The sequence below is a fragment of the Chiroxiphia lanceolata genome, chromosome 5, assembly GCF_009829145.1.
Source record: "Chiroxiphia lanceolata isolate bChiLan1 chromosome 5, bChiLan1.pri, whole genome shotgun sequence".
Lineage (NCBI taxonomy): Eukaryota > Metazoa > Chordata > Aves > Passeriformes > Pipridae > Chiroxiphia > Chiroxiphia lanceolata.
In genome coordinates this window covers 31,682,974-31,755,062 of record NC_045641.1, presented here as the reverse complement: position 1 = coordinate 31,755,062, position 72,089 = coordinate 31,682,974, and the positions used below count along the sequence as shown (strand labels likewise).

Below are 72,089 nucleotides of genomic sequence, written 5' to 3'. Positions count from 1 at the left end.
AGAAACAAAACTTGATACAGTTGCAATGAGAAGGAAAATGAAAAATTTATTATTTGGCTAAATTGAAAGAATAAAAATCTAATTGTATTTTTTATTTTCCAATTTGCAAATATCTTTCATTTAGTGAATTAGCTTCAAATTAACCTAACAGCTTATATGCTACTAACATAATGCCTTATGGTTATGCAGCCAAATCTATTTTTAAAGTAATGGATAGATTTTAAATTAGAGCCATAGCCATAACAAATTCTAGCAGATGGAGAATCCTACTTTTAATCATCAAAACGCTTAACAAGGAAAAGGAAATCAATGTCTGAGCACTTATCCTGTGGAAATTATGTATCTTTTACACTTGCTGTGATGTACCCAAATGACATAATCCAAGACTATGACTTCATCTTTTCAGTAAATTTTAGATAAGTAAATGCGAAAAAAAGCCCCAACCCATTAATTGTTTAACTGGCAGGATCTAATGTTAAAAATAGCGCAGAGTTGAAGTACAGAAGACATAAAATACAAACAAACATCAGCTGTGCCAAAAGGTAAAGTCTGGACTTTATAGTCATAATAGCATATTGCAGTTTGCATGAAAACACATAGAGAATTCTATAGAAGTGACGTAGGAACATTGCAAATGTGACAAATCCTTGTCCAAATGGTAGTGGAACTCTTTAAATTTCACAAAGCAAAGCAGATTATCACAATGGAACAAAACATATCATGGCCCACGGCTAAATGACAACTTTTCTGACAGCCAGGATATGTCAGAGGAAAAATTCCTTTCAAGGATATGAAGGCACACTTGACTAATGGAAGTTAATAACCAGCTCCTGCTGTGAACTGGCTGGAAACTGGAAATTCTCCTTGGCTAGAAATGCCAATTACTTTTGTTTTAAATTTGTCCTGAAATTAAAAGCAAACAAAAATCTTTTCTTTCCCTTTCCTCTATAGTATGGGGATTTTTAATTGACTTTAGGAGGGAAAAAAAAAGGGCGGAGGGGACAAAAAAAAGCTTTATTCAAGTTTTTCCTACTTATTCAAAAACCATAGTGGACCATAAAAAGTAGGAGTTTGGGAAAAGGGCTTTTCTAGAAATACCAGCAAAAGTGTGGACCCTGGGTCTGTGTGTTTTATTGCAGATCAACCTGGAACTGGTTACACCCAAGAGTCCTTCTTCAGGAAGCACAGCAGGTAGGGATTTGAGAACAGCTATGTAACTGAATAACATTCTATGGGGAAAAAAATAAAGAAATATTTTGATTTATTTATTTCAATGGACAGAAAATGAAATTTCCAACACCAAGTCAGTCTTGATCATGATCTCTGTTCATGGTTACTTCAAAAGCTTAGTTTCAGCTCCTTCTTCAATGATTTAGGATGATGACGGTGCTCCCTTACTAATAAGACACATTTCTCATTGGACAAACTACCCCTTATTCTGTCTTTCATATAGCCTGGAAGAGTTTAAAAATATTTTTATCACTGCAGTCAAGGTAGGTAGACCCTGCTATTATAATGTACATTATAAAATGTCCAATCCAAATTTGAGCTACATAACTACAAAATCTTTGCTGATATCTAACATAGTTTCAGGAATAAATGTTCATATAAATTCTAGCTGCTGAGTGCATTGAAATAGCATTTAGATGATTTCAGCATTACATTGTGCATTCATTTACTGCAAGATTAAGGAAATATGTTTTTTAAATCACCTTGACATTCAGCACTTTCATTGAACTTCCTGTATATTCCAATATTTCTTTTTTTCTTTGCAAAACCCAGCGTCTCCACCCCCTAAAATTCACACTGCATCAAGTGATCTCTAGTGCAACCTCTTGCTCAGAGTCACATCCGAACTCAGACCAGGTTGCTCAGGGCTCTTCCAGCTGGATCTCGAAAACCTCCAGAGAAAGAGTTTGCTGCCCCATTATGTCAAGTCTGAATGTCTCGTTTCAGTTTCTGATCCATATTTTTCATCCTCCTTCCATATGGAGAGATTGATTCCATCTTCTCAAAAAATATTCTTAGTTGTTGGAAAACTGTTTGCATCACTACCAGTCTTCTCTTCTCTGGATTTCATGAGTCTTCATGTTCACTAACTCTGCTACCAGATGTTTGACATCAACTAGACAACAGAAAAGATGTTTTATGAACTCCATCAGCATCACATTGAAACATATGCTTTTCACAAAGCCTTTAGCTATTACTAGTTTATTTTTCTGTAAAATACTAGGAATAAGGGAAAGCAAACAAGTACATCTCTAAGTTGGTTTTCATACCTGAACTAAAATATGATGTGCCAAAGAAAGATAAAGAAAGATCTGTGTGTTTCATTGACAGAAGCATTGTAGAAAGTTAGGCTATTTTTAACATGAGAATATATTTGTTTATTTGTCATTTATACTTCCGCTACTTCCTTCGGTTAGATACAGTATCCAAGGATGAAATCCTGGTACTTCAGTAGCTAGCAGCTGTTCTGCTATTGATAAAAGGTAATAAAGGGAAATTCACCTCTATTGACAAAGAGGAATCTCACAATTGACTCCACACATTTTTTTTTCTAAAATATGTAGCATACTTTTGGCTCTTGTCTCCTTTTACACACTAGAGTGACTTTTTTTATTCTATTTTAAATCCCTGCAGAAAAGGTTGCAATTTAAAATATTTAATTTAAAAGCATTCTGTATAAATAGAGTTTAGTTATAAGTATTGTGTATTTGACCAATTGAGGTAACTTTTCATCATTTACTTGAGCTCCCCAATCTTTTCCAGACAAAGAGTTACCAGGAATTAATTTCTGTATGTCAGAAATAGCTGCAAAAGTTGATGTGCAAATATCAGTTTTATTGGCAGGAATTCTGGGGAATGGTTCTGCTGAATACCAAAACAGTCACTGGTTCTAAAACAGAACAGGTGTTTATCTTTGCATGATTTTAATTTTCAGTCACATTGTATTGAAAAAGGTATCTTTGGGAAAAGAAAGCTTAGATGTGTATTTTAAGTGAAATAGGACTGACCTGAATGCATGATATTTATCTAATGGAAGATACAATATGTTGACATATCAGTGAATTGTCTTTTCAGATAACTGAGGTGCCACCTAAAAGAAAGTCATTATTCCGTTCTCCAAAATCCTCTTTTAAAAGTCTTATTTCCTTACATAGTTTTATTCTGTTACTTTTCTCTTGTTCTTGTTATTTTTTTTCTTTTTAATAAAGCTGAATGGTTATGTAGAATAATTTATATTTCCTGTGTGTCAGCCACAATACAAAACTAACACTGAAACTTTCTTGCCAGTTGATGTACAGTCATTCCTCTTCTCATTCTCATTCTCTTGCTAGCCAATCTGACTTATTTATAGTCCACTCAAGTAATTTATAAAGATAAGAAATTGCAAAAGTCATTTGGAAGCCTGCAGACAACCCACATGTAAGAACTTCAAATGGATGTGGTCTTTCTCCTGTCAAATAAACTCTGCTATATATTCACTATTTCTTTCGCAATCCTTGATTTTATTTAGCCCTGTGCTTATGGATGAGTTAACATGGACATCTTTGTCAATCAATCTGTTTGTTTTTTCATCATTGCTGATGTTTTTTCCTCTTCCAATAAGCATTTTAAAGGGGAAAAAACAAACTGTGGGAAAAAAAAAGAAATCTGTAAATGCATCAGATGATGAAAAAGACACAATAAATGGGTAAAATTTAAAATGTGATTAAGAAAAGCCCATTCCGTGACAGAAGTAAATTTCATATGTGAAGGATAGTTTCAGTAGATGACCTAAAACCAAATGAAACAGACTTAATAAAATGAGCGTTCAACATAAATCATACCAGATCAAGACTTATAAGTGCCTCTGGGAACTGTGTGTGATATGCTTCTACTTCCCATTAAGGCTTCCATTTGTAAACTGCCCACTGTCAATATTGCTTGTAAATTGAAGACCAGCAAAGATGGGCTAAGTTTGAGCAGGCTCCTTAAAGATGAGTTACAATACTTTTCAATACCTTGGCAAGTTGCAATACCTGGTAATTAGTACACCCACAGCTAGCTTTTAATTAGTATGTCCACAGCTAGCTTTGCTGTCTTAGAACTAAACAGCAGCCTATAGCAAAGCAATAATGAGTAACTGTTGTTCTGCTAATTAGAAGTCAAGTTGGATTTTAATGCTTTATTCAGGCTGTAAATAAGTAAAGGGACATTCAGAAAAGCCACCAATAGCTCTTGTGGTGACATTTGTGCAGATGGTTTGGGCACTGAGGATGGCATATTTATACATATTTATGTGCATATTATCCTAATGTGAAGAATAAAATATTTTCTGCCTGTGCGATATTATCTTGCCAGAGGCAAAGAAGGGAATCAGAGAACACTGCTAGAGGAACAGCTGAACAGTGACCTCTCTGTGGAGCCCCTGTAAATGATTCAACACAGCAACCAGGTTATTCCCCAGTGAAGAAGTTACTGGTCACATACCCACCTGTATCAGAGATGTTCTTTAATGTGCTGTTTTGGAAAATGGATGGGAGCATCAAACTTCAGCTTAACTGCTCAAGATAAATCTCTGGCAGACGGAGAAGGAATGGCTGCAGCTGCACCTGGCATATTTTCTCTCTTGGTCCACGCATGGAACTAATCTGGAAACATTTTACTATTTTAATTATCTAGATGCCATGTTCCACCTGGCTAAGACCAGCAAACAGCTTGGGATATTTCTCATTCCTCATTCCAAGTAATCAGGCACCTCTTGGGTAAACAGAAGGGAATGATTCTAGGACAAAGGCTCCCACCTGTCCACCAGAACAACACATGTCAAGCAGATGCCAACTCTGCATTTAAAGAAGAAGTTCTGGCCTAATAAGTAAATGTTACAAAAATGTGAAGGAGTGTGACCTAACAAGTCATTTGGAGAACACTCATGGAGGTCATATTGCCTCTGAAGTGATAAGAAAGCTGTCCCACATGATAATCACATCCTCAAAAAACTACTTCTATCTCCCATTTCACTAAATTTCTGCCCTTCTGGTTGATATGTGAGAAGTCAGGGCATTAATCTGCAGATCGATATGTTTCTTCCTGAGGACATGACATTATGGATGACACTAAGGGAACTTCAGTCAAGGAAGTAATGCATTTTGATCTTCAACCTTCTCAAGCTTCAGCACTACACAGCAGAAATTGTAGTTTCCTGTTATTGTTAAGTTAAGGGACTGCTTTTTTACAGCAGGAGATAGAACCAGGAATGATGCCGTGCTGCTCTGTTTCAGAATGAATTCTGGAAAACACAAAGGTTTATAGAGGTAGGAGAAACTGAAGGTAGGATCAGCAAAGGGCACCTCCTCCATTGGTACAATATACTTTTATGCAGAAAACACATCTCTTTTCTGTAGGGTACCACAACCTTTGTGTAGTACTTCTGTTCCTAAAGACCATTCTTATTCCTAATTTCCTCCCATCTGGTTACAGCCCAACACAGGACACTGCTCACCAGACTGCTTTGTTTCCAGGCTGCCAGAGCTCCTCCACCCTCATTCTCTCTACCTCTCTACCTAAAGCAAAAACTTCTTAAAAATGTCTGGAGTAAAAGGAAGGGAATTTCCAATCAGAACTTAAGGTACAGTTCTGGCTTCTTTACCAATCGCCACACTAATTAATAATAAGAAAAAACATAAAAGATGGAACTTATGAATACAGCATTGAAAGGGGTTAACATGACTTTCCTAGTCAAATATCATAGGGATATCTTAACTGCTCAGAAAACTGGGAAGAGGAAGAAAGTTCACATAGAAGATCAGACAAAATCTTATTGCAAAAAAAATTGTATTAAATAGTCATGATAATGATCTCTCTCAAAAGTTTCTTCAGACTGGTAAGCCTGAGCCAGGGTTTTTTGAAGCGTAACATTTTTGTACAAAAGCATTTAGTCATATGTCATGCTGTCTTTGTCTACATTTACAGGTGTGTCAGAATCCTTTGAAATGAAGGTTCAGGTTCACAAACCACAGGCTTAGGAAATCTTTTATCATTTGTAGAAAACCAGTTGTGAAAAATCCTACCTGCTAAAAGAGATGCAGGTTTAGGTGAGTGTAGCAGCCAGCATGAGAAACCAGAAGTGAAAGGCCTGAGAAAAGTCTGACCTTGTGTTGTTTTCTCTAGGCTGTGATTTACTGCCCAGAAATGAGCTCATTCTCTTTGTATTCTTACTATATGTGGGTGTGAAAAAGAGTTCCTTGAAACTCCAAGGTCTGTGTACGTGGTGTGTGTGTGAACAGGCCAGCCTGAGAGAGAGTGATGGGTATGTGACCTGCAGCTGTGTTCTGTTTTAATTTGCTTAACCACTCCCAGCTAAAAGAGAATGATATAAAAACCCTGAGTCATGGGGAAATAAAGTGATTCCTGTCTACCAAATCAAGGGTCCGTAATTTTCATTCCATTCTTAGGTGAACCATCATAAGGGTCTCTTTACTGTGGTCAGGATGGATTGGTGTAGTCTGTTTTTAGAATAATGAGCACTGAGAAACATCCAGTATTGACAAAAGTCTCCTGAAATGTGAGCCAGTTGTGTGTGTTTATACACAATAAATACTAAACCAGTACATAAGGACTGTATGCTTTTGTTGTAGCTTTTTCTATCACACCTTAACAGTATTTGGAGCTTATTCACATCTATTTGAAATTCTTGTTTCAAAACTAGTCCAGAGGAAAGAGTTTTGCGTGAATGTTGTTTTTACACAACCACGCCCGGTCAGCAAGCTTGCTAGCTTATAAAGCCAATTTTGAAGTACTACTCACAGCAGCTAGCCAAAACATCAGTTTTCAGTTTTTAAGTCATTGTTTAATTCAACTAATAGAAATTAAGTCCATTTTAGACCACATTTTGTCTTCATTTTCTAACATTTGCTGCTCACTAGACAATAAAAATTATTTAATAATGTAATTAATTAGGCTTTGATTTGCAAGACATATGACTGAAAACAATGCTATTTCCAGTATTCCAGTAATTATTTTTAAACCAGGCTATAAAAATGCCATGCCATATCAACCAGCAAGACTGTAAAAGAAGCCAAAGATGCAGTTTAACTTATTTTTCAAACTTGGTTCAACTCTTCTTCCATTAGACAATTTTCTATGGCGATATTTCTGTATTAAATCTGTGAAGGATAGTCAGTGCAGGATTAAAATGAAACAGAATTTAGTGTCTAGACCAGTTCTTTCATAGACCAGCTGCTCTCTGGACATGGTATGAAAAGGTTAAAAGGTTCTATCTTCAATGCAGCAACGAGGGACTCAGCAAAGCAAGGCACTGTAACCAGTGGGTTAGGGAAGGCTACTTTGAGTTGACTGAATTCAGCAAAGATCAACAAAACCAAGATTTGTTGCATTTCATGGAGGCCTCAAAGTGTGTCTTAGAGAACCCTTCTCAGCTAAAGAGATCTCCCTTAGATTTACTGCACACACCTACTACATCAATGTTTATTGCTCTGAAACTTCTTATTGCATCTCAGCTTTTTTTTCCCCTAAATTTATAAAAAACCTAACCAACCAAAAAAAAAACAAACCAAAAAACCAACAAACCACAAACAAAAAAAACCCACCAATTTTATGTATATTATTATTTACATGAAGAGCATTTATTTTTAGGGAAATCTTAAAAACCCAGGACTGAACTTTTGGTTATAAGTAGGCAACTCCTCAAGTGTTCCTTCAGGATGTACACATACCAAATCTTTACTTCAGCTCATTCAAAGACAACATTCAGAGAGACTATTTCTCCTGTGCAAGAGAAACCTGATGTATTGAGAGGAGGACTTTTATGTCAGTCAAAAGTATTCATTTTAAACTACCCAAAGGAAGTAACTACTCTAGATCTGGAGCAGAACTGCTCAACTTACTCTGTGAGGTTTTCAGTACTCAAAGAATTTAAAGGGAAACCCTAATTTGTTATATAGGAAGAAAGCACTGCTTTGATGCATATTTAATAATCAAATTTGTAAAAGTACCATAATATTTACCTTTTCATGTAGGAAATCAAATTTTTAAGGAAAGCTATCTGTATTTGTGCACAGAGATGTATCCAGACTAAAAGCCCAGTAAATTCAGCTGATTCAATTGAAGTCTACACATACTGAAAGTTGAACAGAATTCTACCTATCTCTTCATGATTTCAATCCATACCCATACTATTCGGCTGCAATTTTTCTGAGCCTACTACATAGGAAGAGGAAACTCGTGTTTACTTCCAAAATTTTTAAGCAAGTTGATTTTATGCACTCAGTTATTTGCTCATTGGCTTTATATGCTCACTCACTCACACCCGCTTAATCACACACGCTTTGCCATTCAGATACTCCCTAGGTGGTTTGTCCACAGAGAATGGGGGACAATGTCTGTCAATACACCTCTGGGATTCTTCGTGACTGGCAATGAGGAACTAGTGTTTGGACAGATCTTTCTTTTCCTTTAGGAGTTTTTAGCCATGATGGTGTCTCTCTTAAAAATTTGACTTAGTGCATCTATCTTAGACCTTATTGCAGCACACTGTCTGATTTTGCTTGTTTGAAATATATGTTTGAGGTATTGGCCTGTAGATAATTTTCATGTCGGGCTAGAGGGAAAAAGAAACAGTAAATTAGACATGCTGCAACCTTGCCACCATCCTCCTGGTGTGAGGGTGTAGGGACTCCCGTTGGCAAGACATCTGTGCTGGGGTTTTATCAAAGTGCAAGCTCTATCACGTCAGCACAAACACCACTTTTACCAATCTTAGTGCCAGGAACGGGGTGCTAGCAATAATATCCTGAGGTCAGGGTCCCTCAGTATCAACAGAGGTCATTCTTTCAACCTTTCTGATGCTTTACTTCTGGTGCTTGTTCTTATAATTGTCTTAGACATCTCTTCAGCTATGTAAAAGTTGAAAAAATATGACATATAGACAGGGAGGCTTTTCATGGTCTTGAGTCCTTAGAATTGTTGGCCACTGTCTAAACCCAGCAGTTTGTTGAGGGTTGGAAGAGTATCTCTTATTCTACCTGTCTACATGTCTATCCTGTTTTTTTTAAGTTTGACTTTCCATGTTACTATTTTAGTTTTTAACTTGTGCTAAGACCTTGCCTTTCATAGTCTAACTCACTTCTCATCAACAAGGATATCAAGAGTTTTCTTTTCTCTTAATTACTAATAACTTACATCCAACACCATCACAATGCATGTAAGTTGTTGTCAAGTGCTGTGCTGGGCTGACCTTGGCTGGACACCAGGTGCCCACCAAGCTGCTCTACCACTCCCCAGCTGGACAACGGTGAGAGAATAAGATGGAAATCAACTCATGGTTGAAATAAGGTAGTTTTCTAATGCAAAAGCAAAAGTTTGTGCACGCACAAGCAAAGAGGAAAAGAAAAGTTTATTCTCTACTTCCCATCATCAAGCAATGTTCAGCTACTTCCCAGGAAGCAGGGCTGCAGCTGTTGCTCCAGAAAGTAAACATCAAAAATATTGAATGCCCCTTTCCTCCTCCTTTCCTTGGCTTTTATATCTGAGCTGACATCATAGGGTATGGAATATCCCTTTGGTTAATTTGGGTCAACCTGGTTGTGTCCCCTCCCAGAATCCTACCCACCCCCAACCCCTTGACAGGGGGAAGAAACAGTGCTGATGCTGTGCCAGCACTGCTCAGCATTCGCCAAACAACACCTTTCTAGCTACCACTGCAAAGCAGAGCACTGCAAGGGCTGCTATGGGGAGGTGAACTCCATCTCAGCCAGGCTCAGTATAGGTACTCTGGTTTTAATGATGATGATAGGCCACACAAATCTCGCTGTGATTTTGCATGTTGAAGTACAGTACCGATACAAGGTCTTGCTGATGATCAAAAGCTCCTCTTCAGTGTCAGCAAATTTTTCTACATCACATAATCTGCCAGTCTAAGACACATTAAATACACTAAAATCTTCCTTCTCTCTATAACATAAATTTGAAAAATCTGTTAGGTAGACTTTGAACATGGTATTTTTCATTGTATGATTCTGTCTTGCTTCTCTCAACTCCAGGCAGCCCAGCTATGTTTAGCTTATCCTCTTTTAACTTGCAAATATGGGAAAATATTCATGGCTGTTAAAAAAAATTAGAACTCTCATTTTTTCCCAGTTTTAGATAGTCCCTGTATATAACTTTCTTTCTGTATTTGCTGAGAAGAATTGAACAGAAGTGCTTGAATTTATGCATAAAACTTCTCAAAATGCATTTTGTGCTAAAATGCTTTATGTTAATAGGAATTGTAAAGTTATTACTGCACATCAGTTTCATTATGTAGCTTGTTTTAAATGGGGCAGAATATTTTAATAGCCCAAGCAAAGATATGTTTTATAACTTACAACTGGAGATATATCTGTAATTTTTTTCCCTAAAATATGCATGAATGATTTTCAGCTCCATTTAACTAATGTGTTTTGGAAAGACTTTGCAACAGTAAATGCAACAAATCCCAGACAAGATTAAAAGTAATGTGTAAGTGTGGTTAAGAGCAACTTTTCATTTTGCAGTTCAAATTTTGGACCAAGTGTTTCATTATGGAGCTAGCCTCAGTGTTATCCTGGAATGTGACAGTGATCACCAGTTATAAAATTGCAAACCGTGTCAGAAAATAAAAATGTCCAAACATTATAAACTACTCACAACGTATTTGCTAAACGAAGAAGAAGTGTGGGAACCTTATATTGACTGTGAGAGCCCCCAGGAACTATCAACTGCTCCACAGATTGATGCAAAAGACAGTCTTGTCATGAGACAAGAGCTACTAAACACCAAGGGAAAGATAACAGAAGTCGCATAGAAGAGTCAGGGGGTAGTTGGTGCTACCCAGGGAAGGTGAGAGTAGCCTAAAATCTGTTAAAATCTCAGAATCCACAAGACATCTGGGCCTGCAAGAGCACATGAACTCTGCCTGTCTCTCATGCATCTGCTACACAAAGTACATCACACCTTTCTATTGATGTTACCTAGACATGGATCAGCAGTGCTGGGGCCTGGAAGGCTTGTCCCCAAGCTTTCTGAAGTCAGTGGGAATAGGCCTGGTTTCTAAAACTGAGCAAAGACCAACAAAGGTAACTTTGCAAATAACTGATGAGACACATCGAAAGGACTTTAAATTATCTGCTCAAAACAGGGAGAGTTGTCACATCAGAAGCAGATTGATGAAGTTTCGAAACTGCAAACAAAATTCCTGTACCCAGAGTCATTCCACTTATCTCAGGCATATAACTTAATGGAACCAGCTCAGGAAATGAGTGTCCCAAATGCTTCTTATGATCAATATCTAAAACTAATAACCTCCATGGAGCAATTCAGCACCTCAAATCTTAATGTGCCTATGCCAGGCATCCTGGATGAGAAGTGATTTTTACAATAGATCACAGAAAAAAATTAAGCCCAGTTCCAGACTGGGAACAGAGGGAAGAGAACTCCAGTTCTGCTTCAGCCCTAGTGAATTTGTACATGACCTACTGAGAAATATGCCCATTTTCATCTATTTCAAGGCCTGTGATTTTTTTCACTTGTTTCTACTCAAAAGTTTAATTTCAAGAGGATATTTTTACTTTGGATACAGTAGGTTTTGTTATTAGAGTATAATTCTAGCAGTTAATCCTGGAAGCCATGTCTGGGTACATCAAGGTCCTCATAGAGAAGCTATAGGTGTACATTCTGCCCAAGCAGACACTGAGGTGGACTGAAAACTGGCTGAATGGCCAGGTCCAGAAGGTGGTTATCAGCAGCACAAAGTCTAGTTGGAGGCTGGTCACTAGTTGTATACTCAATACTTGGTCCAATTCTGTTTAACATGATGGGGCAGAGTGTACCCTCAGCAAATTTGCAGACAACATCAAACTGAGAGGAGGAGCTGATACGCCAGATCATCCTGACATTCAGAGGGACTTCAGCAGGTTGGAGAAGTGAACTAACTTGAAGCTGAACATGGTGAAGTGCAGAGTCCTGCACTTGCGGAAGAACAACTCAACGCACAGAATATGATGGTGCGTATAGAAAGCTGCCTTGCAAAATTCGTACATCTGTAAATATTGTCAATGCCTTGATATATTCTGTTTTCACATGTTGTGACAAAAAATGAGAAAACGGTATGAGAAGTATAATACTATACTTTATATGATTGGTATTGAAGTGAAAACACAGGTATACGGTCATCTTCATTTTAAAAACCTGAACATTGTTCTTCTTATAAAGGTAGGATTGAAAATACAGCAAACAAGAATCCAGATAGTAGAAGAAATATAACGCATGCAGTGGCAAAGCACTATTTATTACATGCTAAATTGTCCCATTACCATGACTTTTTTCAATCTTGAAATATCGTACTGAAGACAAAAGAGTAGTTCTGCCTCAATGCTTTTTGAGTTTTGCATTTTATGTGGAAAATGACAAGATGTCTAGGATATCTGGCCATTATAAGTATATCTGTTGCTACTCCTTGTCAAGAACTTACAGTCAGCATAATATGCAGATAAGTAATGTGTGAAATAAAGGTCAACTAAACAATATTTGAGCAAATATAGACTAGAGATTGATCTAACATTCAATTTCCTAGGAAGAGAAAAATATTTGAGGATTAAAGGATTATAAATTAGGTGTGCAAGTTATATTTCACTTCTGCATGCAACAGAGGTTTTAAGATACAAAAGCAAAAGTCACCATTACCTGGAATGTAGACTTTGCATTTGCTTTCTTGTATCAGTGGCAGATCCGGCTAATATGCATCACAAAATCTGTTTTCCCCACGGGGAAAAAAACCAAAAACAAACAACAAAAATACTACAACAAAACAGTACAACTATTTAGCTATTTATTCCAGTGTGAATAAATTAGGTGACTAAGAATTATGCCAACAGTGTTAAGTGCTCCGGTAATAAAGGGATGAATGGAATAAATTTATGTAAATGTTTTGCAACTAATAATTCACTTTACTACAATGGATGATAGGTGTTGATGGTTGATGATTTCTTTTTTTGTCTCCACACAGTAGGGTGACAAATACAAAAAGAGTAGCAGAGTTTTGAGGAGTGCTTGGCTGATTTCCCTGTATTACTCTCCTCTAGAAGCAAAATTAAAATCAAGAACTTAGATATAGTGTATGACAAAAACTGGGATGAAGCCAAAGCAAATGTTCTAGGCGTACTGCCTGGATATATTAAAATTTCAAGGAGGTGGCTTCAATTTCACTGTGTATTTAATCAGATGCTTATAATATATTAACACTTTTCTCAGCCCAGAGTCATATGTAGCAGACAAAGAAACAGTATCTTTTTTCCCCCATTAAAAATATCATCAAGAACTTGTTTCACTACAAAATTTAAAAATTCAAAAGCACTTGCTCAAAATTTTACAGCATTAATATTAGAAGTTAAAGCTTCAGTCCAACTCCCAATTCAATATTTTGAAGATCTTATGTGGATGTGTATATGTATCTGTGTGTGGGAGGATAATAGAAGGTGTATACGTATGCACATATGCCTACATATAAAATAACACAGCGAAGGACAATTTAAAAACTAGTGACATTGTGCTACTTATTTGAAATTCTGAAATAAAGTCTGGCACATAAATATCTCTTTGATACCAGAGGAGTGCTAATATTTTATTCTGGATCAAAAATATACACAATACCATTAGCAAGATGTTTAATTTAAGTATGAATTATATTCCCTCTCTCCTCGAAGAGAATTATCTATTTTTTGATTTATTTTTTTTTACAGAAGAAAATATTTGAATGTAGTAGTAGAAACACAATTTGAAAATCATGTTTTAGAAGAGTTTTTCACAGTGAAAGATATTAAAGACATTAATTATCCTTAGATTAGTATATGGATTTATAGATGATATAAAAATCAGTAAGTATGGATGTTGGATATGTATCCTAAATTAGTTTTTTTGCTATCTTATGTATTAGTCTAACATATGACAACTATGATAATTTTCTAATGTGAAATTGTTAAACTGTTATTCTTATTTAAAGTTAATTATTGGACTTCGCTTAAGTCCTTGAGAATTTTTATTTCTAACTTGAATAAAGTAATTTCTTCGCCTTTGACTTTTCTAATCAAGATACATCTGATCTACAGAGCTATTATAAGTAGTACCCTTTCCTCATAGCCAGTTTATATAAACTGGAATTAACAGATTCTTTAACTGAACATTAAGAATATTATGTCATATTACACCAATTATATAAACACCAATCATATAAAACTTGTCTTACTTGTTTAAGAATTTTCCAAATAAATTAATATTCCCATAGCCACTCTCCGAGAAACCATTGACAAAGACAATAAATCATGTTTATTTTTTTCTCTAATTAAACTTCAGGTTTGGAAAAAAAGACCCACTTTTAGACATATGACTTTCTTTTACTAATAATGAACACTTCCACAGCCCTTTTCATGTACAATTTGAAAGGTACTTTAGCATCATTATGCTCTTCCTTTCCTGGGGAAATAGTAGCACAGAGAGGATGCCACCACCTTCCCCCATCCGCAGAGCAGGGCCATGTTAGTAGTTCAGCTCGAGTTCACATCCTGACCCCTTCACCAATAAAGCATTCTGCCTCCCAAGAATCAACTTTTAGAGGGTGAAATATATACTGTGCCTAGCAGTATAAAAGAAGATTCTTTTTATTGATTTTTTTTTGCCATAATTTTGCTTTAAGAAAAAAAAAGAAGAAACTACTATAATCAGTGATTGCCCAGTGGATTGTCTTTAAGAGGCACCCTAAGGTAAGGAAGACCTCAGAAACACTTACAAATTTATTTAATAAACTCAATGAAGTAACAGTTATAATCCACTTTTATTAGGGGTAGAAAACCAGATGTAAATATTGTGTAAGAGGTAGGTCAAACACAGGCTAAATAAGCTGTGTTGTTATGTGTGTTGAGCTAAGGTGTCTGGGATCAAGTATCACGGTTCAGTCTGTATTATTCATACTCCGTCTTAATGTGTCTAAACTCCTGTATAAGACAGGTAATGCTACAATGTTAACAATCTTTATTTATGCTATTTATCTTAATAGTAAATTACTGGCAAATCTTTCAGATAATCTTAAAAAGATATTCTTGAAAGACATATTAGCATACCTGAACAAATACATATTTGGCCTTGAGAGTATTTTTTTTATCCATAACTTCATGCCTTGAAGAAATAAAAATTGGTGTGAGTATATAACTACTGGGAACAAGAAATTTACCCATCCGATTATTAAATAAACAAAGCATGATCAGAAGATACTACTGACAAGGACTGAAGTCCTTGTCAGTTTATTAAGCTTTTATTTAATTAAGATACTATATGCATAAACAACAAAACTTAAAGGTCTGTAAAGAAAGAAAATAATTAATGCAAAGCACACAGTCATGAAGACTTGTTTCCAAAGAATTTGTCTTGTCATTTACTATAAACAACAACAACAGATCTCTCCACATTTTCTGTGAAGCTTTTACCCTCTTCTCCATCACAACACTCAGCTGCTTCATCTTTTACCATCAGCACCACTACAGCACCCTCAGACCCTCAGTGCAATACCTGTCACACATCCAAACTTATTCTCAGCCACTTCTGGTGTTCTCAGTTTTCTCCCCCTGCACTTTTGGGGAGCATGGGAAATGGATAGGATGGATCCATGGACAGTCACATTAGAATCATGGACTCATAAGCCACATTTCCTTAGTGAACCAGGTTGAATGGGGCTGTCCACTCAACATTTTAGAGGCATCTACTGCCACAGAACAGAGTTTGACAGCTGTACCACGGTCCACTCACATATCCAGTTCCTCCCTAACGTGCCCAGGCCCTCAGTTCAGGCAATCCTGAAAACTCAGGGTTCAAAGTTTGGCACGTGCATCCTGCAGACCTGCCAGCGCAACCCTTCTCTTGTCCATATAGACTCATAAATTTTCAAAGAAGCGTATCACAATAAATACGATGTTAACTGAAATACCCTGTCATTCAACACATTAGCCAGGGAAAAAAATGAAGTAGAAAAAGGAGCAAAATTGCACCATATCGTTATGGCATGAATTTATCCACTTCCTCGCCAGTTTGTTACACAAGTCAGGGCTTGAATATACTGGGACATCCTGAGACCTATGTGGGTGCTCTGTGCAGCTAATCAGCATATGTCTAACAAGTCTACTTGAGGACAGTTTTAACAGATCCACAATGTATGAACAGACAGTCTCTGCAACACCGACACAGTGGTCAAGACATTCACGAAGCAAGTGCTCACCCAAGGGCTGTCGATGGAACTAATCAAGCATGCAAAATATAGATGACCTGGATATAGACAGCTGTCATTGTCCTGTTTCTGTTTTGAGGGGACTCCTGGGCACTCAGAAAACCCAAAGAAAATTGCTAAAGCTGATAGGAGAGTAGGAGGTAAGACATAAAAGCAATCAGCTACTGCCAAAAGCAGTAACATTAGCAGGTGTGTATTCCCTCATCTGCTTCTGAGGCAACCTGGATAGGATCATTTTAAAGTTACAGGCAGGACACTATGAAATTACAATGCAGTAATTACTGTACAATACAAAATCTTGTATTCAGTCATTGTCTCAAGCTAACATGGCTTTCACTGCAGAGAAAAAGTTAGTCAAAAGTTAAAGTAGACATTAGAAACATTGACTTCAATTACGTTCTGTGGCAAAATTACCACATAGCATCTAACTAAAGGTCTTCATGCCTGTCTAAGAGAAGAATCTGGCCTATTATGTTTCTCACAGGTATTTCTCTTATGATCTCCATGCTATTGTTTCTGCTTTTCAGATTGATTTTATCATTTTATTTAGTGTTCCCTCTTAGGCAGGTCTTAGTAGCAACCACCTGGCACAGTATGCCATAACATATTTTTCAGCATTTGCTTTGTTAGGTTAACCGTTAAGACCATTATGACGTTTCCTATTTTTTATCAGAAGCAGAACTGGGATAGCAAACCCCAAAACACACCTGTATGTATACATGGCTTAGGTATTTATGTGCACATTAATACGTTCTCCAAAAAAATGATACATATTGAAATGTATTAGAGCACACACAAAGTAAAATACTAAAATTATAATATCTATTTTTTAAAGCATACAAATTGTGTGTTTTTCTCAATAGGTTACAAACAGATGGAGTGTTGTGTTCAGCACATTTCTTCAGAGTTTCTAAATCTGCCTGATGAGAATTCCATTACCTGCACCAGCTGTACAGGTGACTTCTTTGACTTCCACTTGCCAGGCTCTGAATATATAAGACAGTGCTGGTATGCTTTTAACATAAAATATATGCAAATCTGGATATATCTGACATGTTGCCGTAGCATCTATTTAAAATGTATGCCATCTGGTTTAACCCTTGCACCCATAACCATAGAGTGTTTCAAACTGTCCATGCAAATAAGTGTCTTTATGTCTTTCTCTTGATTAATCTACTTTACTTTTTTCCTTAATCAGAAACAATTAAGATTTCTTTTCACACATAATTATGAGTCTCTTTTGTTTCCTTTCACTGTGAAATGTTACTGTACTCCTAAGGGTGAATTTTTCAGGCATTGAATGGCTAAATCCCTCTCTAGGGGCAAATGCTCAGGGAGATTTTGAAAGCCTTCCATATTAGGAACCTTATTATACGAGAAATAGGGTATATTTCTTGTTTTCATATAAATATAGCACATAAAATATTCCTTCTTCTGTTTCTCTCATTTATTTTAAAATACTAAAGTGAATGCATCCATTATACAGAGTTTCAAAGATATACTAAGGCCCATATTGAAGAATTACCTGCAGTTGTGTTGGTCTGTAGTCATTTTCTAGCTGAGACCAACCACACACTTAAGACATTCACCCTATTACACAAAAGACAAAATGCTCCTATACTAGGAGTATGAATAACCTGAGTTAAGACAATCTGCCTTATTTTAAGAAAACATATACCTAGATTCAGGCAGTTTCTTTGGATTTCAGGTGCTTATATGTATGGTTTTGAATGAGGGTATATGGCCCCAGTGAGGTTATAGTTGATTGACACAGTACAGGTTAAAGAAAATGTGATGTGCCACAGTGAATCATAGAAGCATAGAATGGTTTGGGTTGGAAGAGACCTTAAAGATCACCTAGTCCCAATCCCCTGCCATGGGCAGGGGCACCTTCCACTAGACCAGGTTGCTCAAAGCCCTGTCCAACCTGGCCTTCAACACTTCCAGGGATGGGACATGACATCTCTGAGCAATCCGTTCCAGTGACCAGTCCACAGAAAAAAAATTTGTCCCTCTACTGGAAGCTGGTCTGTGTAAGGGCTTCCAAAAGTTTAGTAAGCTACAGGAATAAGGGGACAAAACCTCTTCTGTTCCTTGAATTCTACCCATGATCTTTTTCCATTTCAGGCAATTAGTGTAGCTACGTTCCAAATTTTGTCAACAAATCTTATATGTTATATGTAGAGTAAAGAATTTGCTTAAAACTATAACAGTGTAATCCAAGAAACATTTCTGGGTTTAGATCTAATTTTTGCAGAAAGACTACTTTTCTATTGGGAAAAGTCTCTGTTTTAATAATAATAACAATAATTAATAATAATCACCATCATCTTTTCATATACGTAGTTTCTACCCCTTCTCCTATTGTTATGCACACCCTCTCCCTGCTCCTGCAGATCCTGAGGTCAGTGGTTTCAGCCTAGCGACAGTGATGAGTATTATGATGAGTGTCAGTATCTGGAGTATTTCACTGGTAGGAATATGAGGTTCATGTTGGTGGTGTCCTCTTCCTCACTCTGTGATATACCTGAGGACATTTTTATATGTTTCCTAGTATGTTTTTATTCTTTCTTTTTTTTCCAATGATCTGGACCTCCATGTTACAATCAAATTTACTATATACAGTACTTTTTACCTATGTAAGATAGTATTTATTTGTTCTCTTTGTTATCCCTAAAAGTGTATTTATCCAGTTCCAGATGTTCCTTCCTTTAGTTGGCCACCAGTGAGTTATTTATAGCCCTGGAGCCATAAACAGCCCCCGTGTCAGCCTGTGCCCATTTCTTATCATTGCATGCCTGCCCTTCTCTGTTTCACAGTCTGCATTTCCCTTTCTTGATGCCACTGCTATCCTAGCAGGCTGGTATTTCTCTGTACTATGTATTTATGGTAGCCCAAAATGCCTCATTCAACATAGAACAACTGCTTACTATTGTTATCTCAAAAAAACTATGGGAATACTCTAAAAAGGTAAAGTAGAATGAATTACATACATTTTGTAACTATACCCATATCTCATGAAAACCCACCAGAACTTATTTTCATTTTGTTTCATGGATCACCCTTCATTGTATCAAATTCCCTTGCTGAATTATCATCTGGCAAGCTTTCACAGTCTGGATCTTAACAAAGCTCTTCTGATCAGTGTGTAGAACGCATCCTGACCTACCACACCCCGTTGCTGCCTAGAGTCCTCTTCTGTCTCCAATATGCAGTCTGTCAAAGACCTGCCTCCCTGCTGCTGGGACTAGAAATTTGCACAGTAAAGTGAAGAGAGATACTCCCAGGAACCTTAGGAAAGAATTAAAAAGGAACTGATGTGAGACAGAAATAAGACAGAAAAAGGGGTTAAGCAGGTTTTAGGAATGGGATAGTAGGAAGAACAGGAGGTCTGAGTTCTCAGGAGAGGAAGAGATATGGTCAGCAAGAAAGTGGCTCAGTGTCTGTTACATGTGAGGCACAGAACTCACAAATGTAGAATTAGCTGCATGTTCACCTTCAGCTTCACAAACCACATCCCTGTGAGAAGTACAGAGTTAATTCAAACACCAAAAGCCTAATAATCTTTATGAATTTGCTAGATGAAATGTAAGATTTATCATCTAAACTAACTGCGACAAGCTCTACAGATCCACCCAATATCTGAAATATAATATTTTCTTCTGTCTAGCACCAAAGCTCTCATTATATTTCTCAGCACTGGTGAATTTAAAATCTATATTTACTTTCAATCTTAAACCAGTCTGGGAGTACTAATTCTAATCTAAATTTACAAGTACCAAGTAACTACTAACGGAAAATGTTCTACAGGTGTTGCAAAAGCCATTCATCGTTTACAATGGTCCAACAAATGCAACAAGAGGCTTGTTTGCAGACAATAAAAAAGAAATCAAAAACTGAAGGTTGTTACTTTGAATTTGAAATATTGATATAAAATCAATCTTTAGCCTCGCATCATCTAGAAAAGAGATTGTAACATTTTTGTCATAAAGTCTAGATATAGCAAGAGTTTTGCAGTTTCTCAAATCTGATATCTAAAAGTGAAACAATAACTCTTTATATTACTTCAAAAATATTTTTATTTTCCATCAAAAACCAGCTGAAATGTGCAAGGATTTATATGCCTTTAAAAGTCGCTTTGAGCAACAGCAGTAGTCCCTTCTTAGATGGAGAACACTGAAGCAACTCAGTATAATGGAACCCAGGTGTTAGACTAACTTCTAATTTAACCATAAATTAAGAAAAGAGAAATATAATCCTCAAAGCAAGTTGTGGTGGTATTACAGAATCCATCATAATGAAGAAATGCTGCCACTTTGCACAAAGGTTAGCTGTACAAATGCTACTGCATCAACAGAAATGTTAATGAGTTTGTGTGGCAGCAGGTAAGCAAGAGCTTGCAGAAAGAAGCAATTGCGATAGGCAGATAATTACAATGGAAATCATGTCTTTGGTAATGACTGGGATTCACATCACATATCTTTTCGGTCACAGTACAATTTCACTAGCTCTGTTTACGGTAATCTATGGGATTATTTGACAGCAAGGTGACATTTTGGAACAAATTTCTTTCATAGACAGCACAATTACTGATATTGTGACATTCAATTAGATGCATCACTGATGTGTAATTTTGATTTTAGAAAATACGCAAATATAAGATATATTTTTAATTAGTACATGAATTATTTTTTCTTAATTTGTTTTTCATCATGCTAAATGTTTTGATCTTACTAATATGTAGGAGCTGGGAGAAATCTAAAAGTTGTGAGTTTTTAACCATTCTGACGGAGGATTAATAAAGAAAAAGGAAAAAATATTCTTTTCAAACATGTAATTGTCTTAAAGAGAAGGGAAATAGATTTCTAGGCAATGTTTACCTGTGACTCGAATGAACAAAACTGAAGGCTTTAATAAGATAAGGATGCTGGCAAGATTTGCTAGACCAGTCATGTTTTTCTCTGTCTAAGGAGACAAGTCGCAGTCACAGTAATCTTACATTTATAGAGTGGTTTTCACGCCAAGGAATGCCCAAGTGCTTTAAAACTTGACAAATTACATACATGAATCTTGCCATTCACCACTGAATTTCAGCAGCCTCTGTTGTGAAAGGTTTTTAACAACACACATTAAAGTCTAGTTCACTCTAGGACAAGATATGACTACTATAAAGCAGGAAGAGTCTCAGTAGGCAGACAATAACACTTCCAATGGAAATGCAAAGAGATCACTGAAGTTAATATACTACATAGGAAATGTGTCACATCGATTTAATGACCTTCCTTTTGTGTTTTGAGAGGACCATACATCCAATAAGTCACCGAGTAAGTTCAAGTGCACTTCATACACTTCAAGCACTGTTCTCCAAGGTGCTGACTACTGTGGTTCACAAGGCAACAAATGGTAAGTCTGTAAAAATGACACAATTAAATGTAAGTTAGTTCTTAAGTGCTTTACTGATCAGAACTTCCAGAGCTGTGACATTCACATCTTGAAAGCAGGATTCATGAAGGAGAGAAACAGAAGCAGTGAAAAGGTTTGGCACCACTTACAAGGTCAGAAATAATTTCTCTCAAAATCCTTTCTCTCACCCATTCTTTTAGAATTTGCTTTATGAGGCTACTGTGGAAGAGGACAAGGGTTCTGTTAAAAATCAATCAAACAAACAAAAAAACCCAAAACAACAAACAAACAACAAAAAAACCCTAAAACATATCAGAAAAAATTTAGACAAAATCTAGACGTCTAAACAACTTCTGCACAGTTGTTAACCTAAATGTAGAGATGCTGATTTCTATAGAAATTTCCAGTGCTGCAGTGAGGATTTTACAAGAAAGAGGTTTACTCTAAGCACTAGTTTAAGAATTTCTCAGATCGAGGCAAATGTGCCTGAAGACTGGTACCTGACACAGCCATTGCTGCTGAAGGTGCATGGCACTGGATAGAGCAGACAGCAGTCTGCTGAGGCTCTCAGGAGACAAGGAGCATGTCCCAAGAGTCTTGAAAAAGCAAGAAGTAGGATCATCACAGGAAGGATGATCTTGAATATGAAAATTCTGATGTTTTCTTAAAGTTCATCCACAGGTGCCTCAGTCATCCTGGGACAACATTCTGTTCTCAGACACCCAACCTCTGGGACCAGATCTCTTTTCTTTTATGCCATCATTTGGAATGGAGTTAGATTGCTTACATTAAACATGTCATGAGTGGTGACAGTTAAGTGTCTCAAAAAGTATCTACAAAGGCCAACTTGGCAAGAGAAAAGCAACCTAAACTCATAATACTCTCTGAAGTGAAATCTAAAAGAAACGTTAAAGACAGTGTTAACATTTACTTTTTTTTTTTTTTTTTTTTGCAGGTTAAGACACACTCTTTAAGACTCTACCACTGTACATGGAGTAGATGCTTTACTTCATGATGAATATGTAGTGTATAAGTTACGTATCTGGCCTTGCTGGATGGGATTAGTGGGTTTCTAGAAAACATCTTCAGAAAAGTGCATTTCCTACATGAGATAAGCTCTCAAAAAGCAATGTGAACAGTATGATTTCTAAAAACTTAACTGCATCAAGGACTCAGCTATCCAGGATTCACTGACTGAACCCAGGAAGGCTTCCTGAGCCTGTGTGTCTGAAATACAGAGCATCTCTTCCCTTCTGAGCAAAAGTCTGAGGAGGTTTGAACCTAGGCTTCCCACCTCTTGGGGAATGTTAGGTCAGAGAATTGGTATTGTAAAGAGAAGGAAGGGGACCCCCTTGGTGTCTTTTCTTTGCAGGCAGTAAGCAGAAGTGTACAGGAACCACAAAGAGTTGACGCTATATCCAGTCCTCTTCAGTCAGTGGCTGGCAGAAAAATTCACTCTACCAGAAGCAGCCAAAGAGTAGGAAAGGATTGTTATATTAAAGCTGTCCTTTTAAGTCTGCTCTTACCCAGCAGTCAGAAAAACGCATCAAGATGGAAATGTGTACTTGTGATCTTCTTTTCTTGTATTCCCAGTCCTACAGGTCTCCCAATCTGCATACCAGGTCCAAGGCAGAAGGCGTGAAACCTGAGTGTAATATATATTCTGTGATACCCAGTTCCCATTAATGAATATTCAGCCCTGCCAGAAATTCAACTCAGTATCAACATGGGGTCACAGGTAGTGCCCATCCCCTGCCATAGTTCCCATGGTAAGGAAACATGTTCCCCTATGGTTTCCCAAGTGTATTCCAGTAAAGTGTCAAATCAAGACGCTAAAGCCTGGTGAGTCACCTGCTGGAACCAACAACAGTTTGGCATGGATGCAGGGAGTGTGAGGGCAGCTGAGGAACAGAGGAAGACAGTAGCAGGAGCTGGGGCACAGGAGGAGTGGTGGAGACACAGTCAAGATGCATACACGTATCTAGGTTTATTCACAGGCATATGACCAGAGGTGAGAAGGAAGCTCCATAGAAATGGCACCGGGGGAAGGTGATTCAAATCTTCATTCACAGTCTGCTCTTGGGAACTCCCGGCTTGGTCCCACTAGACCAGACTGAAGCTATCAGAGCAAAATCCACTGCTGTGTGCTTAGGACATGGAAATTGAAAAAGGGCACTAGGAAGAAATACCCCTCAATCTCACATATGTAACATTGATTCCCCAGACAGAATTTCATTTACCATCTCCATGACGTGTGTTGGAGACACACAGTGGGAAAAGGAGGTAAGTAGTAATGAAAGGAATAGAAGAAAGGGCATCCTTTACTTGAACACACACATAGGAGGAAGTTGAGTAGGAAAAGGGGACTAGTGTAATGTATTCATTGAGAATAACTCCCTCAAACAAGGAGAAAACAGCAGGAAAAAAAATTGAGATGAAGGAAAATCACTCAACTGCAAAACACTTTGGAGAGTGGGAAAGATGTCCCCAAGGGCTTCACTTTGCACTTGAAAGGAGGAAGGGGAACTAATCAAACTGACTGGATACTAGAGGCTTCCTGCTCCCCTTGCAGCCATCATGCTGTCCAGCTGTTACACAGCCCTCCCTTGTTTACAGCCTTTTCCCCAGCTGATGTCTGTACGTAGGGAACATGGGTGTAAAACCAGCAAGCCCTTCAAAACTTTTTCTTAGTGTTTAGTAGAACAGGGGCTGAGACCAAGAACTCTCTTATATATTTGTTCCTTACCCACCAACAGAGTCTTTTGTGTATGCCCTTCTTCTCTTTTTTCTTTTCGTCTTCTTTCCAAAGAAACTGAGAGTAACGCTTTCACTTTCTCCCAAATTCTGAATTAATTTCTCATGACCCCTTAAAGAGCTACAACAACAAAAAACCAACAAAACTCAAGCCCTATTGAATAAAAATATGTAAATATTTGGTTTTGAGTTTTCTTTTTAATGAGGCTTACAGGCAGGCTGAAGGATGAATCCTAGTTAGTTAATTTGGGTGAATCTCCAGTGGATAAAAACATCTTGGTGCTCTTCAAAACTAGCAAGACATAAGACTCCCTGACCAATTCCTTGAAAACTTATGAACTTTTCATTATTTCAGAGTTGCATTTGTTTGCTTGCTGATGATTTTTGTTGTTTTCACTTATAGTTGCTACTGTCTAAAACAGTTTTAAAAAACTGCACATGAAGACTCCTGTGGTAACTGACATACATCCATGCACCTGAGAGCCAGGTACTGCAAACTTTAAAAACAATTCTGACAAGGAGCTATTCAGTGAGGTATGTCACAGCTAACACTTCCTCTCTAGCAGAAACAAAACACCTGAAGACTCTATTAAATTACTCTCCTATGTAAAATTATATATCTTTACTATTTGGACAATGATGTTCTCTTTTTTCCCTGCTCTTTGGTTTTGTCAAAACTTGAAAATCTTTCAGATATAAGAGACAAAATTATAATCTTGTGAAAATTCAGGCATAAGGAATTGAGCTAATGTAATTTGCATGATTCTATTTACTGATGACAGGTCTTTACTGCTTGACATTTTTCTCTGCCACATATACCCCAGCATTTATCTAACTCTCCCTGCAAATGCAATCACACTCCAAAACAGCACAAATGCCAAAAGTATTTCCATATATGTCTTGAGGTGGTCTTCTAAAGGAAGCAAATATTCTGCAGAAGCAGAAAAAAATGTGATGGAAATACATCTTAATTTTTAACCCCTTGAATATGAAAGTTATGCAAATTTGATTAAAACAGAGATTTAAACCAAGACTGAACTGCACACTGAAGAATAGCTGTGTATAATCTGCAAGTGGCTCTCCACAGCAGTATGCTGTTGCACAGTCCTTCAGCACCCTCTGCTGCTTAATCGATTCCCATATTTTTTGTATTTGCATGGAGCTTTCAGTCATTTTTTTTACCTCTGTTTTGATGAGAAAAAATTATGTATATTAAAATTGCACCTAAAGCAATTAAATGATTGCTTGAATAGATAAACAGTGTGTGCAAATTTCCATGTAATTATTGTCCTTCGTTTCCTCAAGGAATGACAGGAAGACATCAGACTGTCCTGTTTGCTTACTGGTGACTCGTAGTGCATATTTTCTGCCATTACAATTGGACTTGGTGTAAAAGAAATGTATCTGTTGCTTAAGCTGACGTTTTCTGGTTATGCAATTTTATTTCATAGCAATTATTTCATAGAATCAAAGAATAATTTAGGTTGGAAAGATCATTGAGTCCAACCATTAAACTAACAATGCAAGTCCACCACTAAATCATGTCCCTAAGTGCCACACCTACACGCCTTCTAAATACTTTCAGAGATGATGATTCAACCATTGTCCTGAGCAGCCTGTTCCAATGCTTGACCACTCTTTCCACGAAGAAATTTTTCCTAGTGTTCAATCTAAAACTCCCTTGGCAAAACTTCAGGTTGTTTCCTCTTGTCCTGTCTCTTATTATCTGGGAGAAGAGGCCAACCCTCACCTAGCTGCAACCTCCTTTCAGATAGTTGTAGAAAGCGATAGGGTTTCCCCTGAGCCTCCTTTTCTTCAGGTTAACCAATGCCAATTTCCTCAGCTGCTCCTCATATGACTTTTGCTCCAGACCCTTCACCAGCTCCTTCTCTGAACATGCTCCAGAACCTCAATGCCCCTCTTGAAGTAAGGAGCCCAAAATTGAACACAGGATTCAATGTGTGGCCTCACCAGTGTCGAGTACAGGTGGATGATCACTTCCCTAGTCCTGCTGGCCACACGATTTCTGATACAGGTCAGGACACCATTAACCTTCTTGGCCACCTGGGCACACTGCTGGCTCATGTTAAGACAACTGTCAACCCATACCCCCAAGTGGGCAGCTTTCCAGACACTCAGCCTGTAGCACTGCATGGGGTTCTTGTGACTTAAGGGCAGGACCCGGTACTTCATCTAATTGAACCTCATGCTGTTGACTTCAACCCATCAATCCAGCCTGTCCAAATCCCTCCACAGAGCCTTCCTAGTTTCCAGAAGACCAACACTCCCACTCACCTTGGTGTCACCTGTAAATTTACTGAGGGTGAACTTGATCCCCTTGTCTAGATCATTGACCACTGACTCAACTCCTTGTCCAGATCCAGGACTGGCCCCAGTAAGGGGGAACACCACTAAAGACCTGCCGCCAGCTGGATGTAGTACCATTAACCACCATGCTCTGGGTCCAGCCATCCAGACAGTTCTTAGCCCAGGGAACAGTGCACCTCTCCAAGCCATGGGCAGACAGTTTCTCCAGGAGAATGCTGTGGGAGACGGTGCCAAAGGTTTTACTGAAGTCCAGGCAAACATCCACAGTCTTTCCCTCATTCACTAAGCAGGTCACCTTGTCACAGAAGGAGATTAGATTGGTCAGGAAGGACCTGCCTTTCATAAACCCTTCATAAACCATGCTGATCCCCTGGTTGTCTTGTATGTGCCAAATGATAGCACTCAAGATTATCTGCTCCATGACCTTCCCCAATACCATGGTCAGACTGACAGGCCTGTAGTTCCCTGGATCCTCTTTCTGACCCTACTTGTAACTAGGCATCACATTTGCTAACCCCCAGTCAACTGTGACCTTCCTGTTTGACCAGGACTGCTGGTAAATGATGGGAAGTGGTTCAGTGAGCACTTCTGCCAGCTCCCTCGGTAACCCTCAGTGACTCTCACCCAGCTGCACAGCCTTGTGTGTGTCTAAATGGTGTACCAGGTCACTGACCATTTTCCCTTGGATTATGGGGGCTTCATTCTGCTCCGCATCCATCTCCCCACTCAGAGGGCTGGGTACTCAGAGAACAACTGGCCTTACTGCTTAAGACTGAGGCAAAGAAAGCATTAAGAACCTCTGCCTTTTCTTCATCCTTTGCTACCATTTCCCTCCATATCCAATAAATTATGGAGATTTTCCTTAGCCCTCCTTTTGTCACAAATGCATTTATTGAAACATTTTTATTGTCTTTTACAGCAGTAGCCAGATTAAGTTCTAGTTGGGCTTTGGCCCTTCTCATTTTCTCACTGCATAACCTCACAGCACCCTTGTACTCCTCCTGAGCTGCCTGTCCCTTCTTCAAAAGGTCATCAACTCTCCTTTTTTACCTGAGTTCTAGAAGTGCAAGTTCTGCTGAGTCCCCTCCTTCCTTCTCTGAGAATTGCAAACTCAAACATTTTGTGATTACTGTGCCCAAGATCACATCACATTTCATACTGATTTTATATTTTATATATATATATATGTTTTCATATAGCTCAGTGTACTCTTTGTTACCAACATTTCTTACAGATACCTCTGGAATACTTTCCTTCCAAGATTTTTGATCATGTTCATCTATCAAAAATGCTGAAGGAAAAAAGTAGCTTGTATGCTTATATTTTCTAGTTTTTATTGATGTATTTTCCATTTCTAAGTAAACCTTATAAAGCTTATCCCAGATAGCAGACAAATGTATATATTTAAACTATGTATTGGTCAAAATATAATATAAATGCAAACACACGCACATTAATTAAGGCAGAACTTCCGTTAGTAAGTTATAATGAAGGGAAGGAATTATCTGTCAGAGTATGTGTCAGAAGCATAAAAAACTCAGCGTCATACATTGTACTGACTAAAATGGTGATTTGAAGAGAAGTAAAGGTTAAGGGAATATTAACATATAAGATTATGCTGTTTTCAAGGCATCTCTGATCCCCAGGGGATTTTGGAAACCCTAGGTCTATATAGACTGCATCAAACATGGGAAGCTTAGGACTCAATCTGTAATTTTCTCTATAGGTATCCAGGGTATTATATATCCATTTTTTTCTGTTCAGATATTCAGCCATGCGATTATGTCAGTCACAGATGGAATTACCCTAAGAAAATATGATTATGAAATCTCCATTTGAAATTCTTTAACACTCTTTTGAAAGCACAGGTTTGGGGAATCTTTGTCAAGACAACTTCCTCCAATACAAGTGGGATGACTTTCTGAGGGATCTGCATTAATACGTAGTGCCAGAAATAATGGTTACTGTAGGTATGAATTATGCTACACCTACACACATAGTCCAACACAAACAGAACAATTCAGACAAGTCAGGCTAATGATTAGACCTCTCAGGCACTTCTAGTATGTGTTGTTTTATCTTTGTGAGGGCAGTGCTTAGGTGTGAATCTTCTCAAATTGTTTGCTACCGGTTAGGAAAATACACTGCTGGCTCTATTGTCTTCTTCATGAGTCTTGCTCCCAAGTGACACCTTAGAAGCAGGACATGGGGCTAGAGGCTAATCGCATGAGTGAATACTTCTCAGGAGGAAATTACGGAATGACTGTCAGATCCAAAACATTGTAGGCATGTGAAATAAACAGGTGGATTGCACAAGCCCAAAGCTACAGTCAAAGAGCCCTGTCAGAGGCTGCCAAATTCTGGAGGTACATGGGAGGACCTTCCCTCTCAGCTGTAGCATCTGTCAGGCACTTGAAATCTGTGCATGTGCTGACTTTTCCTTACTTGAGCAGTTCAGTACCTCACTCCTGCTCCAGTCTCACCAGGGAGTCTGTTGCCCCACTGCAGCCAAATCTCACAGTTACGTGTAGCCTGATAAAGCTTCATACACTGACAGTCCTGTTATCACAAAATATATTGGGACACAGGACAGGAGAAGGTAACACTCATCATCATACCCAGTCCTCCACCACCAGAGAAAATTAGCACAGGAGCACCAATTCAGGGCATAAAGGACTCAAGTCACAAAAGCTTTCCCACCACTAACAAATGTTAGACCTACCAAGAATTTCAAGAGGTGCTCAAAAACAAACGCAGCAGTTTATTATATTTTAGGTTTAGCCATAGTTATTAAATCTAGACCCTCAAGCTGTAGTTCGGGTGCCCATCTTTTAAAATAGAGTGATTAAGATCACTGACTTCATGACTGTGTATCAAAGATGGTGGAAATAAAAAGATTTATTTAGTAACAACAAAACTTTTAGAAACCAACTCCTAGTCAGTCAGATTGAAAAGAATTAAATGTGCATTGAAATGCGCAGATCATTATTTTTGACAAGTCATTTGGCATATACTAAATTATCTTCCTGGAACAACAGGTGAGGAAACACGATTTTTAGTCTTGTTCATTTACCCTGTTTACTTCCACAGAAGCTGGTTCCTGAAAAAAGTTTACAAAATTAATTGATACATTTGATAGAATTGCCCTTTCCACCAGCACTGTGTGCATAGACTGTAACTCCAGATGTTACAGAACAGAGAATTAACAATTTCTCACATGTTTTCTTTTCCCCCCTTACAAATTAGCATTATAGCGATCTCTGTTCTGAAAGTCTCTATAAGCACGTCTTGCATCTGCTTTGCTGTGTGGGATTCTTCCAAAAGGTTCTAGATCATTGAAGCAGGCATCAAAAACTTCATCCACAGCTTTTTCAGCTGTTTCTTTGCTAACTTTTCTAACAGCCAGAATGGAACGAATTGCTCTGTCTCGTACACAAGTCTAAAGGGGAAAAAAGATAAAGAAAAATCTGACGTTATTAGTATAAATTTTTTCCAGATTTTGTCAAGTAGTAACTCCTACTACATAGGCAATAATTTTGTATCACAGAAGAGTCAAACAGTGCCTGTAATAAGTATTATAGTATATTTTAGTTTTATCCTCTGTTAATTATGTGTTTTAGTTTTCCATGTACACATAAACCATGTGATAATTAAAAGACATTCCTTAGAACAGAAATTAAAACCCAATTTGGCATTTTTGTAGGTATCAAGTATTTGTAAAACTTATCCTGCACACAAGAAAAATATGTCAGAAAGAAACAGACATAAGTTTCAGTTAGTTTCAAATTGAAATGCTATAAAACATAAAGGAATGACTTTTCTATTGGCATTCGATATCTCTCTTTATGGCAACTTATTCTTACAGTTTGTCTACAAAAACATAAAAAAAGATGTAAATATCAGCTACAAGCTACTGCCACTGTAACATGAGCAACTAATTGTAACTCAATCTGTAGGCTTCATTACTATTTACAAAAATTAATTCTTGTAAGACTTAATACACATGGTTATTCAGAAATCTTGTCATTCTGCTTCCTCCAGTTTTCAAAGACTTTTAAAAACAATGTTCCCACTACATTTCCTGCAAACCCTGTTTTTTGTCTGGTTCTTATTAGCCATCCATTGTCAATGGTATTGCTTTATGATATTACTAAGTATTCAGAAATTTCACTCCAATAAAAATAACATGCTGGGAAAAAAAATTAACATCAGTCATTAAAGCTTAGTTAAGAGAAAACAGCAAGCCCATGGCATCTACTTCTTTTTCTGATGTTTTTGGGTATGAAAGTGTAGAAGGCTGAGATCAAGTAGGTAACGATGGCTCATAAAAAATGATTAGACTTTAACATTTACAGTCTTTACCTGATGATGTCCTTTCAATCCAAATTTAAACCTGGCTATTTCATTCATCAATGTACAGTCTCCACTGAGATTAGCAGCTCGAATCTATTGAGAAAAATACAAAGCCACAAGATCAGAGAAACACATGAAAACACAATGTCAAAAAAGTTGTAACAAATTTTTTTCTTCAGTATTTTTCTGATGACTGCTGGTAGAGATTATTCCCAAGGCCACTTTAGTTTCTTAAGTACCTGTTACCCTTTATATCCACCCTCTCAGCCTCAGCGAACTGTAAAGTATTACTACAGCAACCTTTCCAGGAACTACATCTCGCATATTCCTACAGTAGAGATCATATGTATATGAACTGCTAGAAGAACATGGAAAGTAATATTCTCCCCAATCTATATCAGAAGCTGTTACAAGAGTCAGAAAGAAAGGCAGATACCTTTCAAAGACTACAGCTGCAATATCCAGAAGAGCAGTAACCCATCTGTTTTGCAAAAAAACACATTTAAATGAGTATGTATGGTTTAGCTTGTTAACTGTTTTGTTCTGTACACTGTAATTTCTTTTGTCTGCCAACTGTTCCAACTGTACCCTACCTGGTCTGTCAGGAAATGTAAATAAACTGTGATTTCCTACAATTAAGTACCAGAGTGAGAATAAATGAATGGAAAATATGAAAGGTAAGAATTAAAAAGCTATCAACAAAAAATGTAAACACCATGTATTAAAGTAAGTATCAGAAGACTTTAGGTAAACGCATAATCTCAATGAGAGCAAGAACACGCACAATCTTGTTTTATATATGTATTCTCTAAACTTGTGTTTGAGGCTTTCATGCTTTATTCTGCACTGTGTAAATGCTTAGACAAAAAAATAGACAATAGTTAATAATTCTGAATTACTGTATTAGGTTTACATGGCAGGATGTTGGCAGTGAGATTCCTGCCAGGGTGGTTTCTGTGAAACAGGACAAGTGGCTGCCCCCATGTCAGAAAGAACCAGCTTTAACTGGTTCTAAAACAGACCTACCACTAGTCAAAGTTGAGACCGTTGGTGGCTGGTTGTATCTCTGTGATGACATGTTTAAGAAAGGATAACAAGTGTTACAGGGCAGCTGTAGACAGAGACAGAGGAGTAAGAAAAATGTGAGGGAAACAGACCCACAGACACCAAGACCAGTGAAGAAGGAGGGGGAAGAGGTGCTCCAGGCATCAGAGGAGCGCCTGCAGTCTGTGAAAGAACACAGTAGAGTAGAAATCCACACTGCGGTCCAAGGAAGACGCTATGACAGAGCAGACGGACATGCTCTGAAAAAAGCTGCAGCCCATGTGGGAGTAGATTTTCTGTCAGGCACTGTGGGCCATAGGGGAGCAATGCTAGAGCAGTCCATCCCCAAAAGACTGTACGCTGTGGAAAGGACTCAAGTTAGAGCGGGTCTTGAAGAATAGCAGCCCAGGGAAAAGACTCAGAGCAGTTCACGAAGGACTGTAATCTGTGGGAGGGACCTCACATTGAATCAGGGGAACAGAGTGAGGGTGAAGGAGCAGCAAAGTGTTATGAACTGACCACAGCTTGCATTCCCTGTCTCCCCATGCCGCTTGGCAGGTTAGGAGATAGAAGAGCCAGGAATGAAGGAGTGAAGTTGAGCTTGGGAAGAAATTGAGAGGAGGGGGAAGGTATTTTTAGTTCTTTTTTCACTATCATATTCTGTCATTAATTGGTAATAAATTAAATTAACCTTCTCCAAGTCAAATGTATTTTTGCCATGACAGCAACTGGTGAATGACCTCCATGTCCTTGTCTTGATCTGTGAGTTTTTGAATCTTACTTTTGTCCCCTGTACCATTGAGGAGGGGAAGTCAGAGAATGGCTCAGTGGGTTCCTGGCAGCTATACAGAATGGCTTTATTGATACCACATAAGATTACTTCATTAAGTCTTACCTATAAAAAGATAATAAGTGACAGTAGCTCTTTTCTACAGCACATATGAATTCAATTAATTAATTAAAATGAATTTTTATGAAATCTGACTTGTTCAGTACCAAACTCATAATTTTGGTTATCTCACATACTATTTATAGGTGAAACTTGTGCACATCTAAAGTCTAGATCAAATAAGTTCTCATTAAAAACAAACAAATCAACCAACCCACGACCTAAAAAAACCCAAACAAACCAGAAACAAACCCACCATAATATTTTTATGTATTTAAAAAAAAAACAGTTAAAAAAATACCTAATTCACAAAGTCATAGGTATATACTTTCATAAGATTAATCATAAGAGTTTTTCTGTGGTCAAACAATATGGATTATATCAGAAATGAAATAAAAGCACGCAAATACACATGGATCATATACACAAGAGGAATCCTTCCCAACCTGCAATCCATTTAATTTCACCTCCTAAAGCATCAATTATTAAAGCCTTTTAAGCAGAAAATGTGCTCTGAAATCACAGAATCATAGAATCATTTGGCTTGGAAGGGACCTTAAACATCATCTAGTTCCAATTCCCCTGCCATGGGCAGGGACACACTAGACCAGGTTGCTCAGAGCCCCATCCAGTTGACATGGAGTCATAACTACAGTGTACTATTAGCAATATCACAATTATTCAAAAAATGAATGTGACAGGAAAAGACAAATTTGTTGTTAATCAAAAAAATCTAAACAAAAATAAGGTTACTGTACTACTGTGAAAACTACCCAACACACCAAGATTTGCACAGGAGAAAAAGAATGCTATAAACATTTGAATAATGTGTGAATATGTTTTCCCTTCTAACTACTCTCATCTGTCAATAACCACTTTGTGCTATGTCTATACTCACAGTGATCATTCTACTTATAGGACATTAACTTACTAATATTTGTGAAAACTAAGTATTTGTTTTCTGAATGAAGCCATTTAGGTTGACCTGACAGAAAGGACAAAAAGGATCAAAATAAGTGAAGTGTGTGTAACAGACCATATAACATGAAGCATCTCTAACAACCAGCAGTAATTAATAAAATGACATTAGAAGCATTTTAACTTACCTCTGAGCATGCCAAGTGCTTGACGTTTTTAAACCAATCTACGTGCGCACGGCAGTGATCAAATGCATGAATCAATTCATGTGTGACCACCCGGTTCATATGGGATTGTTGGCGAATGTTGTTCTGACACAGAACAATCTGAGGAAGAAGAGATAAAAGAACCCTTTTCAACAAGTTTCAATACCTCCCTTACTTCTCAGAGCGCACATCATCTACAGCATTTAGTGTCTTTAGATCACTGTTTTTCAACATTAACAGCCTTATCATTCTGCAGTATATTAGTTCCAATACAGAATCACACAGAATATGCTGAGTTGGAAGGGACCTACAAGGATAATCGAGTCCAACTCCTGGCCCTCCATCTCCAAGAGTCACACCATGTGCCTGAGAGCATTGTCCAAATGCTTCTTGAACTCTGACAGGCTTAGTGCTGTAACCCCATCTCTGGGGAGCCTATTCCAGCACCCAACCACCTCTGGGTGAAGAACCTTTTTCTAATATCCAATCTAAACCTCCCCTGACACAACTTCAGGACATTCCCTCGGGTCCTGTCACTGGTCACCACAGAAAAGAGATCAGTGTCTGCCCCTCCTCTTCCCCTCACAAGGAAGTTATAGACTGCAATGAGGTCTCCCTTCAGTGCCATGAAACATCTTTCATTTATCTTATTTTCATTACTAACGCAAATATCAGTGTTGGTAAATTTAATCCTAGTAACAAAATACTAAAAAAATTGTAGTACTTTGAAAGGGGGCTAGGTCCAACACCTACCTGAGATGTGGCAGCATCAAAACCTCCACTGACACAGCCATCGCAGTTTTCACAAGAAAAGTGCCGGTCATTGAAGACAGTGCTGAAAGGCCCAAACAAATGAAGTTACAGAAAAGAATTTGAAAAACATCAGTCACTACTTACAATAGTGATGTTACCACACAGAACAAGATGAATTAGTTTACATACCAACCAGATTGCTTCATAGCCTCAAGGAGCAGCTGAGCATATGGATCTAGAAAAACATTGCTGCAATCAATTTCTCTAAATCCCTACATTCAAAACAAAAGTTCTGAAAGTCATCTATAAAATCAAAATACAAACACAGCTAAAGAAAAAAAAACAAACAAGAAAAGCACTATACATGCAAATTCATACTTTGCAGTATTTAACCTCAATACAATGCAACAGGCATTTGTTACAAGTCTGACTATGTGAAGTGATACAGAATCATAGAGTGGTTTGGGTTGGAAGGGACCTTCAAAATAATCTACTCTCAATCCCCCGCCACGGGCAAAGATACCTTCCACTAGACCAGGTTCCTCAGAGCCCCATCCAACCTGGCCTTGAACATTCCCAGGGATGAGGCACCTGCAACTTCTCTGGGCAACTGTTCCAGTGCCTCACCACCCCCAGAGTAAGGAATTTCTTTCGTATATATAACCTAAATTTCCCCTCTTTCAGTTTGAACCCATTACTTCTTGTCCTATCACTACAGTTTGTGATGAAGAGTCCCTATCCAGCTTCCTTGTAGGCCCCCTTCAGATACTAAAAGGTTGCTATGAGGTCTCCACACAACATTCTCTTCTCCAGGCCGAACAGCCCCAAGTGTCTCAGCCTTTCTTTGTAGGAGAGGTGCTCCAGTCATGCTATCAACTTGGTGGCCCTTCTCTGGGCTCCCTCCACCAGTTCCATGTCCTTCTTATACTGGGGGTTCCAGAGCTGGACACTGTAATCCAGGTGGGGTCTCATGAGAGCAGAAGAGAGGGGGAGAATCACACCTCCCTCGACCTGCTGGCCCCACTGCTTTTGATGCAGCCCAGCATACAGAGTCAAAGCTGTTCAGGAATCAAGTCACTCCTGACTGATAGTTATTCGACTACTAGTATAAACAGAGCGACTTACAGTGATCATCGTTTGCTGCTAACATTCATAGTCAACATCACACAGCGAAAAGGGCACAAATGCACAGAAATTGACAAAGCATCACAATTTCTCAGGGGAAAAAAAAAGTAGAGAAGGACCTTCTGCTAGGGAAAGAAAACGCCCTCTTGGCCACTTTCGAAATAACTTGTGTTAAGCAAAACCAGCCGGTTCATAAAGCAGCAGCCCCATTCCGCCACCTGCTGGGGTCCGTGCGGCCGCCCCGGGCAGCGGCAGCGGAGGGGGCGCAGCTCCGGTACCGAGACCCCGCAGCACAAGGTCACAGCGGCGGGACACGGGCGGCACGAGTCCCACGCCAGGGCCCCCGCTGCGCCAGGGCCGGGCCCGCCGGGGCACGGGGAAGCGCTTACTCGTTTCCAGGGTCATCCTCAGCATCAACTGACACTTGTTGTGGAAGGTGAAAAGGCTGCGGACCAGGAAGCTCTGCGGCTTCTTGTTCCGATCTGGGAAGAGCCGATAGCCGAAATCATCCTCCTCCACCGCCCCTTTCTTCTCGGCCGCCGGCGGCGAGTCACCCTCCCCATGCTCCATGGCCGACTGTGCCCTCCCGCTCCCACGGGTCCCCGTCCCTGCGGGACAGGGCTCAGGGCAGCGAGCACCGCGCCGGGGCTGAGCAGCGCCAATCACCGCCCGCGCTCCCGACACGTGGGCGGGGGTGGGCCTGGGGCGCAGGCGCTGTCGGCTCCGGCCGCTCCCTCCGCCGTCCCACTCCGGGCTCGCGCTGCATCCGGGGCGGGGCCTCGGCCGCGCAGGGAGGGCGAGGGGCGGTGGCGGGGCGAAGAGGCGACAGCCGGAGCAGGTGAAGCCGGGAGAGACGGGACGAGCGGGATGTGCTGCGGTGCTTGAGCCCCGCGGTGCCGCCGCTCCGTGGTCCAGTGGCGGCCCGGCCGCGCGGGGTGACGCGGGAGACGAGGGGAGGGGGAACCCACCCTGACGGAGTCAGGGCCTCGCTTGTAACTTGGGGGCGGTGCAGCGGCGGGTGTTGAGGCTACAGGGGGTGCTCCGCCTCGGGGCCTCCTGCGGCGCGGCCTGGGGAGCCGCTCCCGGCGGGCCCGCGCTGCCCCGGGTGCTGCCGGCCGGGCCGTGCGGCGGCTGCCCCGCAGAGCCGCGAGAACCGGGGGCTCTCGGGTGCTGGGGAGGGCCCAGCTCTGAGAATCCAATAAAAGCGCCTTGAAAGGGTGTAAGAACTGTGCTGTGAAGCGGCCGCTGTCACCGCGTGGATTATGGTTGTTGCTAAGCTGGTGGGTGACGGAGCAAACTTACATTATACACTGGAACGAAACAACCGGAGAAGAAACAGACAGATTTCATGTTAGATTTCCACATGTTTAGTAGAAACTGTTTCAGTCAGTCATGGCGAAAAGTTCAGCAGATCACAGCGCATTTTCTCTCATCTTTTGAAGTGTCTTGTTCTAACAACCATCGACCAGGATACACAAGTCTGTGTGGAATATTTGGTGTGTTCATGCACAGGTTTCACGAAATTATTAGGCTGAATATTAAAGAGACAGTTCTGTGTGGGACAGCAGTTGTAGATGGGAAAAAAAAAACATAGTAAGCACTTTTATTGGAAATGTGATGAAAGATGCGCATTTTTTGCTTCATCCAAAGTTTTTTTCTGCTTTCTTTCAAATAGACCAACAATTTAGAAGACTTCGAGAAAAATAAGTTGTTCAGTGTAAGTATGTTGCCACCTATGTATGAACTAGGAAGAAGCACAACTGTTGCAACAGGGCATCTACTCAGCTGCTTACTTCTGTGGATGTAAAAACATTTCTACTTTGGTGGCATTAGTTTGCTAGTAATAATACAATGTGTTTTTCCATCTCTTTGAGACCCTTGTCTATGAATATGGAGAGTCTCTTGTACTAAAGAAATCATTAACTTTATTTGGCTCAAAAATTTTTATATTTCTGTGATATTAGGTTGTTATCTTACTAGATGTTAAAAATAATGTTAAGTAAAAGATGTTAAATAATTTAGTCTTTTTTCTCCCTTAAATATTTTATGTGTACTATCTCTGTAAATAGTTTATTTATACTTACATGAGGCTTGTAACATATCCTGAAGCTTTCAGCCGAGAGGTTATAGTTAGCAATCATTTATAACTCTCCCTCTCTAAGTTTGTATTTAGCTCATCACGAATTACTTAATCATGGTTGTTTTCAAAACATGGTTGCTTCATCCTTTCAGATTTTTGTGCTACGAACTCTACAAACATGGGGTTTTTTTCTGAATTGTAACCAAGATTTTTATTTGTAAGATTACTTTTTAATTGGTACTTGAGATTTTTGATAATACAACTTCCTCACTTAAGATAGTAAAATTAAGAGCAAAATTTATGATGACTATTTAGTTAATAATTATTAAGTTTTGGGGACTTTCTGGCACTTTCAGGATTACCATTGACTTGTTGGGCGCTTTTAGTCAGGAAAGCATGACTTGTTTGTTGTGATATACTTTGTTATATCTGAATAATGGCTTCCCTTCGTATTTTCAATGACGTTTAAATTGTGTTTCTTTTTAGTCTCTTAGTATTTAAGGTTCCTACTATGCTATTGAGAAGCCCGACTTGCATATAAGTCAGACTTCTGAATTTTGAAATAGGTAGCTTCTTTCTCTATATACTTTCAAGTTCTTTTTAGAAAGCTTTCTTCCTTGAATTTTGGCAGATTACAATGAATGCACCTAATAAAGCGGTAGAACTACAGCTGCAAATGAAACAAAATGCTGAAGAGCTGCAAGATTTTGTGAGAGAATTGGAGAGCTGGGAAAAAGATATTAAAGAAGTGGATTCTGAACTAAGGAAACAGAGTGGGGTCCCAGAAGAGGTAAAAATCACAAGACCAGTGTCAACTTAGCTATTCATAATGTGATAGTGTTTATAATAATTACATGTTGCTTTAGCAAAATTACATTTGTTGACTTAAAGTATCTGAATAGAAGGTGTGAACTAACCCAGCTGACCTGTTCTTCATCTGAAGTAGACCGAAGATTCCTCTGTAAACTGTTCCACCAACAGAACTGTGGGTAGTAGCCTCTGGAGGTGATGAGGCCATTAAATTTTGAGTCAGTTTGGGGTAGATTTATGAAAATATTTCTGTTGGCAGCATCAATATCACTTTATTTACTGCTGAATTTTAATATATTGAAATTATTCTTCAGTTATACTCTGCATGTATGCTATGTGTTGAAAGATTTATATTTGTTCTTAGTGGTTTTGTGGAGTTCATGAGAACAGCTTGCTGGATGGATTTCTAAAATAAAACTAGTCAGTGGATACATACTGGATGTATCTAGATATAGGTACTACAGATTCTTCAATGCGAGTGACTTTCACGCATCTGTTTTATATTAAATTACTTAATTTAGAATTTACCACCAATTCGAAACAAGGCTTTTAAGAAAAAGAAGAAAAGCAAAAGTAACGTCCCTTCAAAGATAACGTCTGAAGAAAACAAGAAAAACAAGATCAAGTCCTATGATTATGAAGCATGGGGAAAACTTGATGTGGTGAGTCAGAATATTTGCTTTGTTACCTGAATCTTGTCCTCAACTGATTCTGTGTTAAAATAAAATTTTGTTAAGAGTACTGAGAGTTCAGTCTACAAGATGGTCTCTTACTGTACCGGGTACTGTATAAACATAAAATAGGTTTTTCCCAAAAAGGTTATGTGGTTAGTATTTGTAATATTGATAAATACTTGGTTTTCTATTGACTGTGCTTTTATCCAGCAGATTGAATTTGAGTTTAAGGAAAAAAAAATCTGTGTTAACCATAAGTCTATGAAAAGGTCATAATTCTAGTAGAATTTCAGACTAAACACAGCTGCTAGTATTAAAGGTAGTTCTCTCACTTTTGAAATGTGGAATACTGCTTAGTAGAGAGGCGTAAAGATTTTTGAAAACACATATAATTTTCCGAAAGCCTTACTTTTGTTATTTTACACTGTTGAATTATAATGAAGGTAATAGGTGGTTTGGGTTTTTTTCTGATTTCAGGATAAAATACTTGAAGAACTCGATAAAGAAGACAGTACTCATGATTCTGTATCTCCAGAATCAGACTCTGAAGAAGATGGAATTTGTATAGATGCAGAAAAGGCTCTTGCAGAGAAGGAAAAGGTTATAGCATTATAGATATGTGTTATTGGCAAAGTAGCAATATAGATATAGGAGCATTTGTAGTTTATTTTAAAGATCATCCACTGAGACCACACATCTGGTAGAAGAATTTCTTATCTGGAAGTTTTTCTGTCTCTTTTCCTGCCTATTCCAAAATAGAAAATTCTCACTGCAATTCTTTCTTCTCATCACAAATAGCAGCAAGCCTGTCAGATTCTGCTTAATGGATGCTTATGATGATAAATGTGTTGGTGATTTTTTGCTTTGAGAAGTTGAATTGCTATATAGAATTGCCATATAGATCAAGCAGTTTTTTACCTGAACAAAACATCTGAATGCCCCAAACTAAATCCCCAAGGATTTAGAGACAGTCCCTTTGTGGGACCAGTACATCTGGGAATGACGGATGAACTTGTATGTCTCCTCTGCCTTAGTAATGTCAGGTTTGTACCAGTTCTATTTTACCTAATAAGGCAGGATACAGAGAGAGATCTATCTCATGATTCATTGGCATGAGAAATAGGCTAAGTTGTGCAGCAACTTGTGTGGTTTGGAGAAAGTTCTTTGTAAGCAATACCTAGCCCATATGTCAGTGCATGCTTTACTTCATAAGAGTTTTAGTTTTGGTTTGGTTTTTTGTAAGTTTTTTTGTGGGTTTTTTGGGGTTCTTCTGTGAAAATTCCTAAACATGTAATCTGCAGTCTGCACTGAGCAATTGAGGTGTCATTGCCATTATCATCTTGACTGCAGTGAAGTACTTGAGGGTACAAAAGTTGTGTCCCAAAGGAGGGAGAAATTACAATAATTACCTTGGAAAGCAGAGGTGCCTAATCTAGTTACTAAAACCTTTTAAAAAATTAATTCAGTCTTTAAGCAGCTGTGTATGTGCTTGTCACAGGTTTCTGGAAATGACCTACAGATACTGAAAATCAATATTTTGTAAAACCGCGTCATGAGATATATCATGAGAACTATTTAATATGTGGGATACTTAGAATATATTTGTTTAAAAACAGGTTTCACAGTAAAATAGTACTTCTTGAGAAACGTTGAACAAAAACATTTATTTAAACATTCTAAAATACAAAATTTGATTTTCTATTTTTTTTTCACCAAAAATTAGCAATGTTTCTGCCAATGTAAAGTAACTTACTGAAAAGGCTTTTTTCTGTTTGCAGGGTAATAGCTACTTTAAACAGGGAAACTTTGATGAAGCTATAAAATGCTATACTAGAGGGATGCATTCTGATCCATACAATCCAGTATTGCCCACAAACAGAGCATCGGCTTTTTATAGAATGAAAAAGTAAGACTTGCATTGTTAAATCTGTAATGTTTTCTTACTTGGAATGCTACCTTCAGATTTTTAGTCTGGTTTTAAGTCTTGGTTATATATCATGCTGTGATACAGTCTGTGTAAAACTGCTGTTGCAGACTACTTTCCAATTTCGAGGTAAGATAGGAATCACTAGGATAAGGAATCTGGTAGTCTCCCTCATCTATTTTTCCTCTACTTTCATGCTAGAAGTTCACTGTCTTCTATGTTAGAATGTAACGCTTGAAGAAAAAAGAGGAAGAGGAAGTTCATCTAAATTGCCTTTCAGATTCAGTGAACTCTGTTTCTAGGGCTTTGACCTGTTTTGGGGTAGAAAGGTTACAGAGGAGTTGGTTATTTTTTCTGTGGCAGTAGTGGTTGTTGACCTCTGTTTTCCTTGTTTTGATGTATTCTAAATCAAGAGATGTTTAAATACTTGTTCTGTGTCCCTTCTGAAGTATGTAAAGTTTCCATGTTATCAAGAACCTAGGAAGGTTCAAATAAGATAAATTGCTGAAGTTTTGGGGCTTGTTATCTAGATGTGTCCAAACTGCTCATTCATTTTTTTTTTATAGGTTTTCTGTTGCAGAATCTGACTGCAATTTAGCACTTGCTTTAGATAAAAATTACATTAAGGCTTATGTGAGAAGAGGGGCTGCTCGTTTTGCTTTGAAAAATCTTCAAGGTGCTAAAGAAGGTAGGTCTTTTTAAAATTCTTTCCTCAGAATACATATAAACTGTTCATCTGTCTGCTTGATTAGGACTTGTGTGATCTGCTTATTTGAGGTAGGAATTTAATTTTTGTTTCCTATAAACAAAGAAATGAAATACCATGTTGCATAAGTTCAAGTGGCAAGTCCAAATGATTGCTGCAGATGTTAGTAGTTCTAGAATAACTCAGCTTTAAATGTCTTAGAATGATATATTCCTCGCAATATCTCAAGCTTCTTGAGTAACTACAAAAAAAGGATTATCTCAAAAGAATACTCTTACTGGTCTGTCCTTCCTACCTGAAACATATTTTTCTGGTCTTCTGATAGATTATGAAAAAGTTTTAGAGCTGGATGCAAACAACTTTGAAGCTAAAAATGAACTGAAGAAAATTGATCAGGTAATAAGATTAATAGACTCTAGCATAAATTAATACACCCTGTTCAGTTTATTTCTTTATCAGTCTGTATTTATAACAAGAACTGATTCAACAAATTCTTGTGCTTTTTATAGCCTTTGAAGTTCACTGAGATCAACATCTGTAATTGAGTTACTTCTGGATAAACTAGCACATATACAAACATCAGTGTAATAGTGAATCAGCAGACTAAGACTATGTGTACACCACCTGGGGTTTTTTGTTTGGTTTTGGTTTCTTTGGTTGGTTGGTTTTTTTTTTTTAATTTTTCCCTCATTTTCTACTTCCTGTGTTAATGCTTCTTTCAGTCAAGCTCGGTACAAGGTAGCACAACACGAGAGAACCTCTGTGTTCTCTTGGCAATTAAAACTGAACAGTTAGCCTGCTTGTAGTTCCACTGATTGCTGTGGTCAGCCAAACCAGGAAGTTGTTTTAAGCCTAGCAGAGCATAATACTCTACTGCAATTCTGATGCCTTTCATGACAGGGAGAGAATGTTGATTATGATGACTTACGAAATATAAGCTCACCTCTCAATGCTGTGTGAATATCCTTATACCTCTTTAACTGCTTTTTGAAAAGTGCTTGAAAAATTTTTCGGAATGAAGACACAAAGTCTCGAGGAATTGAAGAAATAAATGATTTGTGGATTGCAGCATATACAAACAGGTTTCTTGAGTCATTTTGCATTGTGCTTCAGAAATTACATACTTTTTATTTACCAAGTATTATTCTGACTCGCAGTCGCTCGTAGAAATACATTTTCAAGAAACAATTTAAAATGGTCTCTTTGATTTGTATTAAATTTACAACACAGGGATTTCTTATAAAGTTTGGCAGATTTTTGCATCTTAAAAATTTAGAATTTATAATTTACGTTCTGAAAATGTGTAAGCGAGGAAATACTGATGGCAAAAATACATCTTTGCAGGCTCTGTCATCAAAAGAAGGTTCAGAACAGAAAGAGTTTGAAGATGTCAGAACAGGATTAACAGACGGAGAGAAGCAGCGCATTGAAGAGCTGCAGCTCAAGCAGAAGGCTATTGCAGAAAAAGATCTGGTAAATCACAGGTTCAGGTGGAACAGGAGAGACCTAGTAAAGAAAAGTGTTGTGATAATAGCTATGCAAATGTATAAATTAAACCTGATGCTATCTTGAATTTCATAAATGCAATGTCCTTGATGTAACCTTAATTGTTTCTCATTTTGGGCTCTGTAGGAAGGTGAGTGGATTCTGTTTGGATTCTTCTTGAGGAATAATTATGCAAGGTAGCTTTTACGGCCCAAATCGCATATGCTAAATTTCAAATATGTGGTAAGACAAGTAGAACCTGAACTGCACTTTACAAAGTTCCTATTTCTCCGTTATTATATGCATCTTGGCTCTGACCCCTGCTTGTCAAGTAGAGTTGTGGACTATTTCTTGTGGTTTTAAACCTTTGATTACATAGTGAAAAGTACTTATAAGACAGACTTTGGGGGTGCAGGCAGCAATGACAACAAAAACATATTTCTGGATACGTAGTCTAACTCAAAGTTGGCTTATTGATTTCTCCCTCTCACCACTCTTTCAATTAAGAAATAACATTACCAACTAAACCAAAATTTTATATCTGTTCACTTACCTAGCTATGTAACTTCTGACTTGTTATCAATATTCAGATTTGTTTTACTGGTTGTGAGAAGTAATTAGTAGGAAAAGAATGAAACGCTACATTAAGTAGGTAAAAGGAACAAGAGTTTGAATATATCACAGAACAGAAATTTCAGTCTAAAGTGATACTTCATTGGTAGCAAAGTTGACTCACTGCAGGCCTGTTCCTGGCAACATGGATCTTGTCAAATCTGAACTGTGGCCTTTCATTTTTTGCCAGTGAGTAGAGTAGTAGCAGAGAAGATATGTGGCCTCATATTAGTTCTGAGAAGCAAAAGATAGTTTTAGTCCCCCAAAAACGAACGAAAAAGTAATATAATTTTATTGTATGGAGCATTAATTACAAAACAACAACATTTGGACCCAGGTAATATTTGGGGATAAGATTCATGGATGTAGCAGGACAAAGATGGATTTGTGCAGTGCAAAAGTCATCTTGAAAGGGGAATTGTAAAGGTTCAGGTCATGTTTAAATTTGGGAGGTACAGGATGGCTTATCCTGCACATCAAGCATCAAGATAAATACGAAGTTGTAGGCTTACAAAAATTTGCCGCATGCAGAGTTTTAATCCTGTATTAAAAAGTATTAGAAAGAAGTAAGGTACCTTTTGTGTTCTACCTAGATATGAGGAAATATGCCATATATGTCTGCCTTGATATGGATGTTCTTTATGATTTGTGATGTTGTGACCCTGTCTGCTGAGAGGACTCATTGCACTGGATCTTTCTTAATGCTCTTTTTTTCTGACCTAAATCTTCCAGGGTAATGGTTATTTCAAAGAAGGAAAGTACGAGGCTGCAATAGAATGTTACACCCGTGGTATCGCAGCAGATGGCGCCAATGCGCTGCTGCCAGCTAACAGAGCCATGGCCTACCTAAAGATTGAGAAGTAAGTGGCGTTGCAAATGCTGTGTTGTTTGTTTGATGTGAACTAGACGGAATAATGATCCAGTAGATTTTCATTCAGGTTGAGTTATTGTCACTCCTTCTAAGTCTTGTTAGAATTCAGTATAGAATAAATCATGTTGAAAGCAGTAAAGGAGAGAGAACAAATTTGTGTGTGACCTTGCAATGCATTATGTAGGAAAAAGTTCTGAGAGAATAAAATAGCACCAGTATGAAATTATAGTTTCTACAGTTGGATTTTTGTTCTTTTACGTGCATAAAATTCAGATAGTCACCTTTCTGAAAGGAACTGCCCGAACCTTTGTCTTTTTTGACTACAAAGCATGCTCAGCTACTAATATTGCACTGTAAAAAGAACTGGATTATAGCTTTTGACTTCAAAGGGAATGAATAGAAGCTTTTTCTGGAAAATGTGATCTTTTAAACTATTTTGTTAAGTTCAGTAATGGAGACATGTATGTGTAGTTTGTTTATTTTTAATTAAGCTTTAGCCAGGTAACCTAGAAACAGTAGGAAATGCATGCTTTTTAGCGAACTAGATAAGTTCCATATGACCATTTTTGAAGTCTGAACTTTTTTTGACTCCCTGATGGTGTGGTAGTTTAAAACTTCCAGGATGGTAGCATGAGAAGCAGAGAGCTCAGTGTTATGTTCTGTGACAAGGCTGGGTATCTGTAGAGACAGTACATTGATCTCAAATTAGGATATTGTAAAGTAGGTTACATGGGTAGTATTTCTGACACAACACTTATCATTTAAAGTACATCATAATGCAAATAATATTCTCTGAGATTCAGAGGAAGCGATACTTTAATTGAATTGCCAAGCAAGCAAATCGATTCTGTATGATAAATCTGTGTATCGTGAGTCTTTACATTTGAAAGAGAATCAAACATAAAGTGAAACAGAAGCTCATTGGTATTCATGCAAACTGCTAGTATCAATAAGAACTGCAAATAAAAATTAATTTCAATAAATTTAGTGATAGTTTGAAGAAGGAGAAGAGGAATGAATGAAAATACTTTAATGAGCACATAGTGGAATCATGATCTAATATAACTAAATACAAATGGGATGGAAAAATTTGATCTTAAAATGAAACAAATTACATTAATGCAAGGATATACTGAACTTTCCATTTTGAAATAGTTAAGGACAAGTCACAGAAATTCAGATGTAGAAAAATTTATTCTCATGTTTGCTTGCTTCTCCTTTCTTGTACTTTTTCTTTGTTTGTAATGGTATTTCTGGTTTTCAGAAGAAAACCATGGTACTGACTTTGATTTTAAGGCTATTGAGTGTTTAAGGTGACCTCTGCTCTGGCAAGCTTTAAACATTTATTTTCACGAAGGAAGTGAATTTTTCTATTATGAGATACCAAAAGATTTGACTCAAATTTCAAGGTGTTGAAAAATCGTATTTTATGAGTTTTGGGGGTTTTTTACATTTTAGCTTAGTGACATGTCTATCTATGTAGGCAATTAGGATCTACCTTTATATTTTAATTGGTTTGGGTAGCTCTGTCATTTCAGTTGAAACTTCCTGTTGAAACTGATTATTAATTTTGTACTACTCTTTTGCTGAGGTATGAAGAGGCAGAAGATGACTGTACACAAGCTCTGCTCTTAGATGCCTCCTATTCTAAAGCTTTTGCCAGAAGAGGAGCTGCCAGAGTTGCTCTTGGAAAGCTAAAAGAAGCTATGCAAGGTATGACTTTGACTTAGCCTAAATGTGACAGGTAAGAGATCAGTATAAGGTCATGCTGATTTTTTTACTCTGACTAATCAAGATTATCAGTGCAAAAAGGAAAAACTGAGGGATTTAGTTGGGTTTCACTGAACGTGTATAAAAACTCTTGTGTCGGTATCCATGTGTTGGGAAGACAGTTTTGTGTGAAATTACAACTGTTGTTGTTGTTTATGATAAGTAGTAAGAAATAGTTTGAAAAATTTGTTTAAAAAGTGGGTCATGGTATAAGCATTAGGATGACCTGTGAGTGGACACTGAGGTAAGCTGAGAACTGAATGAGCAACAAATTCCAGAGGGTTGTAATCTGTGTCATAGGCTCTAATTGGAAGCCTGTCACTAGTGGTATCCCCCACAGTTCAATACTGGGCCCAGTATTGTTTAACTTATTCATCAGTGACTTGGATGAAGGGGCAGATGCCTCCTCAGCAAGTTCCCTGGTGACATAAAGCTGGAAGGAGTGGCTGATATCCCAGAGTGCTGTGCAGCCCTTCAGAAGGACCTCAGCAGGTTGGAGAGATGGGCAGAGAAATTCAACAAAGTCAAATGCAGGGCCCTGCACCTGGGGAAGAATAACTCCATGCACCAGGACAGACTGGGGGCTACCTGCTGGAAAGCAGCTCTGCAGAGAAAGACCTGGGAGTTCTGGTGGACAACAAGCTGTCCATGAACCAGCAGTGTGCCCTTGTGGCCAAAAAGGCCAGTGGTATCCCAGGGTGCATTAGGAAAAGCATTACCAGCAGGTCGAGGGAGGTGATCCTGCCCATCTTCTCAGCCCTAGTGATGCCACATCTGGAGTGCTGTGTCCAGTTCTGGGCTCCTCAGTGCAAGAGAGACATGGAGCTCCTGAGCAGGCCCAGTGGAGGGTGAGAAAGATGATTAAGGGACTGGAGCATCTCTCTTAGGAGGACAGGTTGAGGGAGCTGGGCCTGTTCAACCTTGAGAAGAGAGATCTAAGAGGGGACCTCATCAATGAGTGTATCTGAAGGGTGGGTGCCAAGAGGATGGATCCAGGCTTTTCTCACTGGTGCTGAGCATTAGGGCAAGAGGTGATGGGAACTGAGGCACAGGAAGTTCTACCTTAATATGAGGAAGAACTTCTTTACTGTGTGGGTGACTGGAACAAATTCCCCAGAGAGGTTGTGGAGTCTCCCTCACTGGAGATACTACAGAACCATCTGGACACAATCCTGTGCCATGTGCTCTAGGATGACCCTACTTGAGCAGGTAGGTTGAACCAGAGGACCCACTGTGGTGCCTTCCAACCTTCCCCATTCTGTGATTCCATGACTTACCTGCCTTTAATTTAAGAGCTATGAAAGGAAAATGGAAGGTTTAAAAATCTTCCATGAGTACACTGTAATTTGTAAAATCCACAATTTATATGTTGTTTTTCACTCAGATTTTGAAGCTGTTCTGAAGCTGGAACCTGGAAATAAACAAGCAATAAACGAACTCACTAAAATAAGGAATGTATGTATATTTACACAAGTTTGGTGGTTTTTTGTTTCTTTGGGAGTTTTATGTAAGGCTATAGTATACTATTAGAATTTTTTTATTCTTTATTACATTATTTTTAGCATCTTGTAATTATTCATGAAACTTCTGATCTTTTGGATAACTTGCCAATTTTTTTCAGGAATTAACTGAGAAAGAACAGCAAACTCGCCAAGAATATCCTGCGGTATTGATAAAAGAAACAGAAATAAAAAATATAGTGAAACTGATTGATAACCCATTACAGATTAAATCAACAGTAAGTTGTTTTGTGAGTTGCTTTCTATAATGATGGGTAAAGTAGAGCTTAAAGTTAAAAATCTACTTCTTGTAGATTAACTCTTGGCCTGTGGAAAGCCAAAAATTACTCTTGATATTTTTCAAGAACATACACGTACATGGAAATGCTGAAGTTCACAGCAGCAGTGGTGTAAGCATTCAGCCTACAGTACCACCCTCAGAAAATATGGTGTATGTGTACTTTTATAACGTGAAATAGGGAGGCAACCCCACAGCCCTGTCCCGTGTCTATAGCTAATTGAGAGGAATATGCAATTGAGAGGAAAGGGGAGACAGTCGAGTCTCTGTTTGATCACATACTTGACAAAGCTCTGGGTAAACTTTCCTTCTTTTCTTCTGCTGTTTACAGTTTCTACAGCAGCGCCATAGTGGTAACAAGACATTTCGCCTATGCTGCTGTCACATAGAGCTACTGCCAGAGCTTTGAGCCTGCATTTTCATTTCACAAACTGTAGAACAGCTGTGTATTGGTTTTCAATAAACAATATTTCTTGACTATAAATTATCAGTGGTTATACTCAGATTAATGAGATATATATGAAAAAATATGATAATACAGAGAGTTATACCAGCATTCTTTATGCATTAGGCTTCCTCTTTTAGTATGTTTAATCTTTATACATTGAGAAATGAGTTACGTAAGTGCAAAGCTTGCTCAGACTTTTATTTGTATGTACTTACACTATGTAGTGTTCTGCTTTTGATAATTTGAAAACATTTGTTTACCTTCACGGAATATATAATTCAGATGGATACTTTTAGTAGAAAGTGGTTATTTTGATCTTTGGGAGGAGGGATTATTATGTGCTCTCTATAATTAAATACAATATTTCTGTAAATCAAAATTAATTAATTTCAGGTCTGAAGTACCTGAAGTGCTACAGACAATTATATATATATAAGTGTTCAGGAGATACTAGGTTGCTTGTATTTCTCTTGTTATTCTGTTAAGGTAGAAGAAGTATAGATGAAAATCTGTGCTTTTAATACTGCCCAACGATTGCAGAAAGAACTGTAGTTTTATTTCATATCCACTAGTGAACCACAGTGATGAGATGGTATTGGCTGTCAATACACCAAGATGACAAGGGGCTTTTTTGATGTAATTTAAAGCAGTCTGCAAACTGCAGTGAAGACTTACCAATGGGATCATGTTAGAGTTGGACAGAGAAATCTGCCATTTCTTAAAAGTCTCAGTTGTTGAGTATGTTTAATCATGTGCATTTGCATCAATATTTCTAGAGCAATATATGCTGTATTCGTGTTCAGAAAATGAAATTCCAAGGCAAAAAGTGATGATTTTTTTTTTTGGTAAGACCTGCAAAGGTGGTGCTAGGTGATGGCTGACCAAAAATAATGATAATTGTGTAGAGATTAAAGAAGCTGAAACTTTTTAGTTACTGTGTTCTCTAGTGGTGCAGTTAATTACCTTTTGATATATGAAACTTGGTCAGTCAGCAGAGTTGAGTTACAGAGATTTATTATATCAGAATTTTAAGTTGTGGGTCAAGGCTTATATTGCTGGATATTTACTTGTCTTGCTAGATTACATACAAAGCTTGGCTACATCATTGGCCAAAGTATATGATAGATCTTGCTTATTCAACCTTAGCCGAAAAAAGTGTAGATTTTTAATTATTATTATTTTAATTATTATGGTGAAAACACAATGCAGATTGTGAGATTCTCTAGAGTAAGAGTATACTGGTTTATGAGGGTAAAGCAACAAAATTATCATATCAGGCTTCATGTAGAATTTAATGAAGTTTCCTTTTTTGCCATTTAGCTTTATTGAAAGTGTCTTCTGTGTGCACCACTACAGATGTAAACGGTTATGATAAGATTATTTTAAATTATACACAGCCGTGTTGGGGGCCTGTATAAACACCTGTGTTTGAGTCTGCATATGACATGAAGTATGTGTTCTGTTCAGAAGCCATTGCGAAGAATAGAAATTGAAGAAGTTGATGATGATACACCAGATGGTGACTTGCCCGGCACTACTTCTTTAGTCGATAACTGGAGGAATTCACTGAGTGTTGAAACAACAGAGACTCTAGATCAGGATGATCTGTTAGCTACAATAGATATTCCAAAAGCAAAGCACTTGAAAATAGAAGAAATCAGTGATGCGTCACCATTAAAGTAAGTAAAATAATTCTGATCCTCTTTTAAAAAGGTAAGTGTAGTTGAAATGTAATCTTCATTTCCAGATGTCTGCATGTGATGAGGTATCAAAGATATTTTGGAGAATCTGAATTAAAAAGAAAATGTTGAAAGAAACTGCAGTTATGGCACATCTGCCTCTTTGATTGTGCAGTGGTGGAGCCAAGTATGATCTATTTAGTGTCAGATGGAAAACTCATTCTTACATTGAGAATAAAAACAAATTCATAGTGTTTTCCTGCATGCCATACTCTCTTTTGCTTGTGCACTCCGTTTTCCCTAGCTGTGCTTTTTATTTGTAGTGGTTTAGAGTAGATTTTGTGCAAAGTTCGAGTATTCTTTGCACACCAGTTGTGTGAGAGGAGCAAATGAGTGTCACCACCCTTTCCTCTGCTAAGCATGCAGCTAATAACTTAAGATTTACTCAGAGTTTCTAAGTTGCACTGTGTTAGTTAGGCAAACTGAAGTCTGGCTTGCTGAAACTACACTAAAGTATAGAACACTCCTTGCTGAGTGTGGAACTCTACTTGTTGTCCACTGCATTGACACAGTCTCATTCTGTTAATAGTAAATACTTTTTATGGAACCCTGATTGAAGAATTCATGTGAGAAACACTTCCTCTGCACCCACCTTTTCCAGCTCAGTTAGATGGATTTACTGTGAAGTGTTGAAGAAAAAAGTATATTCTTAGCCATTTTATAATGTCGAAAAAATAAATGGACTTAAATGACAACTTATAAGACAAAAAATAGATCCACTGCTATCAGCATTGAAACCAGTTTGTTCATTTGACATGGTTATTGTTTTGCATTATGAAATTGCAATGTTTTTTTTAGGTATGTATGGGAGAAACCTACCATAAAATGCAGTTATTTCCAAAAACAAAATAGAGAGAGGCTGAGTAAATTTAAGTACTTGCAGATGTGATGGTGGTTTTTTTTAGAAAAGGTGAATCGAATATAAAGCTTCTATAAACTGAAGGGATTTTTGAATATCTGCTTGAGCTAAATCACGTTATTTTAAAAAAATGATTAGGTCTCAGTGTAGGATTTCCTTAAATGTTTTCTTGATTATGTGTCTCAAAATACCTTTGCAGGCTTCCTGTTAGTGTGAAAGGAATTTCATCAACATTACATCCATCTTCCCCTGCAAGCAAACAGAGAGAAAAAGATATCAGAAGATCATTTATGTCTTCTTCTCCAGTTCCTGCTGTTCCCACAAACTCTTTCCAGCTTGAGTCTGACTTCAGGAAGTTAAAAGACTGCCCAGAAAACATGTATTTGTACCTGAAGGTATGAAATGTAGAGTATCAACAGTGCTTGGACAGTTCTTCAAATTATGTTGAAGAAGCAGTACACATAGGTGGAAGAGAGGGCTGTGTTTAGAATGTCTTAACAGTGTACAATAGCCCCTTTTTTTTAATGGCCTTCACAAAGTTTGGTCCATATTTGAGTATTTCTTCTCTTGTGCCTGACTTTTCACTCACTTTGAGTACAGTCTCTGCATAATCTTTTTTTTTTTTCAAACATAGGCCCTTGTTCTTTAAAGACTTAAATACATTAGTAACCATGTGAAATTGGAGTTTTTCAAGTTAATGCTTCTAGGGTAATTAGACATAGCAACAATTTTAAACTGAACAAATGCTTGAAACATAGTCAAAACCAACCCAAAAACTGATATTTAATGTCAAATAGTGTGATTTGGGTTTTATTTGCTTCATCATTGTCCAAGACATTCTTAAAATGGAAATCTAATTGTCATGACTCAGGTGTATTCATTTTGTCCAAAAATAACACTTTTTTAATTTTTCCAAAGCAAATAGAACCCTCGCTTTATGCAAAGCTGTTTCAGAAATCCTTAGATCCAGATTTGTTTAACCAGATACTGAAAATTCTACATGATTTCTACATTGAGTAAGTTTAACTCCTCCTTTGTTTTACATTGCTTATTGCTGTTCTGAGGGCTTTGGGTTTGTTTTTCTTTGACAGCAGGGAGGTTGGTTTTTTATTGTGTGTTTGTTTGGGGTTTTTTTTCCTCTCTAGTCCCAACCTTGGGCATACAAAATTACTTCCAGCACACAGCATTACATAGGCATGATACAGTAATTGGAATGACTCAATTGTTCCTTCATAAGAAACGAAACTTATCTTAAAAAATCAGATGGAAAAGAAGTGAAGAAATAAATATTTTTTACTGTGGGTTGTTGAATCTAGTTCTTCTAAAGAGCACCAGAAACTAGCATTAGACTATATGAAATAACTTTTATTCATATTGCTGTATATATTCTGTTATCACATATAATTACACATTGTCTTCTTTTTTAACTTTCTAAAGTTGAGAAGTTCTGAGAGGTTTGGTTTTATGCTATGCTTATTGTGATGCATTGAGACTTCTAATTATGTGCTAGCGTTTTACAGTAGCCTGTGGTAAATGTGTGTTGGAGACTGAAGTTCTGATAGGACAGGACCTGACAAAATATTTTTGAAATTTCTATCCACGCTACCATTTGAGTGCTAAAGTTCATTTTACCTGTCAGAGGCAGTGTACCACTTCTCTGAATTACTCGGCCTGCGAGCACACACTAGAAATGTTTTTAGGGCATTGTTTTATGTAGAAGAGCAAACGTAATTCAATGTTTGCCTTTTCCTTGGTTTCCTTAAAAGTAAAATATCTGTCATATGGATGAAAAATGCCGTCTTCAGGCATACTGTCCTGCATTTGGTGGTGTGACATATAAAGGCTAGGAAGTTGAAATTGTTTGCTGTGAGGTGAAAGTTCTGTCTCCCTCCTGAAGAAGTGTGAAGTTATGGAAGAAAAATAGTTTGTTAGTATTTGTGACAATGACAATGTCTGTTTACTGTTGACCAGAAGAATGTAAAATGAACACAATCTAGGGACTTTCTGAATGGATAAAAATTTAGGCAACTGTAATTGGCTCAGATTTTCACTGAGCTTCTTGTGGCCACAGGTGCTGCTTCCTTTCACACTACCCAATATGTATAAAAATGATGTTATGGCCAGGTGTAAGCATTAAATCATGTAATAGGTAATCTGTACAGAACCAGCAGTCAGTTTGCATCAGTCTAGGTTTTTATATTTCTTCACTCTTGCTCTGTGGAAGAATGATACTTACATAAAGGTTTCTGGATATTGACTTTTTGCATTTTGAATGGAAGAATGAACAAGAAAGAGAGGAAAGATAGGGAATAGGAGAGGCAGAGAAGGGAATTCTGTTTTCTGGTCCTCTAATTTCTTCCTGAATTCTTTAATATTGCTTGCAGTTACTGGGTCTTTCTAATCAACAGTAGTTATTTTTATATTTCTAATAATCTTCTTCAGGAAAGAGGAGCCATCACTCATCCTTGAAATCCTCCAGAGGCTCTCTGAATTAAAAAGATTTGATATGGCAGTAATGTTTATGTCAGGCTCAGAGAAAAAAAGTAAGTAATTTGGTAGTGCTTCTTTAAACTTATTTTGTGATACTCTAGAGTCTAACAAAAAAATATGTAAAGTTTAGTGCTATTCTTGTTTATTCCATATAATAATCAGTTTAGTTGTCTAGCTTTTTGATTGGTTTAGAAGTTAATATGAGTGTTGTGTAGTTTTTCTTAATCCTTTGATTCCTTTTTTATTGTTTAGATTTGAAAACTACAGCTAAATCCTCTTATTTTAATCAGTAATACTGCTGCGTTTTATTCTGATAAAATAAGCTTCACTAGCATGTCAGTTTCTAGCTGGTACTGTAAAATATTTATGAATTTGTATGAAGTGTTGTATCTGAGATAACAGGTATCCAGATTACACAGTTTCCACAGTTTGCAACTACTTCTTGACAAATCCTGACTTTTCTGTTGGCAAAAGAATGCAAATGTCTCTAAACCACTGAGCGTGGTTTTTGGTCCTGTTCTCGAGGCATCGATTATTTTAGTTTGCAATTCAAGTTGACATTGGCTTGAGTTTATGGCTTATAACAGTGGGGTTTATGTCAAACTTTTTACTTATTTAGCACAGCAGACAGACTGTGTAATAGTGAGACACTTATAAGCAAAACATTTCTCTGGGATCAAATAATGTTAAATTTACTATCTACAGCTGAGTTTCACTAATAACCCTTATACTTTCAAAATTTTGATATGTAAATTTTGTTAAAATAAAATAACTTATTTAAGTGCAAGTAAATTCCTCTTAAAAATTGCATTCACACCTTTAACCTTATCTAAGCTTTATCTGCCATCTGGCATTAACTTTTATCTTCTGCATTTAATGGCATAGTGTCAAGATAGTAAACAAAATAAAAGCTCTCTGTTGTCAGGATTATACACTGCTTAAGGATATGTTGTTAGGCAGCTCCTGGGCATCAAAACAAAGTGAGAGTTTCCCTTTGCTGCTTTTGTTCGTCCTCAGCAGTTCTGAAAATGTATTCATACTTCAGCTATATAATCCATAGACCCCTTTCTCTCACCGGGGAAAGAGTTGGACTAATTTACCTTAAGAGCATGAATCACAAAAATAACCATTCATGTTGGGATTTTCTTTTACAGTTACACGGATGTTATTCAATCATGTGAACCACATGGGATTAAAAGATGCTACTGTTGAAGAATTGGAGAAGAAATATGGCATTTTCTCTTAGTAAGATGACTGACATGTAAACTTCCATTTCTGCATGTTTTTCATGTGGAAATCAGCTAAGAAATGTATAAAGACTGGAATTTTGTTGCTTTTTATAAATAATGAAACTCTTAAACTTGGTTTAGCCAAATGGCAGGTGCCTGAAGAGATAATTATTTAGTTCTGCAGATACAGTTGCTTTCCAGGACCTGAAACAACACAAATCTACATTTTCTTCAGCAGAATCTGTTTGCCTGCAAAATGGTTGAGCAGGTTGGCATTCAGGATTTGGACTGTAGATAGAGATCTTTATTAAAAAGAAAAAAATTATAAACATGTCTTTGGTAAGAATCAAATGTTGTATATTAGAAATGTGCATGGTTTTTTATTTTAGAAAATAAACTAAATAAATGTTGAACTGAAGATACTGCATTTTTAAGGAATTTTTTAATTAAGGTGCCAAATCACTCTTCTCTAAAGATCACATGAGAACTTGCACTGTGCAAAGCGAACCAGAGTTATGATGGCAAAATATTCCAAAATTTTTACTTGAGTTTACCTGAAAGTGGAGTTTTGGCATTGGCAGCTGAGAACCTTGGAATCTATTCCTGTGAACCTGAACTGTAATTGCAGAACAGAAGGAAGACAAATACTGTAGAATTAAACTAAAAGTTTAATGAAAAACACTTCTCTTCTTTCAAGAGTGTTTTTAACATAATCTGGCAAAACTTACGTTTTGGGTCAGTTGTTCCTAACCAGGTAAACCCCTTAAGATGAATCAGGAGGCTAAGCAAAATACCTTTCTAGTATGAAGGCAAACCCATGAAATTAACTGAAATTCTTAGATAAGATCGAGCATTAGACTTAATAAACTGTTTGTACTGTTCACATGACCTGAAGGAGGAAATAATAACACTTGCCAAATATTCTGTAAGATTTAATTGTAGTATCCAAGTGGTGGTATCTAAAAATTTGCCTGTGTCTCTAGGTTTGACTGCAGGCTCTTCTATCCTGCAGATACTAATATTCTGCCAGTTTACTTTTGTCCTCATTCAGCCCTTGTGCTGTACTGATGCTTCTCTGACTATGGAAGCTTTTAGATATTAATGCTTTTTTGATAGTTGTGCTGTTTTTAAGAGGAATGATTAAACAGCTACAGTGTTCAAAAAGACTTCAAACTCCCAAAATCGATTAATAGGAAAAGGTATAAACGTTGTCTTCTGTGTAGTCAGTATTAGAAAAATAATTTTAAAACATAAGAGCTGTGTTATGGCCTAGTTCAGATATAATCCACTTAAAAAAAAAGTAACTGAGCTAAATCCTTGGGCTTGGTAGCAACTGACAGGAACAGTACTGACACTCAATCCCTAAAATAGTTCCAGTTAGTCCTGGAACTGAGCACGAGAATAGCCAGTGTTATTGGGGAAATGGAAGAGCCCTTATATAAACACTGCTTGCAGATTACCTGCAATATGAATTGTTATTTCTAGATGTGTCCCAAGTTACTGATAACGGGCTATTTGTTCCCCTTATTGTAAAGCACTTTGGAGAAGGTATCGGGGATACTACTGTAACTAATAGACACCATGCCAGGGGACAGAGGGGTAGTGGAGTACATAGCAGAGTAATTTCATAGTATAGATTTTGTAGATACAGTGTGCCTTCCTATGCACTGTTACAGGTTGTTCAGTGTAGACTAGAGGAATATGCCTGACGGGGTTATACTAATAGAGCATGTGGTACATTCTCAAAAGCTGCCTTTTGAATGCTGATGGATGAAAACAAATGATTATAATAGGGACTTTCAAAAGTAAAAGCAAGCTGATAGCAGAAAGATTTGAAAACTGTAGGCCACGAGTCACCTACAACTCCACCTCATGCAGTGCACTATGCTTTTAATGAGAATAAGCTGTCGTGGTTGGTTTCTGGTCCCACTGCTGCTTTTACAGAGGTTTCTGTTCAGGATTTGTGCATGTTGAGGAGGGCTGATGAAAAGGAAGTTGTTCAAGCATGTAGAATTTGGTGGAGTGGATGAGAAGACCTGATTCACGTTGTTACTGAACCTTCGCCAGAAGATTTATCTTGCAAGTCATATGCTACTGTAGCCTTTTCCTTTTTATTTATAAATGCAACATCTGATGGTGACTTGTTAAGTCCCCGAAGTTACTTTTCAATACATAAAAAACAATGCAAGACAGAGAGCAGAGTGCAGGCATTTGGAGAACTGCCAGCTTCACCTGCTCCAGGAGATGGCAGTGTTTTTCCCTTCTAAATTGTTAAAGATTGCCAGATCTCTGAATTGGAGAGTTTAATGAAACATGGAGAAGATTTCTAGATTTGAAATAAGTCAAGAATCCTTTTTGGCGAGAGAAGTGGATTTTTTTTTTTCCCCTCTTTTTTTTTTTTTTTTAATCCAACATGCTTTACACTGGTTATATTACTATTGTGTCACAAAAAAAATAATGTAAATAGTGTGAGTCAGATAAACAGAGTAGAATACTTATAGCCCTTTGCTATCTTGCACCATTCAAGGTGTCAAAAATCTGAGGTCATGTTTGCTGTAGTGATGGATTCAAACTTGAGTTTTGAATGATTCCTTATCACTATTAAATGTTATGGTTTTTTAGACAACCTTTTAATTGGTCAAGATCATTTTTTAAATTTGAATATTGTCTTTCAGTAGATCCAGGAGACACTCAAACTCCATGTTGTCTATTGATTTCATAAGCCGGGTAGTTAGAATATTGATGGAATTTATCCTAGGGCATGCTTCTACAGAACATCCTTACAACTTTCCCTTTTGACAGTAGACTGTGACTTTATTTTTTACCTTTCCAATAACTAGCTAGCTCGGCATTTGTGAAGTAATAGTTTCATCAGAACTGTGTTTGTCTTGCTTATAAGAATGTCCTGTGACAGTCACATGACAAGATAAAAATGCTTGATTTACTGGTTTTCGTTACACTACTGTGGAAGAAAGAATTTTAACGTAACTTGGTGGACTTGTGTCAGTTACTGTGGAAAGCATAGGTGAATATAGTTTAAGTACTTGTTAAAAAAAACTTTCAGGATTAAAAATTAATGATCGTGACTCTGCTCAAGAAGTTTTTGCTGCTTCTCTTCTTCCTTGTTGTTCTCTTTAAAAATAGACATTTCAGCTTGCTAATCCTCAGATCAACTACTACTATTGCTTTTGAAGCTACCTTTAAAATAATTTTATTAATATAAATTTATATTTATATATTTTATAATGTTAATATTAATATTAAGTTAGCATACCCATTTTTAACATATAGAGTATAAGTCTTTGGGGTCCTGTGAACACTGACATTCAGGAAACTTATGTTCTAACTCATTCTCCTCTTAGTAGGCAGAGAGCTTGCTTTGTCAGTTATGTGGATACAGTTGCTTGTAGTTGCCATCACTAGGGAATACTGAAGTGGAAACAGATATTGAACAGTTCATTACTAATGTCATCAGCTGTCAGTTGTTTTTTTTCATCTTGCATAACTAACACTTCCCTTGTTTTTTTTCTTTTATTGGTAGTGCACTGACAGAGCAGTCTCTTCTTACTCCTGTCAACTGATGCTCATTTTGTCATCTTCTTTTGGTTCTATGTTTTCTTATTACTCTTAATAATTCTTAAAACAATCTGTCCTCATTTTAATTACTTACATGCTTTTCTCTTTTGAGATCATTGAAGAGCTTCTTGGTTGGTCCATTTTTGCACTTGCTGTCTTCTCTTTCCATTGCCACAATTTGAACTTGTTATCATTTACTTAGTACCTGTCAACTCTACTGTACCTTTTCCAGCCCTTTTATTTTCTTACCATGAAACCTTAATGAGCAGTGCTACAACAGAGGAAGCAGAGAGAAGACAAAGTACATGAAGCTTTCAAGGTTGTATTTAGGTGCTGTATTTAGGCTAGGCAGCTTGAGATTGCTCAGCTGTCAGTATTAGAATCTAAAAGTGTGGAGCATTGCATATATATCCTCCTCGCCTTCACCTGTGTCCCATCTGGTGGCAGTTGTAAGGCAGAGGCTCTACCAGTCTCTTCTGCCAGTAGGTTTTTTCATTTGTTTGTTTTCAGTAAATTGGTGCTTTTCTAGGAATAGCAATAAGGGCTTTAATAAAGCATAGGGCTGCACACTTATTGACTCTCACTTCTCCCCAGATAAGATTAGCCCTGCAGCTTTCTTTTCTACCAGCTGTCAATCAAACTCTTTTCTTTCTCAGATCATAGAGAGCAAATAGTGTTTTGAACCGCATTGTATCACTGCTGCTTTTGCATGATGCTTTTGTAACTTAAGGTGTATTTCTAAGGGTTGTTTTATTCAGAAGACCACATGACCCTGCAAAATCCCATGTTGCTAGTTATCTTTGAGAGAGCAGGAAATTAGCCTGACCTCTCAGGAACACATTCTTATCTTGAATATAGTCTTCATTTAATATTGGCACATGCAAGTCTGCCAAATGACCTGGAATTGCAGTAGTGATTTATCTGACCTTATTTTCTTTGCTGGTTAGGCTAAGGGAAGGTACAACTTTCAGAATAAAAGGTGAAATTATATTTTTCACTGTCGTCACATCTCTTAAGCATGCAGTTCACATTGAGTGCCGGAGTAAAGCTGTGTGGGTTTTATGCAGTGGTCTCTTTTTTTTTTCTTGTAGTATTTGACATAAACCGTTTGCATCAGATCTTTCTTGTTGTATCTGTCACTGTATGCTGATTCCCTCTTTCTAATTTAAGTCTTCATTTTCACTGTGCCCTTTCTGTTTTCCGTCAGGTTCAAAACATCAAATTCTATACTGCCTTCCCTCTCCTGTTGTTAGTTGCAAGCAATTCAGTCTCTGAAAATGGCATCTGAAGGCCTCTTAATTTTTAAAAATTTCTTCCCAAAGCCCTTTTTTTCTGAAAGCTCCTTCTAATGACCTTGCTTCTTCAGGCTCCATTTTGTAGAAATCTTCCACTGTAATGTCTGACTTTATAAACTGAAGTAAGTACAGCATAAACCCCAAGCAAATTCCTTTTTTTTTTTTTCATTTTATTTTTCTAGTGTTCTATTCAAATGATTGCTGACTTCAGTTGGGATTGGATGCTCTGAAATCTTTTGCTTTCTTAATAGTAGCTGAAAGTAGTGTTTGTTTTCCAGACTTCATCTTCAAACTTCAGACTTTCCAATCTCTCTTCTGACAGTTGTTGCATGAGGTGATAACATAAAACATAAACTTGATTCCTTGTCCCTTCATACCAAGCGTGTCTACCTGGGTTTTGAAGCAAGAAATGTACCATTAGGCATAAATACTGTTACATTAGCCAACAACTGAATATACAAAAGTCTTCCTTGTCCTGATGCATGATAAGACATATCAATGTTCTGTATGAACTATTGAAGTCCTGTTTTGTGGCCACTTACTTGAACAGGTCTTCCATAATGTGCTGAGCTGCAGGTCAGAGTCTGAGAAGATGCACAAAAACCCCTGTGAGAGACTGAAATGTTAATGGTTAAGGACATTTGCAAAAGTAGCAGGTGCTTTGCTGAGGCCAGGTTTGCTTTAGCCACCCCAACCAAAGGGGAGGAGAGTTTTTTGTGTGTGGTGGCAAAACATCTGATCCACATAAGACAGAGGGTGTGCACTCATCACCAGAGGATGACCATGACAAATCAACCTTTGTTCAGCAACAAGCTGGGTTTTGAGCCAGATAAGGCAAAAGTCCAATAAGAAACAAATCCTATAGAGGTGGGTACTGCTTTTTATCATGCCAATGACCTGCCTTACATAACTGGCTCAGGTGTAAAAACTCCCCACCCTGGGGAAGTATTGGATCATTCACATATAGGCCTGAAGGTATTTATCCCTTCTGATGGGGCATAACTGGCTCAACTACACTGACAGGAGAGGCAGCTGTCATGTCTTAGAAGGTGTCATAAACTATCAAAGACCCCAAAGTGCCCCCAGGTTCATTTCCGGGGCCTTCCATGAGAGAAGTGGGCGTGATCCACAGTGTTGCAACAGACAGTGTAAAATTCCCCCTCCGGAGGAGGTACCTGGTAGTTCCCACCTAAATCTGTATGTATATTAACCCACTGAACTTTGCTTCCTGGGAGAACCCCCAACAGCTCAAGACTGTGACTAAGAAGCAATCAAGTGTCATTGCTGGATCCATGGGTGGTGGTATCTTTCTACTATCTACTGTTATCCTTTCTTTTTCTTTATTTTCTTACATGATATCTTTAGGCTTTTGTATTGTTGCATTTCTACAGATAATAACCAAAACAGCTACATCCATACTTTCCATTGCATTTTGTTGTAATTTGCAATTCCATTGCAAATTGTTCTAAAATAAACCAGTCATAAACCATATATAAAAACACCACTCATTCAATGTCATTTCACTCTAATCTGCCTCAGGGGCAGTCTATTAACAAGAACCTCAGTTACCCTTGCCTTCAGGGGTGGGTCGTAATAACCCCCAGTAAACACAAACAAACAAACAAACAAACCTCCACAGATTTTTTTTTTTGCTTTTATGTGTATTACAGGAATGCTTTTACTTCAGATTGCAGGGGCATGTACTCAGCGGCAACTTCCTCCCAAAACAAGCAGCAGTCTGTACAAATATCACCAAAAACAGAGAAGGATTAAATGGTTGACTTGCCCAGCTGTGATGGCAGAATAGTATTTGACTTGTGAAGTTGAAATCTGATATCTTCCTGGCTATACCAGGCTGAGTACTGAGTTTGACAAGTGGTACTTGAACTTGATTTATAATGAATTGCTATTTATTTTTGGGAAAATCAGGAACACTTTGCTGACTTCAAAAAAGTACACTCCAGAGTCTTCATTTAAAAGTGGAAAAGCTGCCACCTCTTTCTAAAGTAGCCTTACTTTCAGATGTTTGAACTAAGAAATAATGAGATACTGCTGTAGCAGGAGCCTGTGTGTAACACTGCATAGCACGAGCCTCGAAGACTCCAATTCTGTCCTTGGTGTTAAGATTTCTTTGCATTTTGTGTTTGGATTTTGGTGGTTGTGAAAAGTAGCCAGGCTATTACGGGGTTACCTTTTATTAAATGCAGTATTTAAGTGAAAATGCATGTGTTTTTTTCAACAGATGGGTAAAAACATTTTAGAGACTATTTTCTGTACAATCTGTAATGAAGGACATGAAATAAATACTTAAGAATTTACCAGATCTCTGAGATTTTCTTCTGCTTCACGTTTTGTTCTTCTGTGGATGAGCTTGTCTGATTCATTAGTAAAGCTGGCATCTCTCACCAAAAATCTGCAAGCATTAATTAAGTTTAAGGAGAACATCATCTTTATTTAAATTTTTATCATTCTTAGACTTTAAAAAGAGAAGTGGCCAGCTTCACTGGTTTGCAACTGTCAAGCTTGGGCTTGATCTTCTGATCTTGCCTGTGTCCCACTTCAGGTTGCACTTGAAACACTGCTGTGAGTGGCTTGATGCTGCCTGAAATTAGGTACAGACCACAGCAAGCGGGGTCTTACTTGGCTGGAACCTTTTTGAGGAGCAACCTCTACTTCATTTCTGTCCTAAATTTCAAATGTTACATCTGGATGAAACAAAGGCTTTTCAGCTTAAATAACTGCCTTGTTCAAACTGTAACTGTTTTATGGCATTTGAAATGCAGAGTCCTGGGTGAGGCACATGCCTTATGTGTCTGGTACAGAGAGTAAGACCAGCGGCTTGTGGTCAGTGGCTTATGGTAGCACAAAGCAAGTAATTTCCCAGAGGTTTGCAATCTAAATGGACAACATGTAGCACAGTTTCTTCACTGTTAAGAGATGTGGGACTGAATGCCTGGAGAGACTAAGGAGAGAATACCCTCTTTACAGTAAAACCCTTTAAGTGGATGATCCAAACTAACTTGATTTTCACTGAAGTGGAGTAGAAAAGATAGCTCCTGAGCTGAAGGGGCAAGATGATGAATTTGTTGAGCTGTCGTGGAGGCAGGTCCATCATCTGACACATCACATCATCTGGGATGCAGAAGAGAATGTGTTTTACCAGTGTAGATTGCCATCATGTTCCCAGTGTAATGCATGAACTCGGTGACAGGTGAGTGAACAAGAGGAGAAGTGAATTTCCCTTTTGCGTGACTAAAAATCATGTATGTATTTTCAGTGTTTTCAATATTTCTCTCTGCTTCAGTAAAATCTAAAAATTGATTAATACTTTTAATGTGAGATTTGGAGAAGCTATGAACATTAGCCCTTTCTTAGTATCTTCTGCTAGCTTACATTTTGCCCTTGTCTTGTCCTTTCATGCTCTTGCCTGTCACATTCTGGTTTTATGTGAAGCCAGCTGTACTGAGGACAGATTCCTGCAGTCAGTGTTCCCATTATCAGACTTTATCAGAACACCTCTGCTGGTTCAGAAGCAAAGAAATTTGGCTCGGTAAGGTTACATGCTGCATATAGAACACCCAGGCTTTGGCCACATTCCTATCTGGTTTGCGCTGATAGAGACAGGAAGCCACTCCTACCACACAGCCAGAACTCCAGTCTCAAGTCATTTCATAAGGCTTCTTCCTCTAATTACAGTAATGCCAATGGAAAATAACATTATAGGAACCAGCTGCTATGTTCAGAGGCTGACTAGGGGTCTTGTTTCTTCCTCTTCAGCTATCTGGGGTAACAATATAGAGATCTTCATTTTTAAGACTCTCAAACTTTAGGGTTTGATAAAGGAAGTTTGTTTATCATTCCCAATTACCTAATGCATAAAACAGAACTTGTTCTAATCTTCATTCCCTTCCCCTGCTGATTCCCTCTATGCTGATACTTGCCATCCTTCAGCCTGCCTGTCTTCCCTGTCACTGCCAGTTCCTGGCTGAATGCAGCCTGTGTGTTTGTCAGAGCAAGAGGGACATTTTGAATGGGTGGAATTAAATCAGAATAATAGACCTAAGGAGCATTTTCAGGCACCTCAATGTATTCAACCTCCCTGAGTACAGGATTCCCCCAGGTACAGAAATTAACACTGACAAATTTTAAAACTTAGCAAGTTAGATATTTCCAAACTGATAAGCATCTGTTGGGAGGTTGCCAAAGACGTGCCAATTAGATTTCTATGTGCCTCTAAATCTCAGGAAAAAACAGCCACATGATAGAGCCTATGGGAGCAGTGCTACATCCAGTTCTACAGTTTTATTACAGGCCATAGGGACACTTGGACTAATCAGTGCCTGGGAAAAGAAGAGAAACAAGGTGATGAAGTGAGGGACAAGACCAAGCCCCTCCATCATTATCTTCCATGATTGTAGTGACTTGCCCTGTGTTGAGAATTTTCCCATTTCTTGTGCATAGCCCTGTACCTCAGGCAAGTTCTACCTAGAAATTAGTTCAAGATTTGGACATTTTTTTTTTTTGTTTTCAACTTCATTGGTAATATAGGGCTGTGCTGGTTTTGCACCTCTGTTAGGTTCATGAAGGAGCAAACCAGGTTTGATTAGTTTGAAAGTCATGGAAAATTGAAAAGACACCATCACAGAAGGTTTCTTTTTCAAACAGAAATTGGCTGTGTCCCCCTGCTGACTATAAAATCTTTCTCAAAAAGCTAATTTGCAAATGTTGATTGTTTGTTGGGTTTTTTTAATTACCATCGAAAGCATTCTGGATTTGCCACCAGTGTCTCAGGCCAAAAATTATTAGAGGGGCTTCCATATGTCATCTATGTCTTGAGAGATACAGGGAGAACTTGATTTCCCTCAGGAAATATTTTTTCAATAATTCTACCTGAAGATAGACTGACTTCTTTGTGTTTTTCTTACCCTAGATTCTTATCAATACCATATTCCCTTGAGAAAAGAGCGTATTTCTAATAAATACTCTCTTTCCTATTATTGCAGTCTTTATTTTAGCCTGTCTCTCCCTCCACCTCCCCTATGCTTCCCTTCAGTGCTGGGGCTCTGCCATGATTCTCCTGTTTAGCCAAGCCAGGTCCTGTTACTCCCACTTGCCCCATGGGATCCTATCTAACAATTCCCTGAAGATGCAGCAGTCTGCTTGCCTGGAGTCCAAGGTGTGTTCTGTGCTGCACTCCTTTCTCATCCCTCACAGAATCTTGGACCCCTTTATTGTGTGGTCACTACAACCGTGGATATCACTGACAACCACATCCCTAGCTGGCTCTTCCTTTTCTGGTGAATAGCAGATGCTGGAGAGCATTACCTGCCTTGGCCCACCCCCTACCTGTATCAAGAAGTTTTCCCTGACACCACCAGAAATCTTCCATCACCTGTGTCCTTCCACAAATGAAAGGAGGCAAAAATGCACCAAAGAGCAAGGGTCTGTGATATGGAGCCTTAAGCTGTTTAAAGAAGTCTTGGTGCTTGCCCTCACCCTGATCAGGTCCCATTGTGATTACACTCTCACCAGTTTCGCCTTTGACTGTGACCTATGAGCCTTCACTCAGCCCATCTTCTGTGCCAGGGAAATGCTTTGCACCTCTGAGCTGCTTCTTTGCATAGAGGAAATTTCTCCTCTTTTTCACTGCCTGTCTTACTTGCAGAGTTGTTACCCTCAAGTGCAGGTGGTCCCAGCACCTTTCTAGTCCTGCAGTAGTGCCACAACCCTGTGATCCCACTGGAGCACTTGTCCCTCCAGATTGTTTTCCAGGCTGTGCACACGTGTGCACTTACATGTTAGATGGAAGATGCCTCTTTTCACCATCTTCCCAGTGTCTTTTGTTTCTATCACCCTACACACTTCCTTAAACATGCCAAATTTGACACCAGGTTTGTTTTTTTCAAAGAACCCAAATTTAAGTCTTTCTGCAGATGAAGTTCCTACCCTAGGTCTGTCAGTGCTGGTACTGAGAAAGATAAAGAAGACCAAAACATTCCCAAAGTGAGGACTTGCAGAAGGGTGTTACACAGCCACAAAGCTTTTGTCATGTCACCGTACCTGTACTTGTGTCTTGTCACTGCTGCCTAAGAAACAGACCATCACATGAAATTGCAGTGCAATGGTGGAGCTGGAGTTTTTTTGTTCATAGGAGGTGGAGCATCTGAGACTTTCTGGGATAATGAGGAAGACTGTTGCCCAAGTGTAAATATGAGATTTTCTTCTTTGGCAGGAGAAGGTAAAAATATTTTCTTCTGATGAGAAAGGCAGCTCTAAATCTGTGGGAGAGTCAGGGCGGAGAGAGATGCACTGAACCTCTCAGTGGAGCAGGATTCTGGCAGGACCAAGAAGAAAACTGAGAATTAGAAGGAAAAACCTCAGAGCAACTTTTGGGCTCATGTTATAGCTAAGAGTGCTAGTCATTGAAGATTGTATTTGATGAAATTTGCACGAAATATCCTTTTTCTTTCCAAATTATACAGCTTGCATAATGATTCAAGAAAAAACATAGACTATTTATGAAGTGAATTTTGTGAAGAGAAAGCTATGAACTACATTTGATCTGTTTAATTTATTTGACAAGCTTTGAATCTAAGTCAGCTTGGGAGCAAAGAAATGCTATCAGGGAAAGAGAACCCAAGGCCTATATCTTCACGAAATTATTTCTTCCAGCAAAGAAAACCTTTGGCTCTTCAATTATTTCAGTCCCAGCCTGATGTTTGTTTCCTATCACCCAGTCCTGGATCATCTGACTTGTCCTACAGGATCCTGGTTGCATTTTCCTCTTCTACGTAATGTTAAAAATGAGAATCTTGATTCTCCTCCTTACCCAACAGACTACCAACAAGACTTACTTTGACAGGAAATTTTGAACTTCACAGAACTGCCATAAAATCCAGGATTGGGGAAAAAAATCACCCCTGACAGCTAGGGCACAATCTGGAAATAGGTCTGGAGACCTAATCTTCCAGACTAACATCTCTTGGGACAAGGATCTTACTATTAAAGAGTAGCACAAGAGGGTTAAGCATGTCAGGAGGGTGTGAACGCCAGCATAAACAAATTCAGAGAGTCAGTAGTGGCCTACTGTTGGCTCACAGGAAGATTTTCTTCCCTGAAATTACTCGCTGGCACTATTCAAAGGAAATAAAAAAGGTCAGACGAGAGCCACAGCTTTCTGCTCTGACAGGAAGAGCAAAGTTTGCCATAGCTCCTTGTTCTTTCTGCTTTGACTTATCCCGGAATTGCTGAGATGACACAATACCTGATGTGGATTTCTTCTGATCACTGAGTCATTCTCTTAGACAACATAAAGTGTATTGATTTATGGATGAATAGGATGCATTGACTGTACTGTGCCTACTGACCATCCTTGTACATAGTAATGAAAACAATGCTCCTTCTTAAAAGAATACAAATAGAATTGCAAGCATTCAAAAGGCTCAAAATGTCAGTAATGCCCAAAGTGATACTTAGCTTTATTCAGCCCATCTGTGTAGTTTTCATACCATGGTATAATCTTTCATTATATGCTATACCCAATTTCTTACCTTCTAGAAGCCACGCTTAAAATGTATTTATCTTCCAAAAGTGAGTGGATTGTTTGAAAGACTGTAGCTTTTTTCCAGGAGCATTTTTGGTGCCTATATTTAGCCATCGAGAGGGCAGCCTGTCTGCAGCACAATTCATGCATTTAAACTTTTTATAATACAGTTGTACAAAAAAAATCTGAGTTACAGCCACAGGGAACAAAGTAAAGTAAAACTAGTGACCCTTCTTCAGCTGGTTTTAAAAGTTGCGTGATAGCATTGATGACACCCACACACAGTTACTCTATTCTCCCTATTGAAGTACTCCTCTGTTTCCTGGTTGCTTGGAATAAAAGAGATACCTGTCTGACAGACAGACTGATATGCACACACATATGTTTGCTTTATGTTAGACAGAGTGAGAATGAAAAGTCATTGTAAAACCTACCATATCCATATTTTTTTTATTAATTTTTCATTGCTTTGCTCCTGTAGACCTACATTGTTTTTCTTTCAATTTGTTTTTGTTGTTCTTACTCCTTTAATTTTCCCTCCTACTTTTCTTTTATTCATAAGTGCTAATTAACTGTGTCTATGAGCCATAACGCTGTCCTAATGAACAAACCATAAGCTTTGTGAAAGTACCTCAAAAGACATGGAAAAAAACACTTCCTGCTGAGCCAAACACAGCAAATTTCATGTCAGTCAGGGAGGGAGCAGCTCTATTTAACAGGCTTTTGGAGAGCTGCTGATGCTATTCAATTAAAAGAAAGTCTGCAAGCAGCAAGAGTGTCAGTGGTCAGGCATGGCAGCCATGAGGGGGTTGCTACAAGCAACACAGGTAAGACTGTTCCAGGAGGAGAGGGGCTTCCTGGGAGGCAGCTGAAGCTGTGCCAACTCCAACGCGTGACATGATCCTTTGACCTTCCCTAAAAATTCACCATATTCAAGAAAAACCAAAACCATCTGAAGACAGAGCAAGGAGTGCAGTGAAGAGCCAGCTCAGCAGGAAGATGTGGAGTTATTGTAATTGGAGGTACATGGGAGTGCCTTTACATGAAAGGGACTGTAAATGGAGAGGAAGGATTAATTCTTTTGGGGAAAAGGCAAAATGGGAGATGTCGAGGACCAAGAATTAGAATGGGAATGATTTCAGAAGGGGAAAAATATGTACAGTGGTTGAATAGACTTTGTGATGCAGACTTTACAGTTATTATGTATATACACATTGTATGTTTCCCCAGAATTTGTATCTCCCAGGCATGTCCCGGCTTGTTCACTTCCCTGCTCCCCTGATTCTCTGCTGGTTGGCTGGAGAAGCTGCAGAGAGGAGACAGCCTCCATTCGCCCTTTCCTTCCGCGGTTCCTCCTCCGCTCCTCCCCCTTTTGCCCTTGTCCCTATCCTGGTTTTTCCCCCCGCTTGTCTGTCTCATGCTCTGTTCCATGTTCTGGCCCTTTCTCCTCCTGAGCTGATAAAAAACTGTGTGCACGTTTGAATAAAGGATTCTACTGGCACCCTACCTTGTGTCACGGACCGGTGCTGTGCCACGGCCCCATCCCCCCTTTGGATGGCGGCAGGGAGAAATAGGTTGATTTACTGCCTGCACACCAACAGCAAATGATACGCGTCTATATCTCCATCCCTTTTTTGGTGGGCAGATGCAAAAACAAAATAGCTTTTCAGAACTTTTACAGTTTGCAACATAATAGGCAAAAAATAGCAATGGGAAGAAATCATCTAATTCACAATATTTCCTTATTTTTATGCATTTTTGGTGAAAAGCCACACGAATTGTCTTTACAGTGTTAACATTAATAATGTGAAGGAGATAATAGAAATGGACCTCCAATTGGAGAAATTAAAATCTTTTAATATATTTGTCTTGGTTTGAGACAATTTGGAGTGACAGAGACGTTAGATAGAAGCCTCCTTCCTCATATTCAATACCCCTGTTTTTTTCCGGAGAGAGACCAAATACACCCAGATGTAAGCAAAAAAATAACTCTTTACCAAGAAGGATGCTAATAACAATACTGATAAATCTGAGTTAAACCAACCGATGAGGAGAAATTTCCCAGGCCTCACCTACTGGACCAAACTGAGATGGTGACTGGCCAGAAAACCACATGTGGCCACAGCATAGAGACAAGATGGCCACACTTCCATGTAGTTCACCTCCCCCACACCCAGAAAACCTGCAGGAACAGTTGGAGAGTCAGCACCGACAGGAAATGGCAGATAGCTGGGATTTGATACTGGTAGATGCTTGTGTGGTGCTGGAGTGAGGCTGTGGTGCTGGTACAGGGAGTCAGAGCAGGCCTGCAGACCTCTGGGTGACTGGAAGGACCTACAAGACACCCACTGGATCCAGAAAAAAGACTTGGTTGTTGCAATTTCAATGTTCATTGGTCGAAGTGGTGGTCGCAGTCCAGATCCATCAAGGTGGTGGTGGAAGCCCCCGGTGGGTGACAAAACCCCCAAAACTCAGTTTAGGTGGGAACACCTCCATCACCTCTCCTGGAACAGAGGTTTACACCGGATGATGCAATACTGTGAATCATGGGATATTTCTGGAGTCTTTGACACCTTCTAAGATGTTGCAACTCTCTCTTACATCAGTGCAGCTGAGTCCATTATGACCCATTATGGCTCACCAACAAGAGATGAAAACCTTCAGTCTGGGTATGAATGTTCCTGGGAGTCATCACAGCTGAGTCACCTGTGTACGGAAAAAGAAACACTATCTCACCTTAGAGGCTTTCCCTGTTTCTTTATCTTGTTTAATACTCAGCTTGTAGCCTGATGTGTCAGATGTGCACCCCCTCAGCACCTGGTGTGGGTGGCCACTCTGCACATTGCTAGCAAAGCACACTGCTAATTGAACCATGAGCACCAACAGTCTAGTCTCTTACAGCACCTGAGTAATCATTGCAGGTGGTCGAATGTTTGAGTCATTAATCACTAGCAGTTCAGTTTCTTTAAACAAGGCAAAACACCAAAAAGCCAAAAAGACTTATTTGGAGAAAAGAGAAAAGAAAAGGTCCCTGCTTATCATTCAAGGCAAATGAAACAAATGCAGTTCTATTGCAAGAAGGAGTTTTCTTCAACTGGCTTGAACAATTATGCACTTCCTTTAGCCCAGATATGCCGCAAGAATAAATGTTGTGTAAAATAGGAATACGTTGAAGGAAAGCTGGAAGAATGAAGGTGCACGGGGCTGAAAAATGCCTTTCCTAAATTTATGCACTTATTCCACTTTGCCCACAGAATGGAGGCTGGAAGAAACCAAGAAACGGTGTCTCTCAGGCTGCATTTGCTCTTTTCTATTGAGAGCACCAGTTGTGCATTGGAGCAGCTAATAAGGAAGGGAAGAGATGGTGGGGTACAAAAGAGGATCAGGACCCTCTCTTTAGCTGTCAGACCAGCATCTGACTTTTTGTACTGCTCTGTTACTTGTTGAAATCATAGCAATTTTTCCTTGCAAAGGTGAGTTTGCTAAACACAAAGAATGAATGAAAAACACTACTTTCAGGCATAAAGCCGTATGTCACACACTCCCCTCACCAGCTGAGTTTCCAATAGCATATGCAACACACATATTTGCCTTCTGGCTTAAATATCACTTTTTCTCAGTTAAATCCACCTTGTGAAAACATGACAAATATGAATCTTTTATATTCTTCTGTGCTTCTTTGGACGTCATGATGCAGTCTTGTTCATGACACAAAGCAAAACAAGGTTAGAGCTACAGAGATTTTTCCTCATAATATTCTTTTATCTGTGAACATAAATAAAAGAAAAGCAAAACAACGAATAACTTTATAGAATAGTTTCCTCCAAAGGGGTCTTTATGTCAAAGAAAAAATGGAAGATGAGATTAAGCCTGTGTGATTACACCAAAAAGATACTGTGACTTTCTATTTGATTGGTAGACTGTGCTGCAAAAGCCAACATTAAACCTAGTTTAGAAAAATAAACACACAGGGAGGAACGTTTAGTCTGAATAACCTGATTGGCAGCCTCATGATTATGTTTTTGGCATGTAGTTTTTTTCTAAATCTTCTTCAAGAGTTACATAAAAAATATTAAAAAAAAAGAAAGGCACAAGTAGAAAAACTGACATCATGAAA

The 72,089-nt window shown here is 38.2% G+C and overlaps 2 protein-coding genes across 5 annotated transcripts; one reads left to right on the top strand and one right to left on the bottom strand.

The window, feature by feature from the left end:
• Positions 1-29,504: 29,504 nt before the first annotated feature.
• Positions 29,505-36,717, bottom strand: ATP23 (ATP23 metallopeptidase and ATP synthase assembly factor homolog). 2 transcript variants are annotated; one of them, XM_032689347.1, is made up of 6 exons: positions 36,454-36,717; positions 35,129-35,174; positions 34,940-35,021; positions 34,169-34,306; positions 31,139-31,222; positions 29,505-30,215 (listed from the first exon to the last, which is right to left on the bottom strand). In XM_032689347.1, the coding sequence occupies exons 1-6, from the start codon at positions 36,632-36,634 to the stop codon at positions 30,012-30,014; spliced, it is 735 nt and encodes a 244-aa protein (XP_032545238.1). In that variant the 5' UTR covers positions 36,635-36,717; the 3' UTR covers positions 29,505-30,011. The 2 variants fall into 2 exon arrangements, with proteins under 2 accessions (XP_032545238.1, XP_032545239.1); XM_032689348.1 differs by having other exon boundaries at positions 35,129-35,211; positions 36,454-36,566.
• A 103-nt stretch (positions 36,718-36,820) lies between these two features.
• On the top strand, positions 36,821-56,237 carry RPAP3 (RNA polymerase II associated protein 3). Of its 3 annotated transcripts, none has more exons than XM_032688276.1 (18): positions 36,822-36,902; positions 37,740-37,781; positions 38,776-38,934; positions 39,476-39,616; positions 40,106-40,228; positions 41,407-41,534; positions 42,119-42,240; positions 42,584-42,654; positions 43,603-43,731; positions 45,088-45,215; positions 46,818-46,939; positions 48,381-48,451; positions 48,618-48,734; positions 50,709-50,920; positions 52,039-52,234; positions 52,758-52,855; positions 54,282-54,382; positions 55,484-56,237. In XM_032688276.1, the coding sequence occupies exons 3-18, from the start codon at positions 38,782-38,784 to the stop codon at positions 55,573-55,575; spliced, it is 2,004 nt and encodes a 667-aa protein (XP_032544167.1). In that variant the 5' UTR covers positions 36,822-36,902; positions 37,740-37,781; positions 38,776-38,781; the 3' UTR covers positions 55,576-56,237. The 3 variants fall into 3 exon arrangements, with proteins under 3 accessions (XP_032544168.1, XP_032544167.1, XP_032544169.1); XM_032688278.1 differs by having other exon boundaries at positions 54,282-54,386; XM_032688277.1 differs by lacking the exon at positions 37,740-37,781 and having other exon boundaries at positions 36,821-36,902.
• The last annotated feature ends 15,852 nt before the right edge of the window (positions 56,238-72,089 follow it).

Bases quoted from the DNA above. Each gene is read 5' to 3' on its own strand.
- RPAP3 (XM_032688277.1), top strand. From the start codon at position 38,782: ATGAATGCACCTAATAAAGCGGTAGAACTACAGCTGCAAATGAAACAA. The intron at 45,216-46,817 runs GTAAGTGGCGTT...TCTTTTGCTGAG, and splicing joins GCCTACCTAAAGATTGAGAA to GTATGAAGAGGCAGAAGATG. The intron at 52,235-52,757 runs GTATGAAATGTA...ATTTTTCCAAAG, and splicing joins ACATGTATTTGTACCTGAAG to CAAATAGAACCCTCGCTTTA.
- ATP23 (XM_032689347.1), bottom strand. From the start codon at position 36,634: ATGGAGCATGGGGAGGGTGACTCGCCGCCGGCGGCCGAGAAGAAAGGG. The intron at 35,022-35,128 runs GTATGTAAACTA...TGGGCCTTTCAG, and splicing joins GCTATGAAGCAATCTGGTTG to CACTGTCTTCAATGACCGGC. The intron at 30,216-31,138 runs GTAAAGACTGTA...TTTCCCCTTTAG, and splicing joins GATTGAAAGGACATCATCAG to ACTTGTGTACGAGACAGAGC.